The 72089-nt window shown below is 35.7% G+C and overlaps 2 protein-coding genes and 1 pseudogene across 3 annotated transcripts; all 3 read right to left on the reverse strand.

Annotated features, from left to right (window-relative positions):
* Nucleotides 1-1174: 1174 nt before the first annotated feature.
* On the reverse strand, nt 1175-41828 carry LOC110876291 (annotated as a pseudogene).
* A 1876-nt stretch (nt 41829-43704) lies between these two features.
* LOC110878570 (isopentenyl-diphosphate Delta-isomerase I) lies at nt 43705-47375 on the reverse strand. Its single transcript, XM_022126911.2, has 6 exons — nt 47028-47375; nt 46512-46567; nt 45470-45561; nt 45294-45396; nt 44530-44667; nt 43705-44121 (listed from the first exon to the last, which is right to left on the reverse strand). The coding sequence occupies exons 1-6, from the start codon at nt 47273-47275 to the stop codon at nt 43871-43873; spliced, it is 888 nt and encodes a 295-aa protein (XP_021982603.1). The 5' UTR covers nt 47276-47375; the 3' UTR covers nt 43705-43870.
* Nucleotides 47376-56504: 9129 nt separating this feature from the next.
* On the reverse strand, nt 56505-60926 carry LOC110878569. Of its 2 annotated transcripts, none has more exons than XM_022126910.2 (5): nt 60706-60926; nt 58896-59393; nt 58663-58794; nt 57452-58077; nt 56505-57346 (listed from the first exon to the last, which is right to left on the reverse strand). In XM_022126910.2, exons 1-5 carry the CDS (start codon nt 60851-60853, stop codon nt 56660-56662), a joined length of 2091 nt encoding a protein of 696 aa, XP_021982602.1. In that variant the 5' UTR covers nt 60854-60926; the 3' UTR covers nt 56505-56659. The 2 variants fall into 2 exon arrangements, with proteins under 2 accessions (XP_021982602.1, XP_035833462.1); XM_035977569.1 differs by having other exon boundaries at nt 58896-60617; nt 60706-60920.
* Nucleotides 60927-72089: the final 11163 nt, after the last annotated feature.

Here is a 72089-nt window from a genome sequence, read left to right on the forward strand (position 1 = left end):
ATGTGTGTGTAAAAAGCCAACTGGCGTGTGTGAATAGCGAACGCCTTAGACAAAGGTATGAAAAAGTGAATGAGAATGCTCCTAAAATGTCGCCAAATTAATCTTTGAATACAAAATTTCAATTTTTTACATTGTTAACCATCAATGACGTATGTGAACATTTTGGTCCGGCCATTGTTAGTTTCAAATCAGTTTATATAAATACAATCAAACGAGAATTCATATTTATTTTATAAAATAAGTTATACTTAAGGATACAGGATACAAACTAAAAATTTAGGATGTTAAAAAACTTGTGTTTAGTGGATGATGTTCGCATGGGTAATAAACCAATTTGACCAAGTTGCACTTTCCAAGAATCCAAGTTGTGGATAGATGAGGTCATGAGGGGGTCCATTTGGCTGTTCCCCTTTTCTTATCCTCCAAATGGGCTTATGTTTTTCTCAGGTGTTGAACGATTGTGCTTCAGTTGGTGGTTCATATGTGGTATTTTAATTATGTTTTGGGCTTAGAATGGTTGTTGGTGATAGTTGCATAGGATAAAGTTGTTTTGAAAGTGAACTTCCCACATAGGTTGCATATTCATTACTATAATTTTAGAGGCGTCTTTAAGAATTCACATACCATGTTCGAGCTTGAAAAAATGTGCCCTTCCGTTATGTTTTGTTATTATTTAAAAAAAATCAAATTAGTATTGGGTTCAACAAACCTAATTCCAAGTGGGCTAAATTCTAAAACCATAAAAAATGATTTGTAAATGGGCCTATATTGGAAATGGTATGTGTTTACTATTTAAAAAAATAACATATACCTATCGGATTTTTTTTAAATCGCATGCCCCTCAAATTCGTGGGCCTTGTGCGGAGGTCCTCCCCCCACACCATCAAAGCCTCCGTGTATAATTCCACTTGACAATATGGTGGCATCAATTGATGGTCATGGTGGTACCAACTTGTCAAATAAGACGATTGGGGTGGATGTTGGTTTATAATAATAATAATAATAAAATTATAATAATAACAACAATATAAAAGGTTAAAACAAAACGGAATAATGGATTTTAATAATCCCAACTATTGTCAGTTGGCTGGCAATGGTTCTAACTTCAAAAATTCCCACGTACGGTCCCATCTTTTCACATATTGGCCTTCAGTGGACTCTGACTAACAGAACCCTAACACGAACGAATTATCTTACGTTCATGTTCGCCCCACTTTCCATCAGATGGTGCTTTGTAGAGAATGCGACTTAGGGGAATAAACTCATCAACTGGAAGTTGTTCTGAAGGAATACCGAGTTCGTCCAGAAGCCTTCTTTGTGCAGCATTTTTTACACCTTTAAAAAACAAAACAAAAAATAAATAAAGATTATATACAATACACTGCAGATGTAGATGTTTCTATGCATATCACCACATATGTGGGTTCAGGTTTCTATCTTATTCTTGAACTAAAGTAATTTAAAAAAAAAAAGACAAACCAAGGTAGTTATTCTCAATAAGCTCAGATTCCCGGTATAGTGTGGATGGCTGCAACAAGTGTTTGTCCATACCAAAGGGAATGTAACTTTTGTTGTGGATCTTTGCTGCAATTAGAGAAACTAATATTTATAGTTATAAAACTGGTTTCCATAGAGATATGTTATTTTGTAGGCATAGAAATTATTTGTTGGGGGTGCGGATGAGTGGTTCAAGCATATTTTCAAGAGGTGCGGTCGGGTTTTTTGTTTTATAAATACACTATTTTTTTTTTCAAGGGGTGCGCCCGCCCACCCTGGGCTTCACCTATGTCCGCCCCTGTTTGTAGGATAAAAAGTAACACAAGAGTTTACATAACTCATATTTTGAGTTAAACAAGAACACACTAAAAGCACGGTGCAACAAATTCTCGGATTCAATCTTTTCCATCAAGTGGCCTGAAAATATTAATGCATTATGGGTAAACAAATGATGTTCAAAGTACAAAAAATGTCGAAGTTTTAGACAAATCTTTCACATAAGCACTTTGACATAACAAGCTCTTTCCCGGGTAAACGTATCAAACCTCACCAAGGGTAAACCATGCTACAGACATATATTATATGTACATGTTATACTAAACTGACAATACTTAACACACATAAATAATACTGTCAATTCACCGGGTAATTGCAACAAAAATCAAATCATATAACATAGTTCAATACCATATAACTGTCAATTCACGACCGACTCAATCTTTGTAAGGGGCTAAAGAAAATACTAAAATGGGGGACCTTTTGCAAAACAAAAAAAAAATCAGCATAAACCGTGAAGATAACAGTAATTGCAGGATTAAAACTATTTGCATGATAAATACAATAAATAAGACTTGCAAACTATGGATATATTTAGCTAAAGGTCTGTGTCTTGTCAGAAGTTGTATCAAGCAGTGACCATAAATTGTAAGAATTAAATTCTAGAGTAATCTTCCGTTTTGATTCCTGTGGTTTTATCACTTTAACGGTTTTGCTCAAAACCTTTAAAAATAGCAATTTTCCTCCAATAGTTTGCTATGATTTTTCCATTTTGCTTCCTGCGGAGAGCAAAATGGAAAAACATACAATTTGGATGGAGTTAGAGTCGGAGAGCAAAATGGAAACACCATAGCAAACCATTGGAGGAAAATGGCTATCTTTAAAGGTTTGGGGCAAAACCGTTAAAGTGACCAAATTACAGGAAGCAAAACGAAAGTTTACTCTAAATTCTAAATCTCTAAAACAGAATCAATATGTAAATTAGAAATTGTATAAGCAAACCTTGATTACAAAAAATACCATATATAAAAAAATTCTTTTAAAATTTGGGGGCCTAAGGCATACCCTATCTGTCATACATATCGTCTCTGTTATTTTTGTTGTGCTAGGATAATTCTTAATCTACTCGTATGGATTCTAAGTCATGTCAATTTCAAACACTTGTGCTTCCCTCCGTTATTGTCCGCCTTCATATTACTTCCATCCAACAATTTGTGCTTTACTTTCATCCTCAACGTCATGCTAGCACGTGTGCACGCACACATATGTACCAATATAAAATTTTGAGTAAATTGTCATTTTAGTACCTGAGTTTGTCTAAATTGTCATTTTAGTTTAAATAGTTTTTTTTCTTCTCTGGGTCCTTCACTTTTCCTTTTTCTTGCCATTTTGATCACATTTTCTAACTACCCCTGGTTATCACTACATAATAGTAATGCCAAAAATACCCCTGGTTATAACCAGATTTTTAGACTGAGTTAGGCAATATGATCAAAATAACAAGAAAATGAAAAAGTCAGGGACCCAGAGAAGAAAAAAAAACTATTTAAACTAAAATGACAATTTGGACCAAACGTTAGGGACTAAAATGACAATTAACTCTAAAATTTTTCATGAAGATGCAAGAAGCATATCCGAAAGATCACAATATGCTTGAAATTACTCTATATCTATACTATATTATAATGCATGAGGAAGAGATATTTAAGATATCCAAAAAATAAGAACTTTTCCCTCTCTTTATTTATAGAAAGATCCCTAAAATGAGGGTAGTTTGGTCTTTTAAACACTATTTATTTTTTAGCCCCTAAACTTATTACACTTAAATCCCCAAGTTTTAACAAAATTATAGATAATTAGTTACATTTTTCCCCCTCCACAACAAACTTATAATTATTTTACGTATTCTTGTCATATCTTATTAACTATAATGTTTAAAAAAAATCCAAAGATAGCATGACGACTTATACATTTTTGTCAACGTTTCAGTAGTTGTCTTGTTCAGTATCGACGTGCGGATTAAAAGGTACAAGTAGATGATGCATTATTGCACAAGTGATCATTGCAAAGAAGTAGAATAAGTAAATCAATAAACTTTATGTAATCATTTTAAGAGTTAAATTTATTGATTCTACCATTATTGAATAATTGTGCCATGTTTGTATTTGATTACTAGAAACTATAAAATGTATTATAGTATAGATTCAATGACTAAATATTAGTTATATTATAAAACTCTAACAATCTACGTGAATATTTCGGTTTTGTATAAATATTATTTGACAAAGTAAAAAATGACTAGATATATGCTATTTATTAGCATAAGTTTGACTCACTTAAGAATAAATATTCCATTTTTTTATAGATATTATTTGAAAAAGTCAAAAATTGACTAGATATATATGCTATTTATTAGCATATGTTTGACTCATTTTAAAATGAATATTTCGCCATATGTTGGTATAGATATAACAACAAACTTTCTACGAAAAAGGATGGAAAAAATTAAGTGGGAAACAACTTTTAAAATTTAAAAAGTCTTTACACTATAAATCTTAAAAAATGATAGATTACGTAATTACAATGTTTAAAGTGAACAATAATTAAATCATTAACCAAAACCGAACCGAAAACAAACGAAACCGTACGCAATCAACCAACAAATGAATTAGCTGGAAACCAATTAACGAAAACCTGAATGAACCAAAATCGGTTATTGATTTTTTGTATCCCTATTTAACCAAAATTAACAAAACCGAACCGAACAATTCATATTATCATATATTTCTAGCTTTTATACCTTTAGTTCATGTATATATTTTACACATCCATTTTATGTATTTATACTTCTACTTCATGTATTTATATCTAAATTTCATGTATTTCTAAGCAAAAGTATTAGCCAAAGTTTGGTTTTGGCTATTAAACAAATCGGACAAAAAACTGTCAATCTAACCAAATAATTGAAACTGATAACCGAAAACCAATTGGTTAATAAAATTGACCAACCAATGACTTCGATTGAGGATAAGAACCAGAACAATTGAGCCATACATACCACAATGAAATGGACTAACAAATGATTTCGTCTATAGTCTATATCCACCAAAATGATGTTATAATAAATATTGCACGAATAAGAAAAACTACCAGAAATGAGTACCACAATGCAAAGTGTTGCCTCCACCGCATCGCGCGGGCACCCTGCTAGTAACTACAAATACAAGATGGATGTCATGCTGCTGCATGGAGCAACTGCTATTGGTCAGTTTTTTTTTTTAAATATTTTTTGTCTTTTAGTAAGTTTCTTTAGTCAATACCTTTCAACTTAGTATTGACAGTTAAAACTATTCAACTTTCCAAAAACATTATAATCAATTTTTTCGTGCTTGGGGTGGAAGGGTGCTCAAACATATGAGGAGTGGTAAAGTCTTCATCTAGCTAATAACCTTATGTCATGTCAACTTCCCTCTCCACTCCCCATTTTGCACTTGATCACTAGGGGTGCTTCACCCAAACATTTTTTTTCTTTTAAAAAAAATTGTGTGATTGGTTGGAAGAGAGTGGGGCCCACTGTCACACCCCCAAAATACCACCTAGGGAGTGTCCCTGTCAGGCGTGTGACAAACCAATAACAAGCCACTAATCATATTGAACCAATCATAATGTTGAATAAAAGCATCAATTAACCTAGAAAGTACTGTCAATAAGTTTAAGAGAAAATCAACATGTTCAGCGGAAGCAAATAAAAGAAAACATAATTAACTGTTTCAGTTTAAATGTGTGAAATCAATAAACCCATTATTCGTATCCAATCAGCACGACCCATGACCACTCCAGCTACTTCAGACAGCAAGTTCCAAATCCATATAACCTACCAACCTGCGAGCATGCAACAAATGTATCAGACAACGCTGGTGAGTTCATAGTTTTACGAAAACGTTGTTTACCAAGTATGTAGTTAATCCATTGAAGTTAATTCCCGAAGTAATGTTGAAAACAATGTTGATAATAACCCGAATACAAGACGGCTTCTGATTATTTTGCCCTTTCTCCAATGCTCCTATCAAAGCATTGGTCATGACTAGGTCATTAGTTCAACACCCGTTCTCCCAGATACGGGGTGAGGTTGCCAAACCTAAGTAGCGCTACTAACTAATACCATGTTACCTTCCTGGTAACCAAACAACACGGAGGGACTTGAAAGGTGATAGGAAGAGTATATTATCCAACATTCCCGTTTTAACCCAAAAGACTTGTCCCTCCCAGGAATACCCACTGACTGTCCCAACCACCGGGACGCATGCTCAAGAAAGATGAACTCACCCTGATTTGCTCGGTAAGACTAGTTACTTGTTTCCAATTAATCAGTCAAAGCCTATTGTGATTCATGTATACATAATCAGTGTACATCCAGATAGTCCGCGTATAAATCATGATCGCACCATGCATTCTAGCAACAAATACCCCATAACACTTCACAGTTAATCGAGCTCACATAAATCCACAGTTTACATGTATGTTATGTAACATTGTCTAACAGTTAATGTACTGGGTGTAACATTAGATACCAGAGTCTTATTTACACAATCATTCACTATTACTCATGCAGTTGATATATAAACTTATTAACCTACTGTTCATGCGAAAATCTCACACATAAACATTATCATCGATTCACATTATAAAAGTATCAGATTTGTTAATACAACCATAACTTACATCAAAACTCCAATTTAATAAACATATACTTATATCCAAACATACAGTTAATCATGAGGGCATCAAATACCCCACTATCATTTCTAGTCAAGGATTACAAGCTGTATATTATTAAAATGGTACATCAAGCATACATTTAGATCCATATAAACAATTTTTGGAATACTTGTAAAACCCATCATCACCACACTAGACGACAAATAGCAGGATTTTAAATCAAATAAATGTGATAGCAAACATATGTCTTATATATCATCATTCCATTTATCAAATATATACACATGTATTCAAAAGGAACTCCACCATTAAACAACAATTTATTGAATACATCATGCACAACCATGGCTACTAGTAATTCCATGATTCATAATTAGTCACATGCTAACAAATTATCAGCCAATGCCACGTACTCAATTCATATGCCATACCTACACAGTCAATTCTGCAAACCTATGCACACATTCACATGTACATAATGCACATGCATGATACAGACTTCAACACTTTCACTTAGGACAATAATCATTCACCTAGTCTATGCATATCATTCAAGATTTATAACAAGTATTAATACCCTAACTAACAAGCATGCCTTCGGCCGAACGTGTCAAGACAACAACTCAAGGTAACATATTACACTAATTCGATTAATTCACAACAGATCATATAAGCAATTATAAACAAACATAGTCGCTAATCGAATCGCTCACATATGCGCGCAATCTTATTAAGCATATCCACACGCAACAAGATCAAATAGTTAAGGATTAAACGAACATGAATTTACTAACCAGAAATCAATTACTGGAATGATGCTTCGAAGGAAGGGGGGGTCTGCTGTCACGAATCAGGGGAGCTTAGGGTTTGGGTTTGAATGTGTTTGTGTTAACAATCTACGTAACTACTTGTGCAAGTAAATATCCTACAATGACCGGCCCTAAAACAAAACCATTGATCCATCTGGGCTACACCCGGCCCACCATGACTTTGGTGTTTAAGTAATAGAAATCCAACTAATCGGCCCACTATGGCCTTGATTGGATTTATGGTCCATATTTACGGTTGAAAAAGAAAAATATGGCAGCATGTATGTTTTGGATTGGATGCCATTTATCTAAATGGGTTTACACCCTACAATCATGTGATGAGGGATCACAAAGTCAACAACTAATAAAAGAAAAACTCACATCATCATCACGTTGATTTTGGTGGGGGGGATCTTGGACTTTGTGAAACACATATTATCATCAGATTTCGAGACATTAATTGTGGCAGCAACTCACGTGCACTTCTAGGTGGGAGGTTTTTGTTTTAGAAGCCAACACACATCACGTGTGGACTTCTTGACCCGCGGCCCACAATGCAATCAGTTATCACATACATTTAGGGTTAACACAAAACATTTAACGTTTCTAATTCAAGCAATGCACAATGAAGCAATATAATGAGGATTTAGAATCGCTAATACAAACGACACTAATCTTGAAAGTTCGGGTTGTCACATCATCCCCAACTTGAAAGAAATTTCGTCCCGAAATTTGACAAGTAAGAACAGAAGATGAGGTTATGAATCAAGATTATTGCGGATTTTTTCTCAGGTGTCACATCCTCCCCATGTTACAGAAATTTCGTCCTCGAAATTTAGGCTATATTATACTCTAGGCTCCAATTATAAGTTTGTCGATAATTCACTATACACGTAGTTAAATACGGTTTCACGAAAGTTCACTAAATAATATATAAGTCATATAGCATATAAAGTCAGATAACATATAATTTCACATAAGTTATATTTCTTTATTTGTTCAGGAATAGTGTTCTAATTGTTCATCAACGTTCGAGTACAACCCATGTGTAATTTCGTAATTCCCCGAATTACCGTTATGTGAGTGTTATGCATGAATGAGTGTTTGAGGTAATAGAGTTTGTGTTAATTGTGTTAAACTAAAAATGTCTTGCTCTTAAGTAGAAACACAAGTTGAGTTAATAGGAGCTTGATAATGAAGAATGTTGTGACAAGTTATGCTAAGCTCAAGAGATGCTCACAAAAGTTGAAATACGAGTGTGTCATACATCTGTATGGCATTGCCTGATGCATTTAACATGTGCGACCGGGGGGGGTTGTTGCACTAAATATAACTGGGTGAGCTATACGCCTTCGAATTTGGGGACTTGCAAAAAGGCAGTGTTTAGTTATCATGGATGTTGTATATTAAATAGCCAACACTTCACGAAGCAAGTGTATCTAATGTATATCTAGAGCTTACCAGAATTGAGGCGAATGTCGTACATCATAAACGAAGGGTCGACGAGATAAGCCGAACTGGAAATGTGTTAAGGTAGTTTGTTACAGGCTAAAATGCTCAACCCTCAAATCACGTGTGTCGGGTGCACCACCAAGATTTTCTCGAAGCAAAATATGTGAATGTGATAAAGTGAGTGTAAGAGATATATGTTTATATATGGTATCGCTACCGGCGATCAGAACTGGTGCAGTCACCCCTATCGAAAATCAAAGGTGATGCCATCGTATGTAAGAATTCGAGAAAGAAAATATAATTTCTTGGAACAGGTGATTCAAGCAATTCAATCAATCGACTGAATGAAAACTCAAGTTAGGCAGTAATCCCTACTTCAGACTGGTATCATCTTGACTCGTTCATTCAGAGGGAAAAGAGATTTTCAGTTGATATTGATCGTGATATTTTGGTCGCAATTGATTGTAGTAGATGACCAGCCTTCGGTCAAAGAGAAATAAGCATGGAACAAAGAGGTCGATGAAGTTTATACATGAATATGGTGCTTTCACACAAGAGGGAATTTTGACCTTGGCATACCTTACGTAAGTAATAATTTTATTTTTATGTTCTTGCACTTGGTGATCTTAAGTATGACTCATTCCTCGAGTGACGTTCGTAGAGAGTGATTTAGCCAAGCGAGGATTAGCGTATAACAGGGCTATGCAAGAACTACGGTATTCATTTTAGCACAACAAGATAAGACGCGAAGAATATACCAAAACGCGGTTATCATCAATCTGTTCCATCTAATTGTTTTAGAATCATGAGTAAGGTAGCAAATCCGATGATGAGGATGTAGCTGGTCGCAAACAAGAAGTATAAATGGAAATAAAGTGATGTACCAGTCGATGGAAGCGTTACTTTGAGGGTGTTGGCGCAAGAAGAATTATGTTGAAGAGTAACGGTTGGTCGAATTCATAGTGATCCGGTTTAATCGGAGCGTTCTCCACAGTCGTCAAGCCTGCCGTATGCGAATAAGAATGGTTCACTAAAATCTATGTACGAAATTGAGTGTGTAATTAGTCGAACATGTATGAAGCCAACTTTGAAGGGTTGAACTAAGGCGTGTGTATTAGGAACATCAAGTATGTCACCAAAAGGTTTCATTACAAGGACACGAAAATACTTTCGAAATGATATGGTCATAAAATAATACACAACCATCCTCAGAGTACAAGAAGTGATCACTACGTATCAAAAGAAGAGTTTATCAGGTTATTTTTAAACTAGAGCACAATGTTATAGGAGTTTATGCGTAGACAATCGAGGATGTAGTGTGACCATGATAATGGAATGGAATGATAGGTTTATCTATATCAAGAACAGTAACTAACTGTCACCTTAAACGGTAAGCGTCGGCCAAGGCAAGGGCTAGGGGATAGACTAGCTTAGAGAGGAAAACTGTTATGTAACAGCAATTCTAGCAATACAAGGAGTAAGATTATTGTTTATTTCATCATGTTTATCCGGGAGTTGATTAACTTATACCTCCGTCCTCCGTTGTCCCTCATGGTTCTATATAAGAGAAGGGAACAATCTTAAGGGTCGAAATGAGGTAAAAGTCGAGTATCACATTGAAATCTACAAACTACCAAGTTTACACACAATAGGGCAGAACCCTTCTCACGCTCATTAAGCCTCACTGGGATTTGCATGCACCTCGCGTTATTATTATGTGTGCACCCATAATAATAAGGCGATTTGCATGCTTATCTCAGTGCCTCTTAACTTGCGCTAAAAGGTTCCCCACATTCCAATAGCAGCAAAAGGTTTCACAGGATCAAGAATCACAATAGTCAAAGGGTTGTGTCACACTAACAGTTCACATAATAGGGGTTGGTAATATAAGGGCTCATGCAGTTGTGCCAAGTGTGCATTCACGGGTAATGTTATACATAAGTGTACACTAGATATACTACGCAATAGTAAATGAGAACGAACCTTGCAGTCTGGAGCTGAGTGTCATGGTCGATTTCGGTACTGTTCGGTTATAGTCTGGTTTTATGAAAACGTTTTAAAACCAAGTTCACTATAACCAGTGGCTCTGATACCAAACTGTCACACCCCCAAAATACCACCTAGGGAGTGTCCCTGTCAGGCGTGTGACAAACCAATAACAAGCCACTAATCATATTGAACCAATCATAATGTTGAATAAAAGCATCAATTAACCTAGAAAGTACTGTCAATAAGTTTAAGAGAAAATCAACATGTTCAGCGGAAGCAAATAAAAGAAAACATAATTAACTGTTTCAGTTTAAATGTGTGAAATCAATAAACCCATTATTCGTATCCAATCAGCACGACCCATGACCACTCCAGCTACTTCAGACAGCAAGTTCCAAATCCATATAACCTACCAACCTGCGAGCATGCAACAAATGTATCAGACAACGCTGGTGAGTTCATAGTTTTACGAAAACGTTGTTTACCAAGTATGTAGTTAATCCATTGAAGTTAATTCCCGAAGTAATGTTGAAAACAATGTTGATAATAACCCGAATACAAGACGGCTTCTGATTATTTTGCCCTTTCTCCAATGCTCCTATCAAAGCATTGGTCATGACTAGGTCATTAGTTCAACACCCGTTCTCCCAGATACGGGGTGAGGTTGCCAAACCTAAGTAGCGCTACTAACTAATACCATGTTACCTTCCTGGTAACCAAACAACACGGAGGGACTTGAAAGGTGATAGGAAGAGTATATTATCCAACATTCCCGTTTTAACCCAAAAGACTTGTCCCTCCCAGGAATACCCACTGACTGTCCCAACCACCGGGACGCATGCTCAAGAAAGATGAACTCACCCTGATTTGCTCGGTAAGACTAGTTACTTGTTTCCAATTAATCAGTCAAAGCCTATTGTGATTCATGTATACATAATCAGTGTACATCCAGATAGTCCGCGTATAAATCATGATCGCACCATGCATTCTAGCAACAAATACCCCATAACACTTCACAGTTAATCGAGCTCACATAAATCCACAGTTTACATGTATGTTATGTAACATTGTCTAACAGTTAATGTACTGGGTGTAACATTAGATACCAGAGTCTTATTTACACAATCATTCACTATTACTCATGCAGTTGATATATAAACTTATTAACCTACTGTTCATGCGAAAATCTCACACATAAACATTATCATCGATTCACATTATAAAAGTATCAGATTTGTTAATACAACCATAACTTACATCAAAACTCCAATTTAATAAACATATACTTATATCCAAACATACAGTTAATCATGAGGGCATCAAATACCCCACTATCATTTCTAGTCAAGGATTACAAGCTGTATATTATTAAAATGGTACATCAAGCATACATTTAGATCCATATAAACAATTTTTGGAATACTTGTAAAACCCATCATCACCACACTAGACGACAAATAGCAGGATTTTAAATCAAATAAATGTGATAGCAAACATATGTCTTATATATCATCATTCCATTTATCAAATATATACACATGTATTCAAAAGGAACTCCACCATTAAACAACAATTTATTGAATACATCATGCACAACCATGGCTACTAGTAATTCCATGATTCATAATTAGTCACATGCTAACAAATTATCAGCCAATGCCACGTACTCAATTCATATGCCATACCTACACAGTCAATTCTGCAAACCTATGCACACATTCACATGTACATAATGCACATGCATGATACAGACTTCAACACTTTCACTTAGGACAATAATCATTCACCTAGTCTATGCATATCATTCAAGATTTATAACAAGTATTAATACCCTAACTAACAAGCATGCCTTCGGCCGAACGTGTCAAGACAACAACTCAAGGTAACATATTACACTAATTCGATTAATTCACAACAGATCATATAAGCAATTATAAACAAACATAGTCGCTAATCGAATCGCTCACATATGCGCGCAATCTTATTAAGCATATCCACACGCAACAAGATCAAATAGTTAAGGATTAAACGAACATGAATTTACTAACCAGAAATCAATTACTGGAATGATGCTTCGAAGGAAGGGGGGGTCTGCTGTCACGAATCAGGGGAGCTTAGGGTTTGGGTTTGAATGTGTTTGTGTTAACAATCTACGTAACTACTTGTGCAAGTAAATATCCTACAATGACCGGCCCTAAAACAAAACCATTGATCCATCTGGGCTACACCCGGCCCACCATGACTTTGGTGTTTAAGTAATAGAAATCCAACTAATCGGCCCACTATGGCCTTGATTGGATTTATGGTCCATATTTACGGTTGAAAAAGAAAAATATGGCAGCATGTATGTTTTGGATTGGATGCCATTTATCTAAATGGGTTTACACCCTACAATCATGTGATGAGGGATCACAAAGTCAACAACTAATAAAAGAAAAACTCACATCATCATCACGTTGATTTTGGTGGGGGGGATCTTGGACTTTGTGAAACACATATTATCATCAGATTTCGAGACATTAATTGTGGCAGCAACTCACGTGCACTTCTAGGTGGGAGGTTTTTGTTTTAGAAGCCAACACACATCACGTGTGGACTTCTTGACCCGCGGCCCACAATGCAATCAGTTATCACATACATTTAGGGTTAACACAAAACATTTAACGTTTCTAATTCAAGCAATGCACAATGAAGCAATATAATGAGGATTTAGAATCGCTAATACAAACGACACTAATCTTGAAAGTTCGGGTTGTCACACCCACCATTAACCCCCTCTCGCCCCGGTGGCTAGTCATCGTTCATGCTCTTCACCGCACACCAAAAAGGAGCCGACGACGTTTCCCGGCTCGCCAAAACAACTACCCAACTCACTCCCCGCTTGGCGCCCCTAACACCCTTATATTTATGTACGTGTCGATACACTACTAGAAAAATTAAAATTTCTGACACCATTTTCCGTAGGAAATGCATCACAACTTGCGATTTTCTACGAATTTGTGACGAAATGCGTATGTAGGAAAACCACTCGTAGGAAACTGGTTTCTTATGCATTTTCTACGCATTTTCCTACCCATTTCTGACAGAAAAGGGCTGTCACAAATTGCTACACATTTTCTACGCATTTTCCTACCCATTTAACGGAAGTTAATTTTTAATTTTTGCTACACAATTGTCACGAAATTTAATTTTCTACGAATTTGTGACGAAATGCATATGTAGTTAAACCACTCGTAGGAAACTGGTTTCTTTACGCATTTTCTACGCATTTTGCTACCCATTTAACGGAAGTTAATTTTTTATTTTTGCTACACAATTGTCACGAAATTTAATGTTTTTTCTAGTTTTATTCTATTTATAAAACATCCGAGAGATCAGATACAAAAGCAAATAAAACTAAAAACTATAAAATTTCAATAACATTAATCATAATTTATACAAATTTACAAACAAAAAATGTATAAAATCTACTAACATAAAGAAAATAAAATTACATATTCCTTTAACAAATTCAATAACATTAACCCACACCCATCTCATTTTTCAGCTCTGAAGAATCGAAACCAACATCGAACACCTTCCGAGCAACTCAGCAACTCAACATCAGCAACCGACACAACATCAGCAACTCAAGTGGTGAGAAAAGAATTCCAACGCAGATAAAACATGGATCCGTATGAACTTGTTGTTCCAGATTCGTATATAACTTCCATATCTGTTGATTAACTGTTTGTTGATTTGTATGAAAATGATGCAGATCCATAATTACACACCCCAGCCTTGATTCGTACGAATCAACAACACATCCAGTGATGTGAGGGGATCAACGGTTATGGACAAAATGCATCAATAGCCAAAATTAACTGGAACAATAAAATGTATACCGAAAACGAGATGACGTGCTCTAGTTTATGCTTTCCGACGAACTGAACCACCACCACCGTCGGCGTCACTACTGTTGGCAACCATCTTATACGCCATCGTCGACTGAAACACCACCATCTGTTTGGCCAAGACTAGTTGAAATCGAGATGGATTATTGCCAGGATTTAGTGATATACCCGCCGCTGCCGCCTTGCTTATACGCCATCGTCGACCACCACCGCGGTCGGAGCCTCGTCATCATCCAATCATCATCGTCACATCACCGGCGTGGTTGTCGGAGAGCGGCCGGCTAACAACGACGATTACCAACTTCTCCGGCACCGGCTGGCATGTCGAAGTAAAAGGATGATCGAGAGAGAAGGGGGCAGGGGGGTTTGTGGTGTGCTATGTTCAAAGTAAAAGGAATTTAGGGTTAAACTAAAGCTTTTGATTCTAGAGTATTTTTAACCGTTAGATTGATTATTAGGTGAACCATGGACCATAGGATGGTGATCCATGTGAAGTTGAAGTAATGCTTTTGATTGGCTCAATTATGTGTAAGTAAACCTTTTTGTTTTCTTTTTTTTTTTCATTTTGTAATCTTTTATTGTTAGTTTTTTTAAAATGTTTTGTATAGCTTTACTATAAAAAGTTTTTTTTTTTTTTCTAAAAGTTGTTTTTTTTTAGGAAAGTGTTTTTTTTTTGGTAGAAATTGCTATCCTAAGGAACTGAGAGTTTTTTCCCATTATAGTGTGGATGGAAAAAGTATTTACCATAAATATGTGTACACATAAAAAATACTAGTTATTCTAAAATTTCTGAATCGTTCTAAAAAAATTCAATTAATAGGTGATTCTATAATTATATTTATACCTTCTTAAAGTTGTATTAAATACAAAAAATATTATTTTATTAACCAATGATGCAAGGATTAAATTTGAACCAAACTCTTTCATGGTAGTTAAATTCTTACTAAAAAAATAAAGAAAAACTTCTACTAGAAAAGTGTTTATTTTTTAATCACCATTTAAATCGTATATTTTTTTATTTATTTATTCAGCTTCTACCAGAAAAGTATTCATCTTTTATTTACAAGTTAAATCGTATATTTTTTATATGTTTACTAGATTATTAGACCCGTGTACGACACGGATTTAAGGATATAAATTTATAAATTATTTAAATTTATATTCTCTTCAAAAATTTACATAAGTGAATATGTTACCATAGATGACGCAATAATTGCTCATGTGTAAAAACCGATTATTTTAGAAACACACCAACTTTACTTAGAAATTGTTCTATACTTTTATTTATTGTCATGGCAAAACATTAAGCGAGAGAAAATATCTTCTTTTCAATTTAAATGGAATCCTTCTATTTCACGGTATTAAACGAAATTTAGGGATAAATGTTCAAGTGTCAGTATTAGTTCTGGATAATATAAGGGTCTCAATAACCTGGTCACCCAGTGATAGGACCTGTAGTCGAGTTCCACTACATAAACCATTCTTTTGATCAATATTTTTTGATAACGTCACTGGAACACTGAACTTTGGTAATTACCAATGATTTGGCAAGCCTAAAAATATAACTCCATTTAGGACATCCGGTGAGTATAGACTTGTATCGAAATTATTAATATGGTGGATAGTAATGATTGAAAGGGCATTAAGAAATGCATGGTAATAATAAAATATGGTAATAATAAAACTAGTTAAATATTTAAATATGGTAATAAATTTTCTATCACAAATGCGTAGCAAGTTGCTCAGATTTAAGTTAATTGTGGTTCTTTGAAAATGGGTATGCTCAGATTTTATATATATATATATATATATATATATATATATATATATAGGAGAAGGATCCGTTAGGAACCACCCTTTATTGAGAGAACTGCGAGAACCAATGTGAACACAACCAAAAAAACCTAAAAATAGCTAAAAACACAAAAGAAAATTAACATTTTTTATAAAAAGATTGCTACTTTTAGTAGAAAAAAAATAATAATTTAAAAAAAAATTGGCTACTAAAAGTAGCGATTTTAATGTAAAAAAAAATTGTGTGTTTTTTTTATTTTTTTAGGTTTTTTGGGGGTTTAGTTTTTAGCATTTTAGCTTTGGAGGGGGGGTAGGTTTTTGAGGGGTGGGGGAGGGGGTTTAGGTTTGGGGGGGGGGGGGTAGGTTTTTTTAGTTATTTTAGGTTATGTTCACATTGTTTCTCGCGATTCTCGCAATAAAAGTGGTTCCCACACCCCCCCCCCCCAAAAAAAAAAAAAAAAAAAAAAAAAAAAACCCTAATCCCCTCCCCCCAAGCTAAATGCTAAAAACTAAAACTCTCAAAAAACCTAACCCTCCCCCCCTCCCCCACCTCCCCCCCCCCCCAAAAAAAAAAAAAAACCCAAACCCCCCCCCCCCCCCCCCTAAGCTAAAATGATAAAAACTAAACCCCAAAAAACCTTAAAAAAATTAGAAAAAAAATCAAAAAACACACAAAAAATTTTATTTTTTTTAATATGTTTTAAGTTAAAATCGCTACTTTCAATAGCCAAATTTTTTTTTTAAACTTAAAAAAATGGCTACTAAAAGTAGCGATTTTTTTTATAAAAAATATTGAAAAAACAATTGTGTGTTTTTTTAGCTATTTTTAGGTATTTTTGGTTGTGTTCACATTGGTTCTCGCGGTTCTCGCAATAAAAGGTGGTTCCTCACGGATCCTTGTCCTATATATATATATATAAATATATATATATATATATATATATATATATATATATATATATATATATATATATATATAGAAAAAGTATATTGTACATTACTGCTTAACATACTTTACGTACAACAACGTGCGTGATTTGTTCTATAACATGCGTGATTAATGTTTTCAATATGCGTGATTATTATGTTTCAACATGCGTGATTTTGGATTTTTGAGTTATAACGTGCGTGATTTTAAAATGGACGTGCGTAATTACATGTCGTACGTGATGTACGTTAAGCTGTAATGTACGTTAACCTTCCTATATATATATATATATATATACACACACATAATCTGAGCATACCCATTTTCAAAGAACCGTAATTAACTTAAATTTATATCGAGACGTGTGTGTGTATATATATAGGGGGTCGCTAAAATGAAAATCACCCCCCGTTGTAAGAACAGAGAGAACCACTTTCCAACCATTAGATCTTTAAGATGGATGGATGAGATTAAAAGTGATTAAAACTAATATTAAATACTTTTTGTCTTATTATGTTTTTTATATTTTAATGTAAAAGGTTAGTTTAGTAAATTTCCTTTTTTTATCTTTTTGTCTGTATTATTTTTTTATTACTTTTTTTGTATTATAATATTACTTGTTTTTTTAAACCAGAATTTTTTATTAAAAACCATCTTAGATCCAGATTTTTAAACAAAAATATTTTTTTGCACGCCGTTTTTAAGCCCGGATTTTTCAAACACCGTTTTCTTACGCCAGGTTTTATGCGTCATTTTTTTAACGCGCCGTTTTTACGCCCCGCTTTTACGCGCCGTTTTTTACGCCCCGCTTTTACGCGCCATTTTGTACGCCCTGTTTTTACACGCCGTTTTTGCGACCGGTTTTTTACACGCCGTTTTTTATGCCCGGTTTTACGCGTCGTTTTTCACGTCCCGTTTTTGCGCCCCGTATTGACGCCCCTTATTTATCCGTCGTTTTATCACCCGGTTTTTGTACAAGCCATTTTTATGCCCCGTTGTTATGCGCTGATTTTTTTACAAGAAAAAAAAAATTTTTGTCAGGATTTTTTTACAAAAAACGTTTTTACGAGCCGGTTTTTTACGCCCCGTTTTTTACTCCACTTTTTACGCCCCCGTATTCACGCCCCGTATTTAAGCGACGTTTTTTGACCTGGTTTTTTTACGAGCTGTTTTTTACGCCCCGCTTTTTTACGCCCCGCTTTTTTCACCCCGTATTTACGTGACACACACGTTTTTTAATTTTTTTACGGTTTTGAACTTTCATTTTACAAAAAAAAAAATCCAATTTTTTTTACAAAAACTTTTTAACAAAAAACAAAAATTTATACGACATTTTTTTTTATGGTTTTACCCTTTTTTTACAAAAAATAAAATTATACACACACTTTTTTTAACTTTTTTACGTTTTTTTTACGAAAACGTTTTTTACGGTTTTAAACTTTTTTTTACAAAAATATTTTTTCGAATTTATTTTTTCATTAAAACTTTTTTTACAAAAGACAAAAATTTATACGAGAGTAAACTGCCATTTTGGTTCCTGTGGTTTGGCCAGTTTTGCCATTTTAATCCAAATCTCAAACTTTTTAAATCTGGGTCTCTGTGGTTTGCATTTTGTTGCCATTTTAGTCCAAAACTCAAAATCTCTCATTTTTGACTGTTTGAAGTCCCCTTTTTTGTCTTCATCTGCAGGGGTAGTTTGGTCATTTAATTTTCATTAAATCAATTCATTTATTAAAAATCTCATATAATATAAATACCCCTCTATATGGCAGGCAATTACATCATCATCGTCTTCAACCTCTCTAACCCTAACCAGAGAAGAGATCACACCAAAAAAAACCCTAACCACAGGAGATCGAAGAACGACAATGGTGGTTTGCACTTGTGGAGCCTCAACGTCACTGAGAACCTCATGGACAACACAAAACCCAGGTCGTCGTTTTCACCGGTGCAACAAACCATCAAGCTGTGGATTCGTTGCTTGGGCTGAGCCACCGAAGATTGAGAACCCGGCTGTGATGATTCCTGCACTGTTGGACACCATCAAGCGGCATGAAGAGAATGCAAGACAGATGTTTGCTCGGAACATGAAGCTTGAAGAAGAAGCTAAAAAATTGGCACAGGAGAAGAAGATGCTTAAAGTTATCTTAGGTTTCAGTTTTTTGTTGTTCATGTTTTACTATGCTAAGTCTGGTTAGGGTTTGACTTATGTTTGGATTTTGTAACTTTGGTCTGGACTATCGACCTGCTAATATGGTTGTTTTGTAAGTTTGTAATGGAAAGTTTGGGGCTTTTTGTAATGAATCATCTAATGTGTTGTGCATCTAATCTGTGTTGTGCATCTAATGTCTTTTGACAATGTGCCAAAATGTGCCGACATGTGCATCTAACGTGTTGTGCATCTAATGTCTTTTGACAATGTGCCGAAATGTGCCGACATGTGCATCTAATGTCTTATGACACCAAATGTGCAGTATACCAAATGTGCAACAAATTTGCACAAAATGTGCAGCCAAACAGTTTACCAAATCTGTACCAAACACTTTAACATATCTGAGCCAAATGTGCTGCCAAATGTGAACCAAATGTGTACAAAATATGCAGCCAAATACTAAATAACAGTTTAACAAAAGAAATGTGCAGCCAAACACCAAATATGCAGCAGTTAACATACCAAAACAGATCTACAAAGTGCAGTCTTTAACATTACATAAGTACCAAACATACTAAACATACATAAACACTTTGATGAACATAATGTACCAAAACATAAGTACCAAATGTAACGACTCTCACTAAAATTAAATACTTAGTATGTTAATTATCCAATAAGGAAACCCTAATTAAGACACCCAAGTAATTTTGCATAAACCCTAAAATTTCCGGAACAATTGGAATTAGGATCAGGGGCCCCTAAAACTCAAGGGGGGTAAACCCTAATTGATAATTATCCTTCGAATTCGTTGTCTAAATTAGAATTTTCATTGTACGTCAAGTCAGCAAAGCTACCCAGGTGACAAGCCTACCCTAGGCAAGGTGGACCTGCCCCGCGACACGCGACAGGTGTCGTGGATTCTTCCGCGACTCGCGGGCGGCTCAAATTTTGGGTATATATGCAGGGGCTTGGGGCCTGAATTATTTGCTCAGTTCGACGGTCTAAAACGTCGTCCTACTCTTTGTATCTCCGTTTCTTTCTATCAACGCCCTAAAACCCCGAAACTCTGCTCGTTATTAGGGTAATAACTCTAACCGCTGCTACGATTCAATCTCCGATCGACTGAAACTATCCGACAGGATGTTTAAGTGCTATCCTTTGTCATTAGTCGTGATTCCGACAGGATGTTTAAGTACCACCCGAACTCGGGGAATACTTTGTCATTCGTTGATAATTCCAATGGATGTTTAAGTGATTACACTTTGTCATTCGTTGTGAGGGTTTTATCTCGTGATTATTGTTAAAGTTGAATTGAGTTAATACACTAATACGAGTTCCATTGTATCTAGAAATTAGAACTCGTAAGCAACGAGCTGCTAGAGTACTTAATAGCTAAGTAAACTTAATAGTTAAATAAACTTAGCAGCTAAGTTAGCTGAGTAGATTAATTAATCTATTAATTAAGTTAAGTATGATTAATTAATCAAGATTAATTAAGTTAATCAAAATTAATTAAGATTAATTAAGCTAAGCAAGATTAATTAAGCTAAGTAAGTTATTTAGTTAAATGGATAAGCAAACTTAATAGTTAAGAAAACTTAATAGTTAAGAAAACTTAATAGTTAAGGAAACTTAATAGTTAAGGAAACTTAATGGTTAAGGAAACTTCCTAGCTAAGGAATAAATCTACCTATAAATAGGAAGCTTAGGATTCATTTTCCTTTGTTCATTTCTTCTATTCTTCTCTCTATACGTTGGTGTTCTAACCAATAATCACCAAAGCGATGTCCTGTCCGATCGATTCAGGAACCATCTAACGAATGCCGAAGTATTGTGCTTTGTGAATTTCGTTAAACGGAATCCAAAGTACTATACTTTGTGAGTTCATTAAATGGATACCAAAGTACTGTCTGAATAAGACTATACTTTGTGAAATTCGTTAAGGTTCGAATCTCGTGACTACCGTTAAGGTTTGATTTGGGTTTTACACAAATACGTATTCCAAAGTATACTCCCAACTACACACTTACAATCAAACAAACTATTAAATCATCAGAAGATCCAGAATAATAAAGTGCATGCTTAATTATCGGAAGAAGTAGAATCAAGAATCTTGTTAACTCAATCCTGCATGCTTATAAAGTGAGTCATTCTCTTTTTATCAACTGTTTTACAAAACTCCAAGTTATTTTCAAAGTTATAATTACAGGGATTAAGTCTTTGTAATAACCAAGTTACAGCCGGTATGTGGGGTTTTGTATACATTACTTGATAATCTTCACCATTGGGGCAGCCAATGGGTGATATGACCATAATCACAGACACCATTGGACAATGAGAGGGCCAATGGGTCGAGTGATAAAGTACCATGGGTAGTTGGTTTGATATCAGAAACATTGTAATCGCTCTTAATACTGTAAATTATAACAAATGTGTCGTTTTCAGTAAACTGAATGATTCACTCAGTATTTCCCGCTGACAAAACCTTTTTAAAACGCGTTTCAGGTAATTACAGTAGATTGGAATAAGAATTGGATCCGGCACTGAAAGACTTCAAGAAGTGGCTTATTGTATTAATTAAATCAAATTAAGAATTATTATTTTTATTAAAAGCTACCTTTGTAAAAATGGAATTTATTCCATCTATTTAAATAAAATCCGGTGTTTCTAAACTCTGATATTTTTCCTAACTCACGGTCCTGATGAAATTTCCGCTGCAATATTTTTCAAAATAATCACCGGTACCACTGGACTGCTCGCGACTCCCGATTCCGTCCAGGGTGGGTCGGGGGTCGTGACACCAAACAACCATTAACATTAAAAGTTAAGCAGTTTGACATGAACTAATGTACCAAAACAGTTTGACACAAACTGTAAACATCACAGTTTGAAACAAACTGCAAAAATGTCAACTGTAGTCCATCTAAGCATGTGCTTGAACATTCAACCTAAGCCTGTGGCCCCCCCTGACCTTGTGCCCCTTCCTGACCTTGTGCCCCTGCCTGTGCTTCTGCCCCTTTCCTTCTAGACTTGCCACAAGTTCTTTTGTTATGCCCCACACCCTTGCAGATTTTACATGTCACTGATCCTCCCTTCCTTGTCAACTTACCAGTTGCAGGGATCATGTTGCTGACATTCTGAACAGATTCTGCAACTTTAGCCTTCTTTTTTTCCTTTGAAGCTGCAACTTTAGCCTCTGCAATCTCCTGTGCAGACTTCTTTCGTTTCTTTTTTGGTCTCCCAATTTGGACATGATACTTTGTTGGGATCAAAGTGGTTGGGCATGCAGATTTAGGCCACAAATCACTGCCATTAACTGGTTCTAAATTATGCTTGTAAATCTCAACCCAAGACTCAACCCAATACACTGTATGTACCCATTTTTCAGGAACTCCATCACCTTTACCATGCAATCCCATGTTCCAGATACATGCCACTGCATGTCTACATGGGATGCCTGTTGGATCCCATCTCCTACAAGAGCATGTTCTTTCATCTAATACCACAACTCTCTGGTCTTGGTGGTCATTGAAGTGTGTGCTAACCTGAAACTTTGTTCCTCCAGTCCAGATTACAGTGTATTCTGCAGCCTCAGTCTTTGAAGTTTGAAGCACAGCAGTAGCAGCTGGTGTTAATGGGCCTTGGCACTTGCCAATCTTGTTATTCACCCCAACAATCTTCTTCATAAGGTACTCTCTGATATACTCAAGGCAGGTTATTATAGGCTTATCCCTACCTTGTATCAATTGCCAATTGAATACCTCACAGATGTTATTCAGCAAAATATCACACCAAGTTACAGCCGGTATGTGGGGTTTTGTATACATTACTTGATAATCTTCACCATTGGGGCAACCAATGGGTGATATAACCATAATCACAGACACCATTGGACAATGAGAGGGCCAATGGGTCGAGTGATAAAGTACCATGGGTAGTTGGTTTGATATCAGAAACATTGTAATCGCTCTTAATACTGTAAATTATAACAAATGTGTCGTTTTCAGTAAACTGAATGATTCACTCAGTATTTCCCGCTGACAAAACCTTTTTAAAACGCGTTTCAGGTAATTAAAGTAGATTGGAGTAAGAATTGGATCCGGCACTGAAAGACTTCAAGAAGTGGCTTATTGTATTAATTAAATCAAATTAAGAATTATTATTTTTATTAAAAGCTACCTTTGTAAAAATGGAATTTATTCCATCTATTTAAATAAAATCCGGTGTTTCTAAACTCTGATATTTTTCCTAACTCACGGTCCTGATGAAATTTCCGCTGCAATATTTTTCAAAATAATCACCGGTACCACTGGACTGCTCGCGACTCCCGATTCCGTCCAGGGTGGGTCGGGGGTCGTGATAGTAAAGGTGGTATCAGAGCCACTGCTTTAAGCCTATAAGTGTTGTGATAATAATACTTAAGCTTAAATAAAAGAGTTAGGAAATTACTATTAACTGGTAGCACATTTAGTAATATTTAGACTTAAACATAAGAAAAGATGCCTTAGTATAAGCTAAGCCACTTGTTTAAAGCGATTAGGTGTTATAATAATACCTAAGTTTAAACGGAAAGTTAGAAACTTAATATTATCTGATAGCACTCCGAATGATATTTAGACTCGAACTTAAGAATTTTTCCTTAATATAAGCTTCAAGATAAAATTACTTATATAAGTATAAATAAGTATAATGTAATGGATATTGGTATTCCATAAATAATGACGATTAGCAGGCAATAGCATTTAATTGCTATTTTTGTTTATTGATATTACTTGGTTTAGAATAAAGATATGTTATGGAAATACAAATTTCCTTGATTCTGGATAAAAGCCCTGATAAAAGAGGCACTTTTAAAATCTTGAAAAAAAATATTATTTATGGGAAATAGAAAATTTTCTCCGGCAAAACTGGGTATAGAGTAGCAGACTCTCCAACTTGTCCGGATATACTGAGATTACCTCTCCGGCGCGAACCGGATAAGACGGGGTACATAGTATGTCAAACAAGTGACAAAATTTCCCTAAATAGTATCATGAGCTGATATCTGACCTATTTTGGAAATAAGAATATGTTAAATACATTAACCTTATGAAAGGTATGTATATTACAGCATGTGAAATATATGATTATATAGATATGTATATCTATAAGAAATTCCAAAAGTCAATTAAGAATAAAGCACAAACAGCTGTGTCAATAATAAATCTAAATTTCTTTATCAGGAATCTCTTTTCCGATATCAAACATTATTTCGCTTGATCATTTGTCTCGTAACTCGTGCGACAAAATAATACTGGAAACCCATTAAGTAGGACACCATCAAATGTATAAGAATTTCCAATGCGTTACTATAAACTATTAACGCAAGTAAGAAGCATATAAAGTTGTGTTAATGCACAAGAAAACACATGAAACTTAAAATTGTACGTCCACAAGACGTCAAAGTTTATCACACACGACTTCCAAGGCAAGACCATTTGAAAAATATAAATTTGGGCACGATGATACCAATACTAATTCCGTCAGTAAAAGAACTCCTAATCAAAAAGCGGTACTTTGCCACATGATCTTACAAACGATCAAAATATCGCTGAGGTACATTGGAACAATATTTCACAACCATCGGTACACAGTCTAATTATAGTCATAATTATTGGCACTACAAAATAAGTCATATACCTTTGCAAATCCCCTATTTCATTTCATTTCATTCGACATTCCTTGGTAATGTCACTTAACAAAGGTTATCACACGAAATTCCAGATAAAGTTCTTATATTCCTTTCGTTGCAATTCTGACTTCTGCCTATAAATAAGTTGACTTTCGTGTTTCTACTTCTTTTAATGGTCATCATACCATGAGGATTTCTTTCATAGTAGCAAATATTGATCCATTTCATTTTTTTTTTTGGTAAATCCACACGCTACACATGCACTGTTTGTTGCGCATGTGGTTCATTTGAATTATGAAGACCATAGGAGGGCATCATTCCAATTTGTTGTTTTATCAAAAGTTCAAATATCATTTCGCTATACTTGATCTTTTTATTGTAAACCGCGTTTTTACAAAGCGATGACTCTTTAATATCGAATCAATGAATTTCTTGAAAAACTTGATTTTCTTTTAAAAGGTATACATGGTTTCTGTTGTGATCATGTCCAAACTTCCTTACTAAAACTCATTTTATTCAAACCAAGTTAACTTGCTCGCAATACGTATTCAATTCAAAGTCCCATATGATATTTTCAGGCCATCATATTTGAAATAATCCCAACAAGCACTTCGATTCTCTTGAACTATAACATGCTATCTTGGCCTTCGACTTCACCAAATTATTTCTTTGATCACTATCACCTTGTGGTGACGTTTTCACAAATTTGAAGATTGTGCTAATCTCATTTAAATTTATATTTAGTTATTTATTATTTATTTTTGGTAGTTAATATTAGTTTTATTATTAGTTATAATATATTAATAATAGTAGTATTAGTATTATTAGGTACTAGGGTTATTGTCAAGGGCAAATATTGGATAGCCTAGCCTTAGTTAGGCATGGACTGATCAACCATGCTTAAACATGGCAGCACTAACCAATATCCAACCATGATAATAACTATTTAATGTATATAAATTAAGTCATCATACTTATTTAGTAAATTTCAATTATATATAAAAAAAGTATTTTTATATTATATATAGAACTATATATACTTTGTACTGTAAAGAGAAGACATATTTTCATAAAACAATTAAAGGGACGAATAAAATTATCTAAATAATTGTCTAAGTATTCATGAACAAGACATATTATAAATAAATGTTCCTCTTGATTAATATTTCAGAACTATTAAATACTTATAGAAATATTCTTTTATAATATATATATATATATATATATTAAAATATCAAATGTTATTTACGCAAGCCAATATTTAAATATGCTTGATATTAAAATAAACATTTATTATTTTACTTTTATGATTTAAAATACCCTATTATAAAATCTTATAGTTAAACATACTTGATTTTAAAAAATGATAATCGTGAGTTCTAGGATATTGGGTAAACCTATTTATAAAACATATATCATTATTTTGTCAAAATTACCACGGGTTTTGATATTTTAAACCTATCTATATTTATTTATTATTCTACTTTATGATAACATAAAAAGAAAAGGTATTTGCTAAATCAAAATATCACCTATCTTTAATCAAACATTTTGATTAAAATCATCTGAATACAATTATGTATTAAGACAAAAATACACTAACTTTATTGTCTTTTTCGTGTATTCTTACAAATCACCCATCTCAGCACATTGATTTTCTCATATCATAATTCAATATTTGACAAATCATTTTCATGTTTTCATTTCATTTTGAACCTGTCAATCTTAAGTCTTCCTTAGGTACCAATCAAGGTAAGTTTTCTTCTGACAAAGAATTTTATTAAAAGTTCTTCACATTCATTTTAAATATCTATTGATCATATATCTTTTGGCTTGAACATAATCACCTTGGAAACTATATCATTTCATCGGAATGTCTCATCTTTTGAAATATCTAGACTCGCTTCCTTGAAACTCTCTGTTAATTTCGAAAACGGTAAAGTTCTTTCAATCATAACAATACCTTGCAGTATCTATATACATTTGTAGCCTGTGCTAATAATAAACCCTATTCATACGTCATTCGTTTGATTTGTCATATTCTTGCTACAATTATGTACTCAAATTACGATACACTAAACTCTATTGTCCAGTACCATTTAAGTAAACGATATTGATTTTCGGATAATCATTAACAAATCATTTTCCATACTTCCATTCACAAATAGATATTTATCAATTCGGAATCTCCCTCAATTGATCAAAGTAAGTTCATTTCGGATATTGAATCCAATTGTTTCTATAAATCATTTTTATTTTCAAAATTCATACCCCTCAAATATCTTTTGATTCCATCCCACGATACATTGTTTCTATTAATTAAAAAAAAAGTAATGTAACCCCAAGAAAATATCATAGTCCAAATCTCGAGGACGAGATTTTATTAAGGTGGGGAGGATGTAACGACTCTCACTAAAATTAAATACTTAGTATGTTAATTATCCAATAAGGAAACCCTAATTAAGACACCCAAGTAATTTTGCATAAACCCTAAAATTTCCAGAACAATTGGAATTAGGATCAGGGCCCCTAAAACTCAAGGGGGTAAACCCTAATTGATAATTATCCTTCGAATTCGTTGTCTAAATTAGAATTTTCATTGTACGTCAACTCAGCAGGCTACCCAGGTGACAAGCCTAACCTAGGCTAGGTGGACCTGCTCCGCGACACGCGACAGGTGTCGTGGATTCTTCCGCGACTCGCGGGCGGCTCAAATTTTGGGTATAAATGCAGGGGCTTGGGGCCTGAATTATTTGCTCAGTTCGACGGTCTAAAACGTCGTCCTACTCTTTGTATCTCTGTTTCTTTCTATCAACGCCCTAAAACCCCGAAACTCTGCTCGTTATTAGGGTAATAACTCTAATCGTTGCTACGATTCAATCTCCGATCGACTGAAACTATCCGACAGGATGTTTAAGTGCTATCCTTTGTCATTAGTCGTGATTCCGACAGGATGTTTAAGTACCACCCGAACTCGGGGAATACTTTGTCATTCGTTGATAATTCCAATGGATGTTTAAGTGATTACACTTTGTCATTCGTTGTGAGGGTTTTATCTCGTGATTATTGTTAAAGTTGAATTGAGTTAATACACTAATACGAGTTCCATTGTATCTAGAAATTAGAACTCGTAAGCAACGAGCTGCTAGAGTACTTAATAGCTAAGTAAACTTAATAGTTAAATAAACTTAGCAGCTAAGTTAGCTGAGTAGATTAATTAATCTATTAATTAAGTTAAGTATGATTAATTAATCAAGATTAATTAAGTTAATCAAAATTAATTAAGATTAATTAAGCTAAGCAAGATTAATTAAGCTAAGTAAGTTATTTAGTTAAATGGATAAGCAAACTTAATAGTTAAGGAAACTTAATAGTTAAGAAAACTTAGTAGTTAAGGAAACTTAATAGTTAAGGAAACTTAATGGTTAAGGAAACTTCCTAGCTAAGGAATAAATCTACCTATAAATAGGAAGCTTAGGATTCATTTTCCTTTGTTCATTTCTTCTATTCTTCTCTCTATACGTTGGTGTTCTAACCAATAATCACCAAAGCGATGTCCTGTCCGATCGATTCAGGAACCATCTAACGAATGCCGAAGTATTGTGCTTTGTGAATTTCGTTAAACGGAATCCAAAGTACTATACTTTGTGAGTTCATTAAATGGATACCAAAGTACTGTCTGAATAAGACTATACTTTGTGAAATTCGTTAAGGTTCGAATCTCGTGACTACCGTTAAGGTTTGATTTGGGTTTTACACAAATACGTATTCCATTCTGTTAAACTATGTGTTTAACTACCAAGAATACTCCCAACTACACACTTACAATCAAACAAACTATTAAATCATCAGAAGATCCAGAATAATAAAGTGCATGCTTAATTATCGGAAGAAGTAGAATCAAGAATCTTATTAACTCAATCCTGCATGCTTATAAAGTGAGTCATTCTCTTTTTATCAACTGTTTTACAAAACTCCAAGTTATTTTCAATGTTATAATTACAGGGATTAAGTCTTTGTAATAACCAAGTTACAACAGGTATGTGGGGTTTTGTATACATTACTTGATAATCTTCACCATTGGGGCAGCCAATGGGTGATATGACCATAATCACAGACACCATTGGACAATGAGAGGGCCAATGGGTCGAGTGATAAAGTACCATGGGTAGTTGGTTTGATATCAGAAACGTTGTAATCGCTCTTAATACTGTAAATTATAACAAATGTGTCGTTTTCAGTAAACTGAATGATTCACTCAGTATTTCCCGCTGACAAAACCTTTTTAAAACGCGTTTCAGGTAATTATAGTAGATTGGAGTAAGAATTGGATCCGGTACTGAAAGACTTCAAGAAGTGGCTTATTGTATTAATTAAATCAAATTAAGAATTATTATTTTTATTAAAAGCTACCTTTGTAAAAATGGAATTTATTCCATCTATTTAAATAAAATCCGGTGTTTCTAAACTCTGATATTTTTCCTAACTCACGGTCCTGATGAAATTTCCGCTGCAATATTTTTCAAAATAATCACCGGTACCACTGGACTGCTCGCGACTCCTGATTCTGTCCAGGGTGGGTCGGGGGTCGTGACACCAAACAACCATTAACATTAAAAGTTAAGCAGTTTGACATGAACTAATGTACCAAAACAGTTTGACACAAACTGTAAACATCACAGTTTGAAATAAACTGCAAAAATGTCAACTGTAGTCAACTGTAGTCCATCTAAGCATGTGCTTGAACATTCAACCTAAGCCTGTGGCCCCCCTGACCTTGTGCCCCTTCCTGACCTTGTGCCCCTGCCTGTGCTTCTGCCCCTTTCCTTCTAGACTTGCCACAAGTTCTTTTGTTATGCCCCACACCCTTGCAGATTTTACATGTCACTGATCCTCCCTTCCTTGTCAACTTACCAGTTGCAGGGATCATGTTGCTGACATTCTGAACAGATTCTGCAACTTTAGCCTTCTTTTTTTCCTTTGAAGCTGCAACTTTAGCCTCTGCAATCTCCTGTGCAGACTTCTTTCGTTTCTTTTTTGGTCTCCCAATTTGGACATGATACTTTGTTGGGATCAAAGTGGTTGGGCATGCAGATTTAGGCCACAAATCACTGCCATTAACTGGTTCTACATTATGCTTGTAAATCTCAACCCAAGACTCAACCCAATACACTGGATGTACCCATTTTTCAGGAACTCCATCACCTTTACCATGCAATCCCATGTTCCAGATACATGCCACTGCATGTCTACATGGGATGCCTGTTAGATCCCATCTCCTACAAGAGCATGTTCTTTCATCTAATACCACAACTCTCTGGTCTTGGTGGTCATTGAAGTGTGTGCTAACCTGAAACTTTATTCCTCCAGTCCAGATTACAGTGTATTCTGCAGCCTCAGTCTTTGCAGTTTGAAGCACAGCAGTAGCAGCTGGTGTTAATGGGCCTTTGCACTTGCCAATCTTGTTATTCACCACAACAATCTTCTTCATAAGGTACTCTCTGATATACTCAAGGCAGGTTATTATAGGCTTGTCCCTACCTTGTATCAATTGCCAATTGAATACCTCACAGATGTTATTCAGCAAAATATCACACCTAGCCCTGCCTGAATATGTTCAATTCAATTAATTAACATGATCAAAATAAGTCAACTGAAAACAATTCAACTGTGCACAATCTAACATCTCTGGTGTTCAGACATACATGTTCTTTGTTTAGGATTTTCACAACCCAAGAGCCTGCCTTTTTAACTTTAGAGACATAAAGCATCCAAGGGCAAGTGGGTGGTGTATTCTTTTTAGGGTTAGGCCCATCTTGTGAGGGCCCAGTTGCATTTTGGGTATTTCCAGATTTACCCTTAAATGCAGTTGGTTGAGAGGGTCCTCCAGCATTTATTTCACAACTACTCAGTTTTGGATTCCCACCCATACATATGACACGGAATCTGGTGTTGTCATTCCTTGTAATATAGAGTTGTCTCCGAGTTTCAATTGCATGATTCTTGACCAACATCTTAATACTACCTTTATCAGGAAATGACTGGCCAAGATAAAAGGGACATTCACCAGATGTTTTAGACCTTCTTTTGTCTTTCCTAACACTCCTACAAGCTCTTTGAAGAGCTATGTCACCATCTGAATCAGTTAAACTTTCAAAGCCATCTAAATCCACCTGATCATCATCCTCATCTACATCAACTTGTTGTTCATATTATTCACTAATTTCAGCATCTACTTCAGCATAATACTCTTTCATATCAACACTATAATCTTCCACAACATTATCTTTATCAATGATGTAATCTGGATCTTCATCATCCTCATCCTGACCCACCTTATCCTTCCTATTCTGAGCCTTTACACTTTTCCTATGAAATGACTTAACACGTTTGCTAGGGGTGGTCTCTACACCTTCTGCCTTTTCACCCTCACCTGCACTACCTTCACAGGATCCTTCATAACTACCATCATCACTCTGCCATTCACTATCTTCATCCTGATCACTATCCTCGCTGTCTTCATCTTGCTGATCACTACCCTCATAACTTCCCTCATCACTAAGGTCTATGTATTCAGGTTCCTTTTCAACATCCTTTTTTGAAAACCTGCTAACATGTTGAATATACACCTCTAGCACCTTGTTTTTTTCAACATAACTAATCAATCTCAATACATCCCTATCAGTGCCTAGAGACCTTAAACCTAACATTAAATCTACCCCTGGAACCCTAAAATGGTAAACCACAACATCCTCTTCTGAATAACCAAATGCTAACAACATATCATTCATCACTATGATTGAAAACATATCAGAATTCACATTATAAACGTAGTCTACCTTACCCTCGACGTATTGAAAATCATCCTCGTCAGTGAAATCACCACCATGGTTCACTTTCAGGGTGAATAAATCGGGATGATTTGCTATAGAATAAGAAAATAACGTTCAATCAGAAACATGGGTTTTCAAATCCAGCTTATCAACTACAAATACGTACCGTATTTTACTTCTGGATCAAAATGGACGCCTTCTTTTCGAACACAACAGCTAAAATCATCCCCATCGTCGTCCATCGGAATCGCCTTGGCAAGAATGAAGATCGTCGGCGATGATTATTAGGAGAGGGGAAGATGAACTGAGATGAGAATAGGGTTGAAGATGATGATGTAATGTGTGTGCGATTAATAAGGGGTATTTATATTATGTGGGTTTTTTAATAAATAAATTGATTTAATGAAAATTAAATGACCAAACTACCCCTGCAGATAAAGACAAAAAAGGGGGTTTAAAACAGTAAAAAATGAGGGATTTTGAGTTTTGGACTAAAAAGGCAACAAAATGCAAACCACAGGGACCCAGATTTAAAAAGTTTGAGATTTGGAGTAAAATGGCAAAAATGGCCAAACCATAGGGACCAAAATGGCAGTTTACTCTTTATACGAAGACTTTTTTTTCGGTTTTAACCTTTTTTACAAAAATCTTTTTTTGCATTTACGAAAACGTTTTTTACGGTTTTAAAATTTTTTTAACAAAAACTTTTTTACAATTTTTTTTACAAAAACTTTTTTATAAAGTGATAAAAAAAGGAGAGAGAAATGTGAAGAGAGAGAAATTGAAGAGAGAGAAATTGAAAAAACTTTGAAAAGTGACTTTAATGAAAAGAGAGAAGATTTGATTGTTTTGATTAAATGACTATATTACCCTTTTGGTGTCATTATCTGATTGGTGGAGAGTGGTTCTCACGGTTCTTACAACTGAGGGTGGTTTTTATTTTAGCGGCCTCATATATATATATATTTGCTTTTTTGTACGTTTTCAGGTTTTCAGTTAATCTACGTTTTGGCATAAGATTTGTCTTATAACAAGTCAGATCAAATAAAATATGCTAGCTGCCGCCCAGCGTCGGCGACGCTGCTACCAGCAGCCCTGTTTCTTAGTTTTTCTTCGATTACGGACCCTACAGACCCATTCCCAAGCCCTGTTAAACTTCCATAATGTACCACAACCCTACTAAATAGTTTTATGAGTTACAAGTGAGTATCGAACTCGTTTTTAAGCTCTCGAAATGTACTCCAAACTCATTAAAGAGTGTTTATGAAGTGTGTTAAAAAGAGGGCGTGTACGTAAGTATGTGTGGGAACGAAATAAGTATGTAAGCGTGTGTGTGTATGGATTTACTTAGGTGCTGTTTGTTTTTTCAGATGTAAAATGTCTGCAGTCTGCGGACCACATCTGCAGACATCTGCAGCTGAAGAGGTGGACCAAACCTCTGCAGTCTGCACGAAGAAGACTGTTTGTTTTTTAACTTCTGCAAGCTGCGAAAATAAACTGAAATATAAATACAAAAACGTAATCAAAACATAAGCAGAGTAGCATCAAAGAGTGTGATGTCGATGAAAGTAGATTCATACTTATATATTTACCGTGACATATAAAATCCAGGAAACAAAGGTCTATGTGGCAATGGCAATGCTAACACCTGTAAATTTAACAAAAATTGAAGAGCATTTAACTATTATCATAACAATTGATCATATGAATTACAACTATAACTCCATAAGACAACAGTATCCGAAGCATTTAACTATTATCATAACAATTTATCACTGAATTTGTTTTTGTATTTGATTAAATCGTGGTTTACCAATATTTAATGCTTAGTAAATTTAAATACTATATGACGTTTAAAGAGGAATCAAAGCCTAAAAATGGTGATAAACAGGAATCAAAGCATAAAAATGATGGTTCGGCTTCAAAAACAGAAACTACAGTTACCGACGGATATAACTATCACTATTGTTCCGTTGAAGAAGGTTACGTAACCTCCTCCGTTTCGACGTATTACCAGTCGATTTGCTCATTTTACACCGTTCCGGCGACTCTTCCTTCAGTTTCCAGATGCAATACGTTCCCGGCGTAACTCCGGCGAGGTTATCAGCCTCCGACGATGTCGTACATGACGCCGATTCTCTCTCCTCTCTAAAAAGCTTCCCGAGCAGTTGCCGTACAGGTTATCAGCCTCCGACGACGGCGGCGACGTGGTGGTGGCGGAGGAGATGTGGAGGTGACGGCTGGGAGGAGGAAGGGTGGAGGAGAAGAAGATGTTAGGGTTGAGGATTTGTGTTATGAAATGGCAGAGAAGAGGAGAGAAGAGGAGAAGAGGCTTGAAGAGGGGAATCCACATCTGCCCCAAGAAGAGGTCTCGCAGACCTTTTTTTAATGAAATGTCTTCGAGAAAACAAACACACTGCAAACTTGAACGTCTGCGCGTGGTCTGCGTGGAGCAGATATAAGAGGTTCTGAAGAGCTTTTCACAAAAAACAAACACCCCCTTACATTTTAGTGATGGAACCCATAGGTAAACATGAACATAAATGAGTATGCACGTATGTTTATATGTATGAGGGTTATATGTATGGATGGTTGCGACTAATATATATATATATATATATAGTGTGAGGTTCATTGGGGAACACTAAAAAAGTGGGGAACAGTGGGGAACCGACTCTAACGAACTCCGATTGGACTCATTCCAGCGGCGTTGGAACCGGTTCGTCGAACCCTAACTAGGATCTTTTAACCCTAAACCCTAAATCATAACCCCTAAACCCTAAATATATTAGGGTTTGGCTTTTAGGGTTTAGCTTTAGGGTTTAGCCTTAGGGTTTAGCTTTAGGGTTTAGCTTTAGGTTTAGCCTTTAGGGTTTAGCTTTTAGGGTTTATAGTTTAGATTTTACGGTTTAGCTAAGGTTTTAGCCTTATTTTTTAGCTTTAGGGTTTAGAGTTTAGGAGTTATGATTTAGGGTTTAGGGTTAAGAGATCTTAGTTAGGGTTCGATGAGCCGATTCCAATGCCGTTGGAATGAGTCAAATCGGAGTTTGTTTGAGTCGGTTCCCCGCTGTTCCCCACTTTTTTAGTGTTCCCCAATGAACCTTCCATATATATATATATATATACACATATATATATATATCTATAGGGGACCGCTAAAATAGAAACCATCCTCAGTTGCGAGAACCACTCTCCACCAATCAGAATTTGCCACTTGTGCACTATTATTTTATATTCTAAGGGGTATTTTGGTCATTTGATCCAAAATGTCTTGTCCGTCTCTCTGTCTCTGTCTTTTTTAAATACTGCAGACCCAAATCACTTTACCCCAAACCCAAAAAATTGAACATCTCTCATCTATCTCTCTTGAAACCCTTCTCCGGCGACGACTCCGGCCACACACATTTATCTTCCTCACAAGTCTGAGAGAGAATCGGAGGGGAGTGCCGGAGAGAGAGAGAGAGGCCCGTGGTTTTCAGTCATCATCATCAATGGTAGGCGATGACAAAGTGGTTGTGATGCACTCCGACCACCGTCTCCTCCGCCACCGTCAACGGAGATCACACTACGACCACCACCTCCATCATTTCGCACTCTTTGTCAACAGAGATCACACTCCGACCACCGTCTCCTCCGCCACCATCACCGTCTCCTCCGCCACCGTTCACCACCATTCAACAGAGATAAACCCTTGGACGACGCCACCACACAGAGGGTGGGTGTGGTGTCTGAAAGTTGCCTAGTTGTACCAGCTGCCGCCACCGCCGGTTCCGACGGCGGGTAGGGTTTCGTTCCCGGTGGTTGGTGGCGGATTTGAGGAAAGGTGTTGTGACACTGATGGTGCCGGTGATTGAAGGTGGTGTGTCGTCGATGTCAGTGGTGCCGGTAGGGCCGTTGATGTCGGTGGTGCCAGAGATTGGGTGGTGGATTGATTTGTTTTTTGAATATTGAACCATCTTGATTCTGTTTTACTTGGATCTTGGATTGATTTGTTTTATTTTGGATCTTTGGATTGATTCTGCAAGAGAGGGTGGGTGTTGATCTTTGGATCTTTTGATTTGTGTTTTTTATTTACATAAAGTGATTCCGTTTGCATAAAAGTGATTTTGGTGGGATTCTCCGGTGATTGATTTGTGATTTTGATATTGGGGGTTGAGATTGGCGGTGATAGTTCGAAACAAAATTTCTGACAATTCATGACGATGGCGCGGCGAGGATAGTGGAGGGTAGGTTTTTGAACTTGCAAACCCACTTTGCAGTCTTATTATTGGAAACTTTGAGCCAAACCCCCTTTTTTTCAAGATCCACACATTTACTTTGATTTTTTGTAGTTGGGTTTTTTGTATTTTTTTTCTAGTCGATGATGATAAGTTCAATCTATCTGAGACACCTACTGAGTTGTGATTTATGTGTGCGTTCGTTTTGTGTAAAAAAGTTTTTTTGTAAAAAAAGTTTAAAACCGTAAAAAAGTTTTCGTAAAAAATAAATTTGAAAAAAAAAATTTTGTAAAAAAAAGTTAAAACCGTAAAAAAGTTTTTGTATAAATTTTTCTTCCTTGTAAGTTTTTTGTAAAAAAAAATTGTAAAAAATTTTTTGTAAAAAAGTTTATGTAAAAAAAAGTTTAAAACCATAAAAAAGTGTTCGTAAAAAACGTAAAAAAAGTTTAAAAATGTGTGTGTAAAAGAAGTGTTTGTAAAAAAAGGTTAAAACCGTAAAAAAAATTTCATATAAAATTTTGTTCTTTGTAAAAAAGTTTTTGTATCAAAAGCCTTTTTTATAGTCCTAGTCGAAATAAAGTCAATTTGATTTTCTTTTGTTAAAAAAAAATTGTACAAATTTTTTGGTAAAGAAATTTTGTAAAAAAATTAAAATCAGGAAAACAAAGTTTTCATAAAAACGTAAAAAACTTTAAAAACGTGTGTTTAAAAAAATTGTAAAAAAAGGTTAAAACCGTAAAAAAGTATTCGTATAAATTTTTGTTCTTTGTAAAAAAGTTTTTGTAAAAAAAATTGTAAAAAATTTTAAAAACGTGTATGTAAAAAAACGGGTCGTAAAAATCGGCGCGCACAAACGGGGCGTAAAAATCGGGGCGAAATAAAACGGCGTAAAAAACGGCGCATAAAAACAGGGCATAAAAAACGGCGCGTTAAAAAACGGGGCGTAAGAAACGGCGCGTAAAAAACTACGCATTAAAAAATCGGGCGTAAAATACCTGGCGTAAAAAAAGGCGTGTAAAAAATACCGGGTGTAAAACGGGCCGTAAAAAACCCGCACGTAAAAACGGGGCGTAAAAAAAGGCTCGTAAAAACGTTTTTTGGTAAAAAAATCATGAAAATTTTGTTTTTAACAAAAAATCTGATTTTAAATTTTTGTTTAATAAAAAATCTGATTTTTAATTAAAAAAACCATTAATGTGATGAGACAAAAATATAATAAAAAACAATAAATATAATAAGACAAAAAATCAAATTTACTTAACTACCCTTTTCACATTAAAATATTAAAAACATAATAAGAAAAAAAAATTTATAATAGTTTTAATTACTTTTAATCTCATCTATCCATCTCCAAGATCTAATGATTGGAAAGTGGTTTTCACGGTTTTCGCAACTGAAGGTGGTTTCTATTTTAACAATTCCCTACACACACACACACACACACATATATATAGGATTCGATTAAAATGAAAACCACCACGAGTTGTGAGAACCGTGAGAACTTTTTGATCCCACGCGAGTTGGGCCAAATTTTTTTTGCACAAACGTAGATGAAAACATTATAAACATATCTGTAAAAAAAATTGTCGAGGCATTAGTTTTGACTGATGCAGGTTTTTTTTACGAGCTGGTGTAAAATTTTACAGTTGATAACTATTTTTTTTATGAGGGCGTAAAAAAACTTCCATCAGTCAAAACTAGCGACTCGACAATTTTTTTTTACTTTTTTTTTACAGATTTTACAGTTGATAACTATTTTTTTATGAGGGCGTAAAAAAACTTCCATCAGTCAAAACTAACGACTCGACAATTTTTTTTTACTTTTTTTTACAGATGTATTTATAATGTTTTCATCTATGTTTGTGGAAAAAATTTTGGCCCAACTCGCGCAGGATCAAAAAGTTCTCACGGTTCTCACAACTCGAAGTGGTTCTCATTTTAACTCATCCATATATATATATATATATATATGAAAAGTGTATCGTACAATTGCCCTTAACGTACATTTCGTACACGAGTATAAATTGCATGTTATAAAAAAAACGTGTTCTTGAATCTGGGAAATCGCATGGATGAAATTGCATGTTGTGTTTTATGGGGTGAAATCTCATGGGGGATGAAATCGCATGGAGGGATGAAATCGCATGGGGGATGAAGATCTGACGGCTGGGGTTATCGCGTACGCAATGTACGATAAGCCATTTTGTACGTTAACTGGCATATACATATATATATATATATGGTTGAGTTTATTTCAGAACTTTAAACAATTGCAGAACTTTCAGAACTCCTAATAAACAATCATTTTTTTTGTATTTAGGATCTTTTTATCATCTATTATATGTATTTTTATGATTACATACATGTTAAAAGTAGTTCACATATGTATAATAGCTAAATTATATATATATATATATATATATATATTATATATATATATATATATATATATATAATAACTAATTACATATATGTAAAAAACTAGTTTACATATGTGTAATTATAAAATTACATATAAAAAATGATAAAATTACTCTTAACATGTATGTAATCATAAAAATACACATAATAAATGATAAAATTATCCTAAACATAAAAATATATAAATAAAAAGATTGTTTATTAGGAGTTCTGCGAGTTCTGTAAATATTTATGGTTATAAAATGATCCTTACCCTATATATATATATATATATATATATATATATATATATATATATATATATATATATATATAGGAATGTAAGTGATATGTAAGAGCTTAGATAGGGAGGTATGTATGTATGAAGTGGGATTTATTATACACGAAAGAATAGGGCTTGTATACATGGTTTCAATACGCTTGAGTATTAACGTTACTAATCATGTGCCTTGAGAATAAAACGAAAGTGCAGGTATACTATTGTTGGCCTTATAAAGATTTGATGTTGGGATGCAAGATTGTACCCGGAAAGATAACCGACAGGATTAACATAAGTAGAAAGAATGTGGCGTGGTCATTTAATTACGTAGGTTTAGATTTTTTATGACGACACCAAATACTAATGATGCAGATGTATGTGGTGATTTCAGGTCGCACGGAGTTATCACCATTATGGAGTCTAAGCGGTTGAAGATCGAGTCAAGAAACGTGGATTGTACGGGAGCGGGGTCGTATAGTTTATAGATGTAAATTATGGTTTATCTTTTAAGTACGAATGAAGGACACAATATTTGTAAAAGGGATTATCCCAAATGTGAAATGTGAAATGTTTCATGTATGTTAAAATGTTTTATATAGAAAGAAATTTTTCGGTTCGTATTTCCGATGCGTACATTTTGTTTAAAACGCTTTTAGGGTTTCCATAGACTTTATAAATTCAACTTACTTTACGTTTCGATGTCACCACAATGCGCGGTACCATTTTTAACTTTAAAAACATACTTTTTATTTATTTTTATTTACATGTCGGTATAAGTTTAGGTTGGTGTTCGATGTAAATTTCTGTTGCAAATAAGTCGGGCCATATATATATATATATATATATATATATAACGTTTTCGTGCTTATTTTTATGTATTTTTCAGTTTATCTACGTTTTGATGTAACTTTTATTCAGAAACGATTCAAGTCTTTACTGTACAAATTCGAGTTACTTTACATTTGGACCCCTCGCATCACGCGGGGAAATTTATTAGTTTTAGATTATGCAATCATTTTTGTCATTCATTAGTTTTTAATATCATAAGTTTCGTGTTATATATGTGTGTGCACAGATGCCAACGTGTGAGATATTGAATTAGGCAAAAGATCAAATACAAACACATTTAACGTACAAAACGTACGAACTGAAGGTTTTGCTGAAAAAACACAGTGGCGTTTTCATAATTATTTAATCGTAGAGTAATTATCAAAATTACCCTACAAATGATCTTGTAGGATAATTTTGTAAAATGATCTTATAGGGTAATTTTGATCTTCGTAGGGTAATTTTGAATTTGTAGAAGATCATAATTACTCTACAAATGATCTTGTAAGGTAATTTTGATCTTGTATGGTAATTTTGTAGATTATCATAATTACTCTACAAATGATCTTGTAAGGTAATCTTGATCTTGTATGGTAATTTGTAGATTATCATAATTACTTTACAAATGATCTTGTAGGGTAATCTTGAATTGTTTATTGTTTGATAAACTAGCAGAGTAATTTTGAATTATAATACACTTTTAGAGTAATTTTGATAATTACCCTACAAGCACATTTTACAAAATTACCCAACAAGATCATTTGTAGGGTAATTTTGATAATTACTCTACAAATAAATAATTACAAAAATGGCACCGCATTTTTTTTACTTTTTCATGCCTTTCGTACGTTTTGTACGATAAGGCTATTTGTATGGGAACTTTTCGCTATTGAATTAACTAGAATAATTGACTTACATAAGAAGGTCTGAGGTCACCTAATTAACGGGTTGAGTTATTCTACAAAGGAGTATAAAAATAAGAAGTGTAAGCCAGTATAGAGTGACAAGTGTCTCAAAAGAAAATCAAGTGGAAGGTAATTTTGTTAAAGAGAATAAAAAGTTGATGCACATGCAAGTCACATGCGATTTCCCCCATGTTTTTTAAACGACCATAACTTTTTATGCGTCACTTGTTTTTAAAAAAAAATATATCATAAAATCGAGCGTTTTTTTTTTATTTTTAATATGAGTACCATATTGTTATATTTAGAAAAAAAATTCGAAAACTCAGTTGCTTATTACACAATGGACATAACGTAAAACACAATGAAAAAACCCAGTTACGTATTACACAATGGACATAACATAAAATACAATGAGAAAACCCAGTTACGTATTACAAATGTAGGATTCCTTTTATATCCTTCCATTATTTTCTTTTTTTTTTAAACTAATGTCAACCGACCAAATCTTAGATCAATGGACCAAAATTCTTCCTATCTTTCTTATTTATTTTTCCTTTGATCCTAATCCCCTAATTAACTATTTAGTTTATAATTAAGGTCACCCAATTACTAAACTAATTTACAAATATGACAAAAACTGGTTGAATGAAAAATAAATTCAATTTTTAACTATTCAATAACATTTTACTTTACAAAAAAGAAAAATTAAGCAATAGTATGATTTTACAAAATAGAAAAATTAAGCAATAATATGATATTTAGCGAATATAACTTGAAAAAAAAAAACTATACACCCCCCTCCCAAAAAAAAAATTAAATCATGAATCCGTCACTGACTATATTGTAACAACCTAATAGAACCCAGTTTGAATTTTCAAATGGGTTGAATTACCTAATGAAAGCCCCGCTAATTAATAAAGCAAAAATTCAACTTACAATTGTATTTTGTATCATGACCAATAACACGATCGTTAGCATCAATCAGAATGCACCTGCACAAGTCCAAGATTAAGAAACTGTCTTTTATCATCTATTATCAAAACAAACAAACAATTCAACTTAAGTATAAAGATTGAAACTGTGGTGGAGATGAAGATGAAGATGATGAAAGGGGATAAGAAAGCTTAGGGGTTTGAGCATGTCCAACTCAACATGTTGGGATCAAACATTCCATTCCGCCATTGTTGAATGTAAAAATAATGAAACAAAGAATGAATACAAGAATGGTGACCGGAATACTAATTAAAATAAACAATGTTGTAGTAACAACGTGACAAAAATATCATGTCACCGGATAACGATTGATATAAGTAATTAAAAACGTGTTATGTTATATGTACGATATTAAGTTAATTACCATGTTTTTCCTTTAATTTGACGAAAATATAGGTTTCATTTCTAATACTTTTTTATGTCTACGATATCCACGATATTATGTGGTCTCACTACTTTGCCAATTTAGTTTCTTTGTCAATTTAATTTCTAAGACTAACTACTTTTTTTTGAACCGCAAATTTGGATCACTGACAGACCACTGGAGTATAATCGTGTCACCAGCAGAACCACCCGATCTCCACTAGGCATAATGCCTATACACCAATTCAGGGTGAAACTGGTCTCACTACTTTGCCAATTTAGTTTCTTTGTAAAAAGTTCTAACACTAACTACTTTTATTTCTTCGTCAATTTAGTATCATGTGTCGAGTTTGACGTACCATATGTTGGCCCCCAATCTTGTATAGTTGTATGTTGCCATCCTTCTGTAATACGGTTCTCACACCCTGTGTGTACCGTATTGTGTGCCGTATGCCGCGCCTTCAGTTGTCTTCCATTTTTTCCCTCTTTCAACTTGTGTCACTTTTGGTCCTCCAATTCGCTTTCAATAGCATCCTTTGTGCTCCATTAACGCGTTTGGATATGCAATTCACAATCACACACAAAGTAAACGTATCCCATGCTAAAAGCAATATAAACCATCAAATTAAACACGTTAATAGGGCTGTAAACGAACCGAACGAACACGAACAAGGCCTTGTTCGTGTTCGTTCGTTAAGGAAATAAATGTGTTCACGAACGGTTCATGAACACTTACCGAACGAGATTTTATGTTCGTGTTCGTTCATTAAGTAAATGAGCGTCTTCGCGAACGGTTCACGAACACAAATAAATTTGGCGAACGCGACGAAGGATAAAGATAGATGGCCCAGAGAGTAGCACTCGAACTTGAATCCCTTATTGTGGAACGGATGTCGATCGTATTCGTGTATGTAAATAATGAGATATGAAAGGGAAATGATGCATAAACAAGGTGAAAATGGGTACCCTAGTTTAATTGTTAGGGAAATAAAATAAATAATAGTTTAATAATATAAAAATACAAATAAAATATAAGAAAGTACAAAGATCTTCAATTAAAATACAAACACACGAACATAAACAAACGCCAATCAACGGATGTTCACGAACACATTCACGAACACCTTACCGAACGTTCACGAACACAATCGAACGAACGAGACCTCTGTTCATGTTCGTTCATTTAACTAATCGAACGAAATTTCTTGTTCATGTTCGTTCGTTTATTAAACGAACGAACATAAACGAACTTCCCGCCGAACGGTTCACGAACTGTTTGCTGAACGTTCGGTTCGTTTACAACTCTACACGTTAAACATAAAAAAAGAAAAATTAACCCAACCATCAAAAAAAAAAAAAAAGAAAAATTAACCCAACCATCAAACATCGGTGGCAGCAAGTGCAACGGGAGATGGCGGCGAACTGGTGGCAATGGCTTAATAGGAAGTAGAATCTCACTCTAATTATAACCGTGTCTCAGTATAACCAACCAAATTATGGTTTTTGTGGTTATGACTTAACAGGAGAACACTATTTCCAATTTTTTTTTTTTTTTTTTCAAATTGTGTTTTTTTTTTTTTTTTAATTCGAAGCTAAATCTCCCTCTCGACACGAGAAAGCTCAAAAGCAGTCTAGCTAAGCCAAGTAAAGCTATGCCAGATACGGACCCGGGAGTATATAAACGCTTAACATAAATAAACTATGAAAATCCAAAGGGCTATATTTATATATTTTTTTGAAATATTACATAACCTTAATGCATAACCTCAGTCATCCAATATTGCAAACATATAAGTGGGAAAAAAAGCAATACCAAAATCACACTAATAATTTTATAAATCAAACATCTTTTTCAAAGAATGATGAAATTACAGGTTATGGATGGTCTTCATATCAGCAGCTTCATGTAGGCTTCCCTTTTCGACATGATCCCACCACTTGAACAAGAAATTATCTACAACTATCCTGAACCATGGAGACAGCTTCAGACCCTCCTCGCCCGCGTCTGCTTTCCTCACCAGCTCTTTTAATTGCTCGCGGTTCACATACTTAACGTCTGCAACCTCATCTGGGTTGGGGTTCATGCTCACATCCCGTACAATGAAGAGCAGGTAATCAACTGCAAAATCAACACATTTTCAGTCACAATTGACATTGACTTTTACTTGTTCAAAATATTCAATCCAATGCAAATGTGCTACGTGTCCAACTTTGGCCCACAAGGCGATGCATTTGCACCTCTTGGCGGGAGATGTATTGTCAACGCAGGAGGAGTTGACAATCTAAAAAACTTCTTATGCACAAAAGGCGTAATAATATGCGCCATTGGCGCATAAGGATACCACGGGTCATTGTGCCATTGGTCTAAATTAGATTTTTTTTTTCTTTAAAAATGTTGAAACTTATTACTTGAAATTTATGAGTCAAACCTGGCTGGTTTAGTGGTTTTTAGACAAACAAACAGAACGAACAAGTCAAATGGTCTGAAGTTGCCAAAATTCTATTTTATAGGAAGAAATTATCTTACGTTCATGTTCGCCCCACTTTCCATCAGATGGTGCTTTGTAGAGAATGCGACTTAGGGGAATAAACTCATCAACTGGAAGTTCTTCTGAAGGAATACCGAGTTCGTCTAGAAGCTTTCTCTGTGCAGCATTTCTGACACCTGTAACAATATATAGAAGATTAAGATTTATTTAACTTGATGCATTATATGTAGTAACTAGTAAGTCTTGCAAATTCAGCTAGATAAGTAACCGTGTCCTGTGATTTTCACACTTTCTTTTAAGGGTTTTGATTATTACGAAACAAAAAAAAAAACTTTATTTTGACACAGTTCATGTTTCAATAAAGTTTATATCAAAATGTCGAAAAAAAATTGAACAACGCTGCATATTTATAATTTAATTATATACTACGAACTATATGTTTAATGAAAATTGAAATTTAAAAAAAGAAAAAAGAAACAAATATAATTCATCAGTATTTTTTAAAAATACGAATTGATGGTTCAATTCTTATGCATATAACCACATATTGATATTTGGGTCCCACTAATTCTTGAATCATAGTTCCCCCTTTAGAAAATTAATTTCCCAAAAAAAGCTTCTTAAAATTAACAAATCATACACATAATATGTTAACCAATAGGGTGGTGGTCCATTAGCAAAGGCAACGCCTTTAAACACCTTGGGAGGGGGAGGCCTTTGGTTCAAGTCGCACAGACGGCAGGAGTAAAGAAATTTGCCGTTCAAAAAAAAACATAATATGTTAATAAATCTGAATACATACCAAGGCAATTCTCTTCAATAAGCTCAGATTCTCGGTATAGTGGATGGCTGCAACATGTGTTTGTCCAGACCAAAGGGAATGTCACCTTTGTTGAGGATCTTTGCTGCAATTTATGAAACCAATGTTATTAGCTTTCAGTGCATAAAACCGGTTTCCATGTACAAGAGTTCACATACTTGAAGGAGTAACTCATATTTTGAGTTGAACAAGAATACACTGAAAGCACGGTGCAACAAGTTCTCGGATTCAATCTTCTCCATCAAGTGACCTACAAATATCAATACATTTTTGAGAAACAAACATTATGCTCAAAGTACAAAAAGAATACAAGCTTTTCAACAAATCTTTCACATAGGCACATTGATATACCTTTCGTCGGTAAACAACTTATCAAAATTTAGAAAGAGCAAAACACGCATGCGCATCCATGCATACAAACATATATTATGTATGTATATGTACATAATATACTAGGGACACAAAAATCTTTTTTTTCTCTTCATAAATTTAGCCTAAATCGGGGGCGGTTTATGTTGACCAAGGGGCACTTTTCTGTTGAACTAGGGACACATTTTTGTTGAACTGCTGACCCGCAAGACTTAAAGGTACCAGAGAAAACAAAGCAACTATCAAATCTAACTTTTGGTTACTTTTTTAAATTAGAAAATTTGGATTTTCTTCCCCTCCGGACTAGCTGGACGCTCTTCCGCCCTATGAGATTGTTATGGTAAATTATTTATTCCATATGTTTAATAACCTTTATATATACAAATGTGATCCTTCTTGTCGTTTATTATTTTAAAGTATCAAAATTTTTGTGTTATAGATATATTTATGTGTTTGTGCACTCACATGTGAGATACTCTTTTTTTAAATGTAGGATTTTTCTCTAAAATAATTTATGAAACAATCAAACTCTGTTCCATTGAGATCTATTTGACAAGTAATAGAGCCCGATAAACATAGCTATATATACGGTATTTAGCGAATATATCCCTGAAAACGATCAAACTCTATTCCAGGGAAGCCTATTTGGCAACTAATAGAACCGGATAAGATAGCTAGTACATGCTACTTAGCGAATATAACCCTGGAAAACAATCAAACTCTATTCCTGGAACACCTATTTGACAACCTAATAGAGCCCGATTTGAATCGTCAAACGGGTTGAAAAAACTAACAAAACCCGACTAATTGATAAAGCAAAATCCAACTTACAATTGTATTTTGTATCATGACCAACAACACCATCATTAGCATCAACCAGAATGCACCTGCACAAATCCAAGATCAAGAAATTGTCACTATCATCTATTAAACCTGACACATATTTATCAAAACAACCCACCAACAAGAAGACAAAATCCATGTTGCAAATGTCAATTTATAACAATAATAATACCCATAAAGATTGAAAATATCCAAACTGGAATGCAATTTTAGTACAATTATAACCATAAAGATTCAAAATATCCCAACTGGAATGCAAATTTTAGTACAAAAATAACTATAAAGATTGAAAATTTCCCAACTGTAAAACAATTTTATATTTTATAAAAATAAATATGACCATAAAGATTGAAACTTTCCCAACTGTAATCAATTTTATACCATTAATAACTATAAAAATTGAAAATTTCCCAAAACTGTAATCCAAATAATAACCATAAAGATTGAAACTTTGCTAACTTAAATGCAAATTTAGAACAATAATAATAGAAAATAACAACTAACTCGTCTTCAAACATAAGCCGGCGTTGGACAGCATCCATGGTGGAATCTGCATCAGCACCGAGCGGAGGAGACGTGACCGGAGAAGAGGAAGAGGAGACGCCGGCGGTGAAAGAGAAAACAGGTAAGCGGGGTTTGAAAGAGAGGAACTGAGGTGGGGGGGTTGAGGATGAAGACAATGAAAGGGGATAAGAAAGCTTAGGGCTTTGAGAATGGCGAATTGAACATTTTGAGATCAAAGATTGAGCCATTGTTGCAAGTGGAAGTGATGGTGGGTATGGTTAGTGGTCAGATATGCAGAAGGTTTTATAAAAGCCACCATTGATAGTCAAATATGGACTGCAAACCTTTGACACGGGTGTGTTGATTATTAGGTGGTCAACTAAATACAACGTTTAATGTTTTGACAGTTCCACACAATCTTCCAGGTGAAATGAGTTTAAAGCTTTAAACCTTTGTTTTCAATTCAATAAAGGATGTTAAGTTACATAGGTTTGGTTACTCATTTAGAAAAAGTAAAATGATAAAATGTGATTTAGGTAGATTTGTTTGTTACAATGGTCACTTTTATCATTTTAGTGCAAATCCTAAACCTTTTGAATCTGGGTTAATATGATTTCAATTTTATTGTCGTTTTCATCCAAAATCAAAATCTAGTCAGATTTTTTAGTTAACATCCATATTTTTTTGTCTTTTTCCTCCCTTCCAATGATGGGCAAAATGTTCTTTAACGTTTTATTATAACAGATTAAGAAAAACTAACCATTTTGCCCTTAATTAAAATGGAGGAAAAAAAAAAAACTGGATGTTAACTGAAAAATCTGATCAGATTTGTTTTTAGATGAAAATGACAACAAAATTGAAACCACAGGGACACAGATTCAAAAGGTTTGAGTTTTGGACTAAAGTGACCAAACCTCAGAGACCATTTTGGCAATTTACTCTTTAAAATAATATTTTTTTTTGTATATGGACATTTGACATTTTGATTTAGTTGCGATTTACATCTAAATCACAAGCTCAGTTAAAAGCTCTCGTTAAATCACTGGCTTTTGGATGTAATATCAAACTGTTTCTTTTGTCAAATTATGACTGTTTTGTTAATCTGAATGTGCGATGTCAAACGGTTTATTTCCTTTGTGAATGTAATTTCCTTTTGTGTGGTTTAGTATGCAGTCAGGTTTGAACAATGGTTGACATGTTATGGTATGTTTTGGTTTGGGTCATCATATGGTTTGTTTTGCAGTTTCAAATGGTTTGTCATCATATGGATTGTTATGCAGTATGCCTGTTATGCAGTATCAATTGTTTTTGTGTCATCATATGGATTGAAATGTACCATATGGTTTGAAATTATGCTTGTTATGCAGTTTCAACTGTTTTTATGTCATCATATGGATTGAAATGTACCATATGGTTTGAAATTATGCTTGTTATGTAGTTTCAACTGTTTTTATGTCATCATATGGATTGAAATGTACCATATGGTTTGAAATGGTTTGTGTCAATGTAATATGCTTGTTATTGTAGTTTGTGTACCATGGTATGAAATGGTATGCATGTTTTATGGTTTGAAATGGTATGTAGTTTGTGTCAAAGTGTATACAACAACCATCATAGTCCAAACAAAATACATTTCATTGACATACTTCCCAATCTTGGTTACATCATCAAAATACATTTCATTAACATACTAAGTAAAGTATCAAACTAGTTTTAACTTTTAACATACCAACTAAAGTATCAAAATACATATCTTAACTATTTTGTTTAGGCAATGAGAAAGATAGTATAGCATGAACACAACTAACTAAAGCATAAAACTAGGTTTAGCATCTTGTTCTCGATTGCCAATTTTCTTGCAAGTTCTTCAATTGTCCTGTTTCGGCTTGCCATATGTCTTGCATTTTCTTCATGTTTGTTAACTGTGTCCAATAGACCAGTATCATAACAGCTGTGCTTTAACAAATTGGTGTCTCAGCCCAAGCAACAAACCCACAGCTTTGTCCCTGTCATGAATTAGATCAATTTAACAAATAATTAGATGAACAAATCCCAACTGATACATTTAGAAGAGAATTAGGTCAACAAATCCCAATCAGTTTCGATTTACATATCGGTTTAGGTTTATTACAGCAATAGAATCGTCAACATAGGTTTAATGATTTCCACGATGTGCGAATTAGGATTGGGGACCATATGAGCAAATTACCATTGTCGGTTTAAGGTTGAAGAAGATTGAAGGAACGTTGATGATGATAATGGTGGGGTTTAGTGTGTTTTAAACGAGACGTGTTATAATTTGGATTTTTTAATTTAAATGAAAAAAGTATATAAAATGTCCAAAATGCCCCTAACTTAAGTATGTAAAAAGTCTGAAAAGCCCTTGATTTAACAATAGCTTTTAACTAGTTTTGTGATTTGGATGCAAATGGCAACAAAAACAAGATGTCATGTGTCCAGATGCAAAATATATATATATATATTGGATGTAACAGACAAATCTACTCAAACCTTAGCGACGATTTTCACATTTTACTCTTTTAGACATTAATATATATACTATATTATAATGCATTTGACAAAGACAATTTAAGATTAAAAAATAGTTTAATGTATAAAATGCAATCCTAAAAGGGGATAAGTTAGTCTTTCAAACGTTAATTATACTTTATTCTTCTTATCTTAATTACACTTTAATCCCTCATCATTTAACAAATTCTAGTTAGTTAATTAGTACTTACATCTTATCCTCTTATAAAAAAAACTAACTACCCTCGTGATTTTTAAATGGCCATACAACTTTTTGTATGTTAATATATACTTTTTAAATTGCACCAAAAAACGAGCATTTTATTCTCTTTAGTTTGAGTATAGTATTACGATAGTTTTTTAATTAAAAATTGATATATTACGTGATTAACAATGTATAGGGGTGAGCAGTAACTGAATTGTAAACCGAAAACAAATGAAACCAAACCGAAATTAACCAAAAACTAAATTAACTGAAACAGCTTAATCGAAAACCGAATTAATCAAAAACAGGTTATTAGTTTTTTTGTACCCTTGTTTAACCAAAATTAACTTAACTGAACCATTCATATTTTGATATTTCTAGCTTTTATACCTACAATTCATGTATTTCATATATTATACCTCCATTTCATGTATTTATACATCCATTTCATATATTTATAAGTACAAATTTTAGCCCAATTTTGATTTTGGCTATTAAACGAATTGAACCAAAAATTGCCAATCTAACCGAATAAACTGTACCGATTAATCGAAAACCTAGTGGTTACTAAAATAGTTTAACTGATGAATTCAGTTTCGGCTTCAATTGAGGATAACAACCAAAACAACTTAACCATCTTACCCGCATACCCGCAATGGGCTTGGTGGAACACTCCACCGTGTCCTTATCTAACCCAACCCGCTTTTCAGCTGTCACACCCCAACCGATGGTGGAAACATCGGGATGAGATCAACAAATCGCTCAAAGCGTCATAACACTATGTGACAATATAATTTAAAGTAAATTTCATAAAATGCTAAAATGTCATACAAGATTCAAACATGAACAAAATTGTTTCAAGCATAACATCAAATAATTGTTTATTCTAGGTGTGTTACTAAGTCCACCTAAATCTTGTTTCTTCACCAGCGTCATCTCGCCCATCAACCCGCAACATGTATTAAAATATGATCAACGAAAGTTGGCGAGTATACAAGTTTGATACATAGTATAACATAGAATAAAATGTTTAGCGTGCTCATATCCAACAACATGAATAACATAGATACAAGTTACTAATATGCTGAAACGGTGTAAGCTATATGTTCAAACCCAAGAATACAACACAAATTGCCTTTCCCTGAGACTAATGGGAGGTTAACATGTTTGACTTAACAATACCCCGAGACTAATGGGCGATGCGTTACTCCTATAGCGCTATAATTGTTAAGGTAGGCTTGTACGAAGTTAATGAGCATATAGACACGAAAAGTTTACATAGCATATGAGATTAACAAGCATCAAATCGTTCCATGTTTAAATATGGGTAGAGTGTGATTCAAATAAGTTTCAAGTGTTGTGTTTTGTATAAGATACATGTTGCACCCAAAGTGTTTAAAAGTAAAATGGGATCGAGTATACTTACAAATATTGCATATGCTTTCCGATTATCCAAACGTGACGAGGTTGTCGAGATTAGAAGGGTGAACGTGTTCGATTTGGAGTTTAAGGTATGTTAATATTCGGGTTTAAGTATCTAAATACAAAAAGTATAATTACGAGAAAATAATCATCTAGACTTAATACTCGTTTTTGACACTATAGAACCCGTATGGGTTAGAATGATTTCATGGATTAAAATACCCATTAGAATCTTAACAAGTAATAAGGTCTTAGATGATGTAACTTAATATTTTAACAAATAACCACTAGGTCATCATCAAAGGTTTGGTTACTAGGATATTATATATGTTATATATTATACATCATAGTTTCTAGTCCAATAATATAACAAGAACATCATATAAGTCATGCATGAGGTTGGAAGATAAATCTTCCATTTAGGAACCTCTTTTGTATTCACCAATACACATGTCGTCATAGACAACAAGGATGGTCATGAATGTACATTAAGGAATGAAATAAACTCTATATAATAAGGAAAATATCAAATGGTGTGTGGATTTGCAAGTAGGATAGCCCAAGCTAACCATATAATCACACATCTTCAAGTTCAAGACTTGTTCATCACTTGTGGGTTAAAACCCTATTAAAACAGAAAGGTTTGAGGCTTAAAACCTCTGGATTTACATGTTACAACCTTGTTTTTAAGCTCACATAATCATGGTCTTGATTAGTGGCATAAGGACATAGGAATGTGTTGAGAAATCTCAAGTTTAAGCAAGTTTAACAAGTATATATACAAAACAGAAAGTTTCATTGCACTTTTCACCTTATTTGGTTGATGTTCCAGCCTTGGTTTTCCATGAAAAACCTGTGGAAACACACCTAAGGTTGTTCCAAGTGCTTGGAAGAAAGAATCAATGAAAAAGATGAAGTAGAAGTGAAGTTATGCTCGTTTTTGTAACTTGGAACGAATCTAATTGCTACTGATTTCCAGCTGAGTTTTTGAGTGTTTGAGAGTGAAAGAGATGAGTTTGCAAAGTGAAAAATGTGTGGAGGAGGCTTGGGTTTTATAGGGGATGAATTAGGGTTGAGTTAGGTGCCATTAAATGCAAGAAACACAAGAGAAAACACAAAAACTGCCCAATTCACGAGCTGAAAATGAGTCTGCTGGAACGAAGGTTCTCGCGGGCCACGAGCCCTGGAGGGGGGCGAGTCGTGGGGGTGCGAGCCATCCTTTTTGGCGTAAGTGTTTATTTTTTTGGCAAAATCAACCCCTGCACTTTCATATCTAGATGTTTTAAGTTGTTTTAAGGTGTTTTAAGTGTAAAGTAACATAAGTAAAGGTATGTGATGTATTTAAATCAAAAAACACATACAAAACAAGTATAAACAAGTATGTTCGTCGAGATTAAGTATCGTATTCGCATAAATTGAGCATATAAGTCATATGTTTGTAAGTTTAACATGTTTTGCATGAATCAAGGATAAAGTATCATATGTTTAAATAATTCAAACGTAGGAACACGTATGAAATGTGTATAACATGAATGTAAAGAAATACGAATTTTATTATGATCCAAGTCTCGGATTTTACAATGATTACAACGAAAAGACGATTACAAGGAATACGAGATTTCCAAGAATAGCATTACAAGGCGAGCTTTCTAATTATGGAAAGTATGAAAAAGCAAGTCGTTACATCAGCCCCAAACTCCCTTCTCCCAGCATCCCATGACACCCCCACCTTTGGCCCAGTTCATGCAGCTTAACCGGCCCAATACGGGCTCCAATCCAGCACACTACCCAACCGGCTTCTCACCACAATAGGCCCACTACTTCAGCACTCAGCCCACGGGCTACAATGCTCTCAGTCCCTCAGATCTAAGTGCAGCTATGCCATCTATGCAGATGAATACTCCTGATCCCGGCCTCATGGACACCGGCGCTTCCTCACACGCCACAGATGACTTTTAGTCGGTAATGATCTCTTCCCCTGATCCTTTTCCTGTTAACAGTAAACTTTTCGTCGGTAATGGTGAGTTTTTGCCAATTCAAGGGTTTGGAACAGACTACCTAACCTTACCCAACCAAACCTATATCCTACCCAAAATACTTTATTGCCCTACCATTATCAAAAAGTTAATTTCTGTTAGATGCTTCACGCGTGATAACAATGTTTCCATTGAATTTGACCCCTTTGGTTTTTTTTTTGAAGGACCTTCGAACTGGGCGTCTTCTTTCCCGCCACAATAGTACCGGGGATCTTTATCCAATCACACCACAGAATTACCAGCTCAAGCAACTTTCCTTACCACTGCATTGCATCCTTGGCATGATCGCTTAGGCCACCCTGGCGCTCAAGTTTTGGATGTACTTAGTCGTTATTTCAGTTTTCCTTGTAATAAAAACAAATCTAGTATTTGTCATTCTTGTCAAGTTTCAAACAGTAAACGTCTACCATTTTATGCATCCAATTCGTTTACTTTTTCGCCTTTTGATATAATCCATTGTGACCTTTGGACATCACCGATTCTCAGTAAAACTGGTTACAAATATTACATGGTGTTGATTGACAATTTCTCTCACTTTATTTGGGTGTACCCATTAAAATATAAATCTGAAACCTTTTCTACATTTGTTAAATTTCACCGCCTGATTTCCACCCAATTTAACCGTCAAATCAAAACTTTTCAATGTGACCTTGGGGGTGAATTCGATAACTATGCATTTAAAACCTTTGCTATTCAGGACGGCCTCCTCTTTCACTTCTCTTGTCGCCAAACCTCATCACAAAACGGTCGTGCCGAACGAATGATTCGTCGCCTTAACGACATCATTTGTTCTCTCCTTATCCACTCCCACTTACCTCCTACCTTCTGGGTCGAAGCACTTCACACAACAGCCTACCTACACAATATTCTCCCCACAAAACGCCTCAACTTTTTCACACCAACTTTTTCCCTTTACCTTCGTCACCCTACCTATGACCACCTTCGGGTTTTCGATTGCGCATGCTACCCGAACGCCTCCGCCACTCAACCACACAAACTTCACCACCGCGCCACCCGCTGCATCTTTTTAGGTTACCCGCCTGACTTTCAGGGATATAGATGCTTCGACCCTACAACCAGTAAAGTCACTATATCACGACACGTGACTTTTGTCGAGACCGTAGTTCCTTCTACCATACCCACCACCCCAAACTCGTACCACTTTTTGGACGATACCCCTCCCCCCGGCTTTACCTTCTCACGGCCTACCCCTACACCACCTCCACCTTCCACTAGCCCAACCACCACCTCTTCCTTTCCGTTTACTTACAGCCATAGACCCAAACCAGCCCAACTTCCCACGGCCCAACCTGCCTAGCCATCCCATCCGGCCCCACGTGCCCAACCATCGGCCCAACATGCCCAGCCATCGGCCCAACACCCCTCACAGTCCATTCCAACCCAAAATACAGGCATACCCACACCATGTCCACCACCACATACTTCACAGCCGGCCCCATCACATCCCATGGCCACCCGCTCAAAAACGGGCAGCCTTAAGCCACCCTTATATTCGCTCACTACCACCACCATCTCTCATATTCCTGCCACATATAACCAGGCCTTTATCGACCCGAATTGGCTGCACGCCATGCAGGCTGAATTTACTGCGTTACAAGAAAATGGAACTTGGGAATTGGTCCCAAAACCATCTGACCATCCGGTTATCAGGTGCATGTGGCTATTTCGCCACAAATTTAAATCAGATGGCACATTAGAGAGATACAAGGCTCGGCTTGTGGTCAATGGCAAATCTCAAACAGTTGGTATCGATTGTGAGGACACATTCAGTCATGTGGTTAAACCTGCCACTATTCGCACCGTTCTGTCCCTTGCAGTATCTCGATTTTGGCCCATCCATCAATTGGATGTCAATAATGCTTTTTTGCATGGACATTTGAATGAGACAATATTTATGCACCAACCTCCTGGCTTTTATGATAAACATTTTCCAGGCTATGTTTGCAGGTTGAAGAAGTCCTTGTATGGACTTAAACAGGAACCTAGGGCATGGTACACTCGCTTTGCTAGCTACATTTTATCACATGGGTTTAGGAGCAGTGCCTGTGGTAATTCTCTTTTTATCTATACTCACGGCTCTCACACTGCCTACTTATTACTTTATGTGGACGACATTGTCCTCCCTGCTTCATCTACTGAGCTACTTCATGACATTATTCAAACACTCTCTCGAGAGTTTGCCATGAGTGACTTGGGCAAGTTACACCATTTTCTGGGCATTTAGGTCACCCACAGATCAAATGGCCTGTTTTTGGACCAGACTCAATATGCTAAGGACATCATTGCTCGAGCTTCTATGACTTCATGTAAGCCTTGTGCCACACCCGTCGATTTATCGTCAAAGCTCAGTGCTACAGATGGTCCCTTATTTCCGGATCCCACCTTATACCGCAGTCTAGCTGGGGCTCTACAATATCTTACTTTTACTCGCCCCGACATCTCGTATGTTGTCCAGCAAGTTTGCTTATTTATGCATGAGCCTCATGACCCTCACTTTGCTTTTATGAAACGCATGATGCATCATTCGGTACATTCAAGGCACATTGGACCACGGTCTTCGCATGGTCAAATCTCCTGTTCAGTCGTTAGTTGCATATTCGGATGTTGATTGGGGCGGCTGTCCTGACTCCTGCAGATCTACTAGTGGTTATTGCGTTTTTCTTGGCAACAACTTGATTTCTTGGTCTTCTAAACGACAACCCACGGTCTCCCGTTCGAGTGCTGAGGCTGAGTATCGTGGGGTCGCCAACGCTGTTGCAGAGGTTACATGGATCCGCAATCTTTTGTTCGAATTACAATTCCATTATTACAGGCTACGGTCGTCTATTGTGATAATGTCTCTACGGTATATCTCTCTGACAATCCGGTGCAGCATCAACGAACGAAACATATCGAAACTGACATTCATTTCGTCCGAGAGAAGGTGCGCCTGGGTCACATACGCTTTCTTCATGTCCCGGCTCCTTTTCAGTATGCCAACATATTTACTAAAGGGTTGTCTCGTCAGCTTTTTCAGTCCTTTAGGTCCAGTTTGACCGTTTGTCCCATCACCGCTCAAACTGTGAGCGAGTATTAGCCAAGACATTCTCAATAGTTTTATATTTATTTAGAGATAATATTGTAATTAGTGATTATGCATATCCATTCCATATTTAGTGCTAGGGTTGTAACCCTATATAAGGGGATGCTTTGTATCTTAATATTCATTCAGAAAATATATACCTTTGGTTTTCACACGCGTTTTACTCCTATGAATAATAATAATAATGAATGGAAATGGATGCCACGTACATGCTACTGTACATCCATCTTGTATTTGTAACCATATACAATTATTATAACTTCTTTGGTAAATTAAACTAAATAAATAACACACTACCGTTAATTCAGAACATCCATATATACACACAAATCCAGCTCTATTTACTAGACCATAAGGATGAAATCGAACGCATTATGCTGGGTTTTGGGTTCTCATAGTAAAGCATAAGCTTCTTTGGCTTAAAGAGGTATGTAGAAGCGTATGTTGATCGACCAACATCCGCTAAGAGACGATATTGCAGCCAAGTAAATAGGAAGATCGGCATCATGGCAAACATGCTGATCATGATCGGCATCCATATCAAACCGTTCTTGTAAAGCAAGTAAAAGCTGACACTAAACGCAATTGTCATGGTTGTCATAGAAAGAAAAAGCGTTGCCAGGCCCAACATTAACTTTTTGGGTAACGATTGCAGGAAATCACGTTCGGCATAACGAGACGTGAGGATAGATAAAAACAGAAGAATCGAGGCTGTAGATGAGAACAAAGAAATGGCATCTGCCACCAAAAATACCATGAAAATTGCTTGAGAATGGAAGATAGGGATACCATCTGATTGATTCTGACGGCCTTGGCTGTATCCACCTGGTACCATAAAAGCAACGGCAAATACTATGGTGGCAATAAGGGCGGCAACCACCATACAGTGGCTAGCCGTTCCTTTCATCCACTTTTCACCTTGAACAACTAGATCTTTGTGTTCTCTAGTGAATAACTCATGCGGTGTCAGACCGTCTTTGTTCTTTCGTTCTCTATAAGAAGGCGGGATCATAGCCTCCACCTCCTACAAAAACAATATTATATAATACAAGCTAAAACAAAATATAAAAGAAAGAAAGATCACTTGAAGTGTCTCGCGCTTTTTTAAAACCAAAACTAGAATACGTACCTTGAACCATAATAGTTCTCGTTGCATCTGAAAAGCAACTCCAGATACATCTTCAAGCCGGTTTCTATTGGCCCTTGTCCCGACTAAATGCAGCATATTGTTGTCATTTTCATCTCTCAAAGGTGTAATCAAATCCTTCATTGAGCCTATCTCATACAATAAGTTGTAAATCCCCTCATGGCGATGTTTGACAGCAATGTGAAATATGCTTTGGTTATTATCATTGACCTTCCATATTAGATCAGGATATAGTCGGATAAGCTCAACTATAAATACTGTATTGCCCATTTCTGCAGCGACAAATAGTATACGCGAAGAATATGTTTTTCGTGCATTCCCCATCGTTGGTGCTCTTGTCACTTTCGCAGAAGTCCCAGCAGTTAACTTCTGGATTTCAACTGGCATTTTGGCAATGTTTTCAGAAATGAGTTTTAGTAGGTGCAGCGTTTGATCTTCCTTGTCATACGGCAGCCTTTCATCTTTCTTAACTGCATCAGGCGGCCCTCGGATTATGTCATCAATTTCTTTCTTAGGCTTGCTTGCAATATTTTTCCAAATTATTCTTAGTAATTGCATTGCTTCATTAGCCTTTTTCGATGTTCCCGAGTTTGAACCCCGTTCAAAAGCTGCAAAAGCGAAAAATAATAGAAAAAAAAAAGCGAAAGGAATGAAAAAGATATACTTAATACGGTTAGAGTGAATTTCAAGGATTGTCCTTTATCTTTATACCCATTTTCAGGCGCTGTCCTTTATGTTTAAAATTGACAAGTTTTGTCCTTTATGTTTTCATATCATACATGTTTTGTCCTTTAGGCCTAACCCGGTTAGTTTTTTCAGTTAAATTTGGTCATGTGCTTTGCACATGAGGGCATTTTTGTCAATTCAAAGGTTGCAAAAGCTTTGAGCTGTAAATCTGTCGTTGAACTTACCTTTGAATTGACAAAAATGCCCTCATGTGCAAAGCATATGACCAAATTTAACTGAAAAAACTAACTGGGTTAGGCCTAAAGGACAAAACGTGTATGATATGAAAACATAAAGGACAAAACTCGTCAATTTTAAACATAAAGGACAGCGCCTGAAAATGGGTATAAAGATAAAGGACAATCCTTGAAATTCACTCATACGGTTATATATAAAGGAATACTGTCATGACTAGTAAAGTTCTAGCATATAACATGGATATTATTTTGAATACATTTGATGCTTACCCCAACTGATAAATTTTTGGAACATATTTGATGTTGTTCCATAGAACACATCCGGCTTTTTAGCCAAAACTCCAAGTAGACTCCCGTTACTAGCAAGTTCTTGGCGGTCTTCCACTATTTTTAGAGCAATATCTGAAAAAATCCGCATATTTTGAGGCAACTGCTTTTGCAAAATAATAAAGAAAGATAAAATTATAAGTATCTTATTTACTACAACATGGTAGAATGCTTACGGAACAGTTCGGCTTCAACGCATTTCTGAAGTAGCCAACCACGGTTCTGCGGATTCCAGCCATCATCACGCAACCCCTTGGATTCATTATAAAGATATTCCACCGTGGCATTTTGTCCAAATAAGGCAGCCATATAGAGTGGCATCATTTGTTGACTACCAGGAATTACGAGCAACGCGCGGTTCTTTTCCACCAAAATTTTAACCATTTCAACGTTTCCAGCCGCAGCTGCTAAACACAAGGCAGTGTTGGAACTGTTATTTTGAAGTTCCAAGTCTCTAACTTCCATCATATCCACCAGATTTTTCACAAAGTCTTGCATCCGTTTAGTTTTCTTAGCCGATGCGGCAATATGAAGTGCTGTTTCGCTGTTTTCAGTGATGCTATACCGTACCAACTCTGGTTTTTCATTGATAATGGCTTTAGCAGCTTTCCAGTCGCCTTTAATTGATGCTTCATAAAGGGGGACACCAAGTTTGATGTACTCCTCTCTACTGCCTTTAAAGTAATTCCCACTACAAGTTAGTATGAATATTTGCTCAAGATAATTCAGTTAAATTTGTCTCTTCTAAACATCAAAACTAATAAATTTATCATCTTGTACTCTTAAATTCACATTCAACACTAATCTACTAGTTATGTATTTACTAATTTACAATATATAACATTTAATTTAATTTAATTTAATTTAATTTAATTTAAATACCATTAAAGTACAGTTGATGACAGGGGCGGACCTGGCCTTGTGTCAGGCGTAGCACGGGCTACGGCTTAAGTTTTTACCAGTAGTGTAATTTTTTTTTCAATTTTTATACATAGGACACCCCTAATAAAAAATATGCCGGTTTAAATCCTTCTAACGGTTTTTCTAAGTTTGACACATCGAAGATATTGGCGTTTGCTAAGATGTACCCGGATGATTTTACTACACAAGAAATAGGGACTCTTTTGGGTGATATTGAGTCATTTCGTCACACAATAAGTGATGATGATAACTTTGAAAACTTGAATGGAATAAGTGATCTTGCGCATGTTATGGTTGAAACGAGTACGCATAGTTCTTGTCCTTCAGTTTATCGGGTAGTTAAGCTAGCTTTGCTTATACCGGTTGCAACCGCAACCGTTGAAAGATGTTTTTCGAAATTGAAGCTTGTCAAGACGGATTTACGCAATCGAATGAGCCAAAATTTTTTGAACAATGCTATGGTTTGTGCGGTCGAAAAAGTTTTTTTACGTGAAGTAAAAGACGACGGTGTGATGAAACGATTTCAAGCTATGAAAAAAGAAGAGGACAAATCTATTAGGTATTTTTTTTACTTTATTTATTTATTGTCGTTTTTTTAATATTATATGATTGCACGGTAAAAAAAAAGTTGGGATACCCCTGAGTTAATATTCTAGTAGTTCCGCCATTGGTTGATGAAGCTAATTTTTTTTCCCAAAATTGAGTTTTAATATGAGCCACAAATTCAGAAAACAGGGTCTGTGAACCATTAATCTGTTCATCACAACCTTTATTTGGTAAAAATCTTCTAATTTTCTCAATTGTAAACTAATTTTAAATTCAACTAAAAAACTAAATCAGGGATATAATTATTCCGGTAACCAATGGTGGAGCTTAACCAAAAGTTCGGGGGTGGCGGATATGACCAATATATCACCGATATTAACTGCATAGCTTCTAACCTAACCGCACCCCCTGTTTCCACTAAGCTCCTCCCCCTGCCAGTAACTTTACATGTAACTCTATAGGTTTACATGAAAACAGATAATTCAACAGTAAAATGGGTAAAGTGAAGAAAGAAATTACCGTTAAGTAGATCTTGAATGGGTAGATTTGGTTGATTTGGTCTTGGTAGAGCAAGTGAAGTAACCGGAACAATGATTTCATCTTTTTGAGGCTTGCTTACAGGCTTCTGCTCATCGATGGATGCTAGCTGCACACCTGGTTGCTTCATCTTCACGGTGAGGGTGGGGGTGGGTGGGTGGGTGGCGTGGGGTGGGTGGTGGGCGGTTTCTTAGCAATTGCGTAGAAACTCCAAGGTAATGAAAACCCTTTAAATATTATTGTAAAGTGTTAACGTCTTTATTGTTGCAGAAATTGCAAGGAAACTTGCATATTATTATTATTATCTCAACTAATTTTAAATTTAACACAATGAAAGGGATGTTGTATAGGGATGAGCATGGTACCTCTTCGGTATCAAAACGGTATTGGTATCGAAAATCTCTAAAAGTGGGTTTGGTATCAAAACGGTATTTGTATCGAAAATCTCTAAAAGTGGGTACCGGTATTGCTACCGAATACATCCGGTACGGTACAGTTCGGTACCGATACGCTACCGGTATTTTAGTGTAAAAACCGGTAAATACCGGAACTGAACCGATACCGAAAATGTCAAAAGTCGGTACCGAATCAGTATCGAAAATATACCCAGTTCAGTAAATTCCATACTAATACGAGTATTCGGTACCATTTATTCATCCTTAGTAGTACTTGTATGGATACATCTTAAAGTTCAAATTCATATAACATGCTCTTTTTTCTTTTTTCATACAAGGTTACCAATAAGAATGTAAGAAATTAGGTCTAAAAACGTTTTCATATCTTCTATAATCTATTATTTGTATATGGTACAAAGATTAGTTTTAACATTGGGCGTGGTAGTAGCCAGTGAGAAGTGGGAACAATTAATGGATAATATCTAGAGTGGGAACGAATTAATGATAATATTATTAGAGTGAGAATGAATTAAAGGATAATATTTAGAGTGAGAACAAATTAATGGATAATTAGGGTCTTGGTTAGCTAGCGTTTCATGGCGAACAACGATTTTTTTCGTGTTTTCCCGTGTGATGCGACAATAATGCGGTATTGTTTCAGTTCGTTAGATGCAAGAAATTCGTTCAATATCGTTTTGATTTCTTATGGTGTTGTCATAGCGTCGACAATAGTACGACACCAGTAACAATAAGAAATTGTAACAAATTAAGGCAAATAATAACAATAGGTTCGAATCCCACATCCATCAACGTTATCATTTTGACCAAAAAAAACACTATCGGTTATAAACGCAAAAAAATGACCAACTTAAATAATTTAAATAGAAAATGATTAACTAAAAAAGACATCTTTTAATCATAAATCATTTTTTTAACTATGAACCTCAAATACCCTTAAAAGTTTAAAGAAAGAGAATTTGAATTTAAAAGAGTTAAGATTATTGTACTTAAAAGTTTTTTTTAAAGAAACAAAATTTAAAAAACAAATACATTCTAACCACTCAACCAAGTTGATGTTTTGTTTGTTGACTAAAACGAAATTAATTTATTATCGACAAGACCTGGTGATTGCCAATTGGCAGCTTATGATTGGGCCAACAACATCCATCTATAGGAAGTAGCTACCTATTCATAAAGTCCTTTTGTAGATGTTATGCGACACGTGTCGTGTCACGTCATATAGGAGCTTTACGAGACGTTATGTCACTTGAGGCCGTAGTCATAAAGCCCCTATGTCATCATTACTTAATTATTTATTTTTCATTTTTTTAATTAATTTCTAAGTTTTTTAAAATTAAAAATCATTTCAATAAATTAAAAAAAAAGATTACATTAAAATAAAAAAAGCAGTAAAATAAAAAAAAAATTAAACTAGAATAAAATTAAAAAAGAAAAATTACACAATCAAATGTTATATTTTTTTCTATAAAACCACGGTTGAAGGGATGCATTAAAAGGGGTGGGTCGAGTGGGAACCGGAGACACGGGACGGGTAGGATTACCACTTTGGTTCGGGTGCGCACTCGATCGGGAAGAAATAAAACCACGGTTGAAGGGATGCATTGTATAAAATTTGTGGATTCTTAAAAAAAAGCTAAAGAAAAATAGGGTTTGAGAGTGTGTGGGTTTATAAAAATATGGGAGAAGGGGTTATTATTTAAAGGGAATATTGTAAATTAATTGAATTAATTTTTTTTAGATTTGACCGTTTGTAACAGTCAGAATTTGAAAATCAAACAACATGACGCCGCGATGGTGATAGCGCTGGTTATTTTTTTTGGAGCCATAAAGCCCCTCGTCGTGGTATTGAGGGCGCCATATGGCGCTATGGATGGCTTTTTGGGGCATATAGCGCCCCACTACAGGTGCTCTAAAAGCCAACCAAACTTCATTCAAATACACCAAAGATACAAACAGACAACTTAGCGAGCAACTAAGGATGGTTGGTGTGGGGCTTGTCTCGGGGCGTTGGGGAGCGGTGACGAGCCGGAACACCGCCCCCCTTGGGATGTATCCGTGGCAAGTAGAGATGGGCATAATAACTGGTTCCAAACCCGACCCGGTAGACCCGACCTGGAATCGGTTTCAGTTCCTGCCCGCTTTATTGAAGAACCGGTTCCGGGTTCAAAAAACCCGTAGGTTCTTACCCGGTTCCACTTTTTATAAAAAAAATCGGGCTGTACCCGGTTATTACCAGGAACCGGTTCCTCCGTATCCAATTCCGACCCGGTGCATTAAATTCTTGATGATGTTACCGTGGGAATTGATTCCTAGTCGTTGCAACCAAGCATTTAATTGATTTTGTTAACGTTAGAATCGATTCCTAGCCATTGGAATCGATTCCTAATGGTATAAATAGTGCAAATTATTCATTTGATCATCACACAAACTTCATCTTCTTCTTGATTCTTTTTCTACTCAATAAGCTCTACTATGGCATCTAAGAATTCCAAAACAACAAATTCTTCATCCGACAACAACGGTCCTCAATCCGTTCCATATGTTGTTGGGATACTATTATATTATGTTTTTATTAATTTAAGCTTTTTTAACATGCCCATTACATAAAACATACATAAAACATAAATATTTATTAGAACCGGTTACATTACATGACATTTTAAACGAAGTTAAATCCTACAAATCCTACATTACATGAAACACTAAAGATTTATTTAACAACTAAACATAACTTAGCTCCTAAAATCCTGGATAGTAACCGGTTACATAAAACACACTAAACATTCGAAGAAACGGTTCCGGATGCTTCACCGACTTCATTTTTCTTCGCCTTTGTAACCGGACAATGACGATCGGTGTGTTTTTTAACGTGGAGTTGGTTGTAGCCTTCATGAATTTGCCACATGCTTTTCACTGTGCCATCTCGTGGCTATCGCTCATTAAGCACAAATCAAAGTGCTTCCAAACTGCAGGGTTTCTGTTTGTTTCCAAAACCATAACGACCTCATCGTTGCACACCATTTTAACTGTGGAGCTTTGAAAATATAGATTTGAAGGTGTAAGTTATGTATTTTTGGAGTAGGTTCTTGAAAAAGAAAGAAGGAATTGAATATATATATAGTAGAAACGGATCACAATGGCCATTAATCGATTTCTAACGGCATTTTAGCTATTGGAACTGATTCCTAATGTTTTTACAGCTTTTTCATTGAACTACCATAAGGAACCGGTTCTTCCGAGGAATCGGTTACAACCCTACCCGGAATTGGTTAGTATCGATTCTAGTATTAATGGTCTAAAACCGGGTAGGAACTGAGAACCAGTTCCATTCACACTCATTCAAGAACCGGGTACGGTTAGGAATCGGTTCCGGGTAAAAAACCCGATATGCCCATCTCTAGTCGCAAGCGTCGAAGGCAAGACGGAGAAGACATGCCATATTCTTTTTATCCCCCCCCTCTCTCTCTCTCTCTCACACACACACACACACACACACATATATATATATATATATATATATATATATTGAGGCTTATTGGTGGGATTTACTAAGTATGATGATGATATATATTGAGGCTTATCTCCACACCCTAGGTCCATCCCATTTAGGCTCATACCCACACCCGCTTACGTGGATGCCGACGTAGCGGATCATCCTTTGAGGACTACCCTTATCCACACCCTATAGTCTAAGAAGCGAAAACAAAACACCCAAATACATTCGATAAAGATCCCACCCTACCGTAGAGCATTCGCAATCAAATAATATTTTTTATACTTTTATCATTACTTTTCCTCTCTCCTCCACTCACAACCACTTTTAAAAATATTAAAAAAAATATAGAGGGTGAACAGTGTTTTCTCCAAATTTACTGATGAACAGTAACATTTCTCTCTCATCCACTTACAACCATTCTATATAATATTGAGGCCCACTCACAGGGTGGAGTTATTGTAAAAAAGGCCTAAAGTGTGAGAAAGGTAAGAAAGAATCTCAACCATTAGATCTAAATTAATTGAAAAGGGTAAGATTGTAAATTCAAATATGGTAATCCTTGATTTAAGGATTTGGAGAGAGAAAAACCTGGATTTTAGGACTTATAACCGTCCATAAATATAACACCATTCATAGCATGTTCATACATGGTGTTTTAAATATAACACAATTCAGAAAAAAATAACACCATTCAGCAAACAAAATAACACCATTCAGTACAAAATAACACCATTCAGCAAATAAAATAACACCATTCAGTAAACAAAATAACACCATCCAGCAGTAAAAAAACACCATTCAGTACAAAGAATATAACACCATTCAGTACAAAGAATATATCACCATTCAGTACAAAAATAACACCATTCAATACAAAAAAAAACACCATTAATGAAAATAAAAAAACACCATTCAGAAAAAAAAACACCATTCAGAAAATAAAATATAACACCTCTGTATCATCTTCTTCACTTCCGGCACCACCACCACTGCCACTTCCGGCACCACCACTGCCGATCCAACACCACCACCACCGCCGCCGCTCGAACCACCACCGCCGCCGCTCGAACCACCACAATAAACATGCGATCTTCATCAATCGGATCAAAAAACCACAAAAAAAACTCCAATCGATGACCTACATAAAGCCGATTCACAAAGAACAAACCGTCGCCGCTCGAACCACCACCGCCGCCGCTCGAACCACCACAATAAACATGCGATCTTCATCAATCGGATCAAAAACCACAAAAAAAACTCCAATCGATGACCTACATAAAGCCGATTCACAAAGAACAACTGCTGAAATCCGATTTTCGTTTCATGTTATCAACGATTTCTGCGATTGGAGAGAGAGAGAGCTCTCTGGTAGTAGTGCGATTGGAGAGAGAGAGAGAGAGAGAGATTGTAGGGATTTTAATTACAGTTACCTCTTTTGAATGGATTTAAAAGACTTTATTAATCCTATAATTTTCAATTCGGTCCAAAAAATAAAATAAATTTTACATTTTGGTCCCTATTAATCTAAACCATTAGATCAAAGATCTAATGGTGTGTATTCTTTCTTATCCTTCTCACACTTTTAGTCTTTTTTACAGGATCCTCTACCCCCACTCACATATATTTAAAGGCTGCAATGTGCATGCTTACTCCATGTAGAATTGTTATCCAAAAGCATACACCTTCCGAAGTCTAACCCATAGAGTGAGGACCAGATTTAAACATTAACACTTGGAACGTTCCCTCCTTTAATCATCCACTATAAAGTTGTCTCCTTGATGTCTTGCATTATTACCCTTTGAAAAGTGTTAGGAACCTTTGAATATCTTATCATTTCTTCTTAACCACAATGTCCAAACAGTCGTGAGGAAGACCACATAAATCCTTTTTTTTTTTCTTTTTTGCTCGCATATCCAAGCTAAGACTAAACTGCAGCAACTGATCCAGAGATTCAAATTGGGTGGGATAGGCACTTTTAACCAAACATATACCTGCCACCTATAACACCTCGTAAAATCGTGTCCAATAATGTGTTGACACGTGTCCGTAATCCTAATTGTCAAACGTTGACTATGCGGGACTATTATTGCCAAACAATGAAAACTTTGAATGTGGAAGGACTAAAAGTGTCAAAATGCTTAAACTAAGCCTCTGAGTGACCTTATACGGTGTTCGTATTCTCTTAATAAGCCACTTGTTGGATAAATGAAACCGTTTGCAATATAATTCAAAAGTTTGTGTATCGAAAGGTTAAAAGTGTCAACATGTTAATTCTTACCTCTGAGTGACCTTTTAACGAAACCGTAGCATCATGATGTTAGATCATACTCTCGGGAATGCCTAACATTGGCCATTTAGGGCTTCGATGCCATTAAACGATAATACGCACAAGTTTGCGCGTTAAAAGGACTAAACACGTCAACATGTTAATTCTTACCTCTGAGTGACCTTTTAACAAACCGGGAGTTTTATGATGTTGATCATACTCTTGGGTGTGCCTAGTATTGACCAAGGAAGGCTTTATTCGGAGTGAACTAGTAAATGAGATGACGGGCGACAACAAAGAATTGTGGCAGTACATTTTTAACAGGGATTTACCTAGGGACTACGACGCGCAACTAAAGAGAATAAATTTTAACAGAGTTGGAATTGCACCCAATGATCATTGTATGGAAATGCCTCAAGCGGGACTCCTGCTTGCCAATAGGTTTGGTGTGATTGTTCTCCTATTAAGCTTAGGAGAAAGTTCGACTTTCTTCCCCTTCTATCATCCCGAATAGGGACGTGTCCCTCATCAAGTGGTATTTATTGACAAGGGTCATTTCATCAATGTCAAACTAGAAGGGGATATGCAATGCCGCATGACGTGATATCGTGGTCACAATCAAATTTAATCCAAATACAACTAAATAGCTAGTGGTAAGTGGGTATCGAACACAGGGAGTTTGTGGAAAATGTGTTATTTGAGAGTGTATCTAACTTGACTAAATTAATCTAATTGCAAACAAAGTAAATTTCAAGAGTTGGTTTAATTGATTTGATTTTAAAACTAAATTAACTAATTAAATTGCAAGAGAAAAGTTTTGGTTGTAAACAAATTAGAGACAAAGGATCATCCTAGATTTCCGGTTTCAATTGACATTCATGTTATCATTCCACTAGAAAGAACTACATAGACATAGCTCGTGTGTGACTAATTGCAGTGATGAAAGGGAACTAAGTACTTAGATTCCTAGAACGTGAGGTTGTTACCCGATGATCAATCAATCCTTACCCAAACCTAACTATACCCATGATATCTCGATTGCCCACGGCACCAAGAACGTATGGTTTCTAATTAGTTCAAAATAAGAATTAACAAGTTACTAACAAACAATCACACACCATAACAAGCAAACCATACAGATAAAGAATGTTATTCTAGAAATTATGAAAATCAAACATGAAATGTCTAAAGTAAACCTTCAATCCAGGATGATCACAAGCGTTTAGCCACTCATGGCTTGAATCAACATCATGATACTAGTTTCAATGTTCAAGGAAATCACAAACATAAAAACAAGAGATTAGCAAGTGTTCTTCAAGCTCCAAAATGTCTCTAAGTGCTCCAAAAGTTGTTCACAAGTGTAAGATAACCGAAAATGGCATCATTAGACAACATAAAAACCTCATCAACTAGCATTTGATGCATAAGTTACACAATCACTCCAGTCGGCGCCGTAAGCTATGCTGAGGGCCGTAGCTTACGGCGATCAGCGGTCAACAACAGTCAAACTTAGTGCCGTAACCTACGGTGCCAGCCGTAGGCTACGACACCTATTAGTTCTTTATGGCGGGTGCAAACTGAGCTAAGGCAAACCATTTTTGGCAAAGTTGAGGCCGTAACCTACGGCTCTAGCCATAGGCTACGACACCGGCTGGACTTGTCTCCTTTGTTTTTTTCTTTTGACTTCCTCACACTCCAACCTTGTTTCCACCAGGTTCCCGCATCCATCTAAACTTCACAAAAGCTACTTTTATGCCCTTTAACACCTGCAACATCAAGCATCTAGTGATTACCTAGTTCAAGCAATTAACCGTGTATAGCATAGGATTTTAATCGTTTTAAGGCTCTTAAGGGTTGTCCTACGGACCACCCGTCACATCCCCACACTTACCCATTGCTTGTCCCAAGCAACCCATTCAAAAATTATTTCAACTACAAGCGATCAATCATGCAAAACAAGCTAAACGTGCCGTCCTTCTACTAACTTTCAATCATACCACAAGACACACCCCTCTCAAAACTCTCGGTGACAAGAAATATTAGCACATAATGCTAAACCACTCAATGCATGTGTGTGTGTGCGCGACAATAAGCTTGTATAAAAATCAAGTTTCCTCCTAACAAATATCTAGCATGCTTTTTGAATCAAAGGAACTTACGGGTTGTAACGGGGCTAGGTGCAAAGGTAGGAAAATGGTGGAATGCATATATAAAAGAGCTAATTGATTTGACCTGGTTTTTATTTTACTACTAACAAAGCAAACACCAAATATATACATACTTTTTCAACATTCTTAACTACCATACAAAATGATCATTTCTTTTTGCATTTTTCTCATATTTTTCTATTTTTTTATATATAACACATCAAACTTCAATAATATATACAAGAACATCAATACTACATGCTAAATCTCCTAAACCGGGTCATCTCAAAAGGTAAAATTTTATAGGAAGTAGGCTTGGGTCGCAACCGAATGGTTTAAGGCTCAAACGTGGCTTTCTAAGGACCAAACCCCCGCCCCTCACAATACTAAGCTCATATATGTAAAGTATGAGGTCCAACCTACCAATCCCGCACTCTCACACATCTAGACGAGGCTTCCTAAAAGTCCCCTATCATTTTCAAAAGCATACTAATTCTAGGATTTAACAAGGATTCGCACACAAGTTCTATTAACACACTACACACACCGCCACTCAAACAAAGAAATATCAACAACAATCATATGTGGCTCAAATTCTCACCAAGAAAAGACTAGGAATGGGTGTCGGTGTGTTAAGGGGAACAATATCAAGTTTTCAAATTTTTGCACTTTTTGCTTGAATTAACAATTTTTTAAATTTCTCAAAATTTTCCCCTCATCCCCACACTTGGGATACATTGTCCCAATGTATGGTTTTGAGGGAAGGATCGTTTTTACCCAATCAACATTAGCTTTCGCTAATACTCTCAAATCCCAACTTTTTTTTTTGTATATTTTTTTTTTTATATTTTTATAACTAAAAACACCACTAACTTTCACACCCCATCACATCAACATCTAAACACCACCCGACCTCCCAACCATAAACATAACATACGAAATGAAAATATACACAAATTTACAAAGGAGCAAAATACGACCTGGCTAGTAATACTTTGGCTGTGGAGGCCCGAAGATGGATGTCATCATATCGTTCCACTCTCCAAACCCAGATGCCCCACTGCTACTACTACTTCCTTGATCACCACTTTGACCTGCGTGTTGATAACTCATGGCGTGTGGATCCACCCATTGAGAATGATGCAATGGTGGGGTGGGGTATGACACACTACCATCATAAGGTGGCAACGTGGTATAGTCCACAACCGGCGGGTCCGCTTCAAGTGGTTGGCCCGCATGCCACTGATCATGCAAGCGTCGCTGGCGGTCGTCTAAGTAACAATTATTCATCTCTTCTTCATGGGCATACATATGAGCACGATTTCACTGCTCATTTCTATCATAGCTCTGCTTCAGAGCTCTCTCCATAGTAGCACCCATAAAAGTTTGTTGATCGAAGAGCATTTGGTTTGGTTCACTCCATTCGCCAAAAGTGGGGGGTCGCCTTTGTTCAATAATCTGGCCCATATTCCCCGAATGAGCCCAATAAGGATCATAGGCCTGTTGTGCATAATCAAATGCACTTCCCACATAACCAGACTGCACACCTGCTCCCTGCACCCCAGCTGGGCCAGCGCCCCCTATCTGAGCATCAACCATGAACGTGTCTTCACGGTAGTCGTCGTCCCCACTAACTTCTTCATCCATCGTTTCGGGCTCATCAGCCTCGCCCGATCGTAACGGTCTCGCATCCGCTTTCAACACTCTCCATCTTCTCCCATCTGTCTTCAGCTTATGATACCTCTCTGATTCTTTGTATTCCCAACCTGGCCCAAGATGCTTTAGGTCAAACGGCTTAAACCTCTTGTACGAGCCTTTTTCATCGCCTTTAATTGCCCCATATTTCTTTAACAACGATGTGATCAAATGGCAATGAGGCACAATTTTTCTTTCTCCACTATTTCGGCCCAACCAGATGTTGTTCAACACTAAAAATCGGAAGGGAACCTTGGGAGAACCATGCATCATCATATATAAGATCGGCACCTCTTGAAACCGAACCTCCATCTTGTCACCCCGCCACGGGACAACATTGTACATACACAATGTCAACAACAACTTCGCTTCCATTCTCAAGTTCCGTCTATACAACTTCCCATGTGTCGTACCAGGTAGGAAAAGGTAATCAAGCATATTCTGCCATTGAGGATGCTTGTCGGGCTCGTGATAGAGATCTTTGAGGCTTGGGTAGATATATTCATTGGATGATAGGTCGTCAAACTTCGCTATTCGGCGCAATGATTCGTAAGACATTTCGACCTTTACCCCATTACACCATCCAACGAGCTTCATCCTTTGCGGGGCCTTAAATGGTGGACATTCGAGTCTAGCCATCCACTCTTGAATCTGAGAGTCATACATCTTCTTCACCTCACCATCATAACACTTCAAAGCTGCCCCCAACCCAATGCTTTAAACTTTGTCGTTATCCCAAACGGCCCGAAATCGACCTCCTGGATCTCCTTTTCACAAATAAATGCTTCAGCCCGTTGCTTTAACTTGTTCATTTGTTCGTGAAATAAATCCTCTCTCCATTCCGCGGGTTGGTCTAGTAATGAACCGGATGTCCAATCCGGCTTTGGACCCCTTGGAGGTGCATCCTCCTCCGAATCCGGGTCACCAACCCGTGTCAATCTCCTCCTCTTCGGTTGCTCCTCTTCCACTTGAGGTTGTTTAGACGAACTCGATCCTGCTTTATCTTTTGTCTTCACCATACCTACACACATTCATAAACCAACCACACAACAATTCAAGTTAGTTATACTCCAAAATCTTCCCCACACTTGCTTCATGTTACGGGTGTAAATGTACAAAAACCAAATATTCGTCTTTTCAAACAAAAATTCGGCAAGATGTCTCTACAATTCAGATGCCTTCCACATGCCGACGAATGAGCATGGGTCAAAATCTCTAGAACTTCAGTTTCGGGAACACACCTTCTTATCACTTGATCAGGTCTGATTTTGAACAAATCCAGTTCATCCCATATATATTGTTTTACTTGACTCAAGAATTGTTATCGTCTCTTCTTTGTCCAATGA

This window comes from Helianthus annuus, chromosome 9 (assembly GCF_002127325.2).
Source record: "Helianthus annuus cultivar XRQ/B chromosome 9, HanXRQr2.0-SUNRISE, whole genome shotgun sequence".
Classification (NCBI taxonomy): Eukaryota; Viridiplantae; Streptophyta; class Magnoliopsida; order Asterales; family Asteraceae; genus Helianthus; species Helianthus annuus.

Excerpts from the sequence above, each read along its gene's own strand:
- LOC110878569 (XM_022126910.2), bottom strand. The coding sequence starts at position 60,853 with ATGAAGCAACCAGGTGTGCAGCTAGCATCCATCGATGAGCAGAAGCCT. Across the intron at positions 59,394-60,705 it reads CATTCAAGATCTACTTAACG|GCAGTAGAGAGGAGTACATC; the intron begins GTAATTTCTTTC and ends ATTACTTTAAAG. Across the intron at positions 58,078-58,662 it reads CCAAAAATTTATCAGTTGGG|CTTTTGAACGGGGTTCAAAC; the intron begins GTAAGCATCAAA and ends TCGCTTTTGCAG.
- LOC110878570 (XM_022126911.2), bottom strand. The coding sequence starts at position 47,275 with ATGGCTCAATCTTTGATCTCAAAATGTTCAATTCGCCATTCTCAAAGC. Across the intron at positions 46,568-47,027 it reads CGGCTTATGTTTGAAGACGA|GTGCATTCTGGTTGATGCTA; the intron begins GTTAGTTGTTAT and ends GGATTTGTGCAG. Across the intron at positions 45,397-45,469 it reads AATATGAGTTACTCCTTCAA|CAAAGATCCTCAACAAAGGT; the intron begins GTATGTGAACTC and ends CATAAATTGCAG.